The sequence below is a fragment of the Squalius cephalus genome (assembly GCF_949319135.1).
Source record: "Squalius cephalus genome assembly, chromosome: 3".
Taxonomy (NCBI): Eukaryota; Metazoa; Chordata; class Actinopteri; order Cypriniformes; family Leuciscidae; genus Squalius; species Squalius cephalus.
Window position 1 is genome coordinate 32,109,376 of NC_137124.1, and position 72,089 is coordinate 32,181,464.

Here is a 72,089-nt window from a genome sequence, read left to right on the forward strand (position 1 = left end):
TGCGTTTATGGGGCTCGAGTCCAGCCACCATCCATCAGTTAACTAGATCCGGGACCTTGCTTCCTTTGTCTCAGCGTATTTTTCTTCCTACATATGTAGCCAGCAAAAGATAAATTGAAGCAGTATCGGGGGAGTAAAGTAATTTTCCTGCAAATTATAGAAGTGGAATGAATCTTCCTGCGCCCACCGTATTCACCATTTTAGCAGCCATCAACATAGTGCTCATCTCATACTTTTCAAAGCTGGTTAGAAAAGAAATAAAAAATGAAATAAGTGAAATGACAACACGAGATGTAGCTGCACTACTTGACGCTCCCCCCGCAAACACACACACAAACTCCTCTCGCTCCAGTCTCCTGAGCATTACAAACCTATCTGTGGGATGACAACCTCACTGCCACAACAAGCCCCTCTCCTCTCAGCTTTAGTTAAGGGATGTCTGCCATGATAACCAATGCCTTCACTCTGTATATGCTGTAAAACACTCAAGCTCTGGCTCAATTCCCAACACAATAAGACCTGTGTGCTCCTCTCTGCTCCCCTTGGTTGAACTTCACAGGGCTGAATTTTTACGTTTCTTTGCGGGGCATCTGCAGGTTATTCTGCTAGATTGTAACATGGTGGAGGGTGCAGTGTGCCCACCCCTTCCCTTCCATATTGTGCACATATCAAACAGAAAGCTGATTAAAAGAACACATTGCCTCTGTATTCTACTGTAGGCTACAGTGGATGAATTTAAAAGCGCTGTTGTTCAAAGGCATATTGCCAAAGATCAACAAATGAGTGGGGGAGAACTTTGCAGAGCCTTGGTTTTTATTTATCATGATCCAAGAACTATTTGCTTTGTTGCCACTGATGGGCAAGTTTCAAAACGAATTATATCATGCTTTATTCTGAGTTCTCTCTTACTCCCACTGTGTTTTTTTGTCAGTGTTGAGTTTAAACCAACCGTTGCCCCTCTCCTGCTGCCCACTTGAATCGATAGCAAAAGTTTGACTTCAACGCCAGAACCATGGTATTAAAAACTGGGGAAAAATCTTAGTAAACATCTTCACTGATGATGTGAAACAAAATCATTTTATTAAACACACTGTTTAATGTTAGCAGGTAGAAGTTTTCAGTACGTTGTGTGTTTTTTAAGCATTTCAACATACTCCGATTCAAAAGTCTCTTAGCAGCATTCATTAATCCAGTCTTGTCACATGATCCTTCAGAAATCATGCATCTCTTATCATCATTGCTGAAAACAGTTGTGCTACTTAGTATTTTTGCGGAAACAATTTTTTGATGAACTAACATTTCAAAATTAGAGCATATATATAAAACTGAATAAAATGTTTTAAGTTATTACATTTGTTGATTAAAGTCAACCTACGTACTTAGGCTGACTGAACTGCCACTCTGTCATCATTTACATTTACATTTATTCATTTAGCTGACGCTTTTATCCAAAGCGACTTACAATTGCTATACATGTCAGAGGTCGCACGCCTCTGGAGCAACTAGGGGTTAAGTGTCTTGCTCAGGGACACATTGGTGTCTCACAGTGGATTCGAACCCGGGTCTCTCACACCAAAGGCATGTGTCTTATCCATTGCGCCACACCACCCCTCATCAGGTCCTGAAAATTGTGCAATTCTGACACTGTACAGTTTAATTTATTTATTTTCAGTACTTGGCATACTGAGCAAATCTCCTGCCCACAAATAATAGTTTGTGGCTAATTTATAATTCTTTATATGCTTTATCTTATACGTTTGTTCCTCTGTCAACTTATAGCTTATTGTTGGGATACAAGGTTCAAGTTTCAGACCATCCTGTGTCAACAAGTAGTGAGTGCAACAGTATTTCCTACATGTACAACATGGCTAGAATAATTAAAAAATGCAGAACTAAATAAAAAAGGCCAAATGAAAATTGAGAATGCAGTTTACTGATTCCTGGTTAATTAACATGATCCCTTGAATTCCCATGATATTTTCATTGATGCAGGCCTGGAGGAGAGGCGCAGTATTGATTCTTGAAAGATATCTTGCTTACCCTCAGTGAGTTAAGAGTAATACCTAACATATTGTTAACACAATACTATTCTCATTTTTATATGCAATGAGCTAAATGAATAAAGCTCAATTAATAAAAGTTAGAAAATACTGATAAGAGCTACAAATCTAACTAGGATGGCAAAAATAGAGATTTTTGAAATTGTACAAATCAGAAAACTTGTTTTAAGGCATAATGGACATCCAGCCAGTTATCATCTCAGAATAAACCCTGACAGGGTGATCAGGATCAGGGAAATGGCAGCAGCTGCGTTTGTATGAAACACGAGAGAGCAAGTCTTAATATTTTATTAGCTCACCAAACGCAAAACTTCCACGAAGGAAAAACGTGCCTAGCAAGCGTATAGCGTTGCTGCCGGATGAGTCCGTGTTATCTTTTTTCAGCGGTTGTTATCGGGGAATATGGTGCGATTGACCAATCAGAATCAAGTATTCCACAGAGCCGTGTAATAAACCATGTTAAACTCTCAGCACTGTTGACTTTTTGAGATCCAGTGTGTTTGGTAAAGAGCAACTGATAGGCATTAGTAAAACATTTACGTTCCAGGACTTTGGGGTTGACCTTCCAATTCATCACTGAGGCAGCACAAAGGGATCAGTTATCTTCGTCTTCTCATTATAGCTTATAGCTATTAGTCATCTAAAACTTATTAGCAAATCTATAGAGGACATCCTTTAAATAATAACTCTGAATTTCGAGGAATCACAACAATTTTCAAGGTCTTGCAGAAGACATAGAGAAACTCGGTTCCAGAATGACTGGCACACAAAAGAGTGTGTAGATTTAACTCAAGAGGTCTGTCAGTGAATAAGATCCATTCCCTATTACAGGAATACAGCTGCATCACTAAATGCTGCCAAATAGCCTTGCATTTTAGTATATTGTACTCTTCTACCCATTTAGTATATTGTACTCTCTTGCATTGTATTTATGTTTCACAATGTTGAATGGCCCTCATATAGACCCTCGAAAGCAGCATTATGTAGGTTTTAATAACAAGAAAAGCAGTTCAACAAATGCTTAGAATCGACATGAAATGGAACGGAATGTCTGGCAAAATATCCATTTGAGTCATGATATCTCTAATACCTGCCTAAACACCAGCCCTTTAAACAATCGACTGCAAACTCGCATTAAGATCTGCCTCCATTCAATCAACTGATAGAACGTATCGGTTACCTAACGTAACCTCTGTTCTCTCTAGAAGAGGGAACGAGTATTGCGTAAGTAGCTTACGCTGCGGGAAAGTCTTCTTTCTCGAGATACTGAAGCCAAAAAAATATCCTTAATTTTTTATAATCTTGTCAACGCAGTGCAGCAGCATGCAGACCTAGGGCAGGCTAACTAGCGTGCCCATTGGCTGCCCTGCGGCAACTGCAGCAGCCTATCGCTGAGCCCTTGGCGTGACGTCACGTCCAATGAGCGCGCTTGGCGCGCTTCATGCGTCACAGCCCGCGAAAAGGGGTGTGGCTTAGCGTATATAAGCGAGGCTCAGAGGCTGCTTCACTGGTTTCTGTCGCTGAAGCGAGTGAGCTCGTGGCGCGAGCACGGCGGGTTACGCAATACTCGTTCCCTCTTCTAGAGAGAACAGAGGTTACGTTAGGTAACCGATACGTTCTCTTACGAGAGGTTCTCTCGTATTGCGTAAGTAGCTTACGCTGCGGGAACTCCCTTGTCAACGCCGTGCGCGCCCAGCATCCACTGAATGAGTCCCAGGGAGAGCCCGGGGAACGTGATAGCAGGGAGCCGGGCGGCCAATAGAGGGCCAGCGCAGTGCACAAGCACATACTAGGGAGCACGGAGCGGCACAGCCGGTCCGAACTGACAATTCCCTGCACAGTGCAGCTCAACCAGTAGAGCTAAATCAACCAACGTAGCCCGCGCACTGATAGTGGGCCGATCTACGCGAGACTGATAAAACTTTCGCCTGCAAGGCGGGAACTTCCAGGTTGTATAACCTAACAAATGTAGAGGGGGAGGCCCAGCCTGCCGCTGTACAAATGTCGTGAATGGAAATCCCGCTGGACCACGCCCACGACGAGGCCATGCCTCTGGTGGAGTGAGCTCGAATGCCCAGTGGGCACTGCAGGTCTTTAGACGCATAAGCAGCTGCGATAGCGTCCACTATCCATCTGGACAGGCTGTGTTTCGAGGAGGCGAGACCCTTGGTGCGCCCTCCAAATGAAACAAAAAGCTGCTCCGAGCGCCTGAAGCGGCGGAGCGTGTGATGTAGTTTCTCTGCGCCCTGACCGGGCAGAGGAGATTACCATCGGCCTCGCTGCCGGAAGTTGGCAGGGCTGAGAGGGAAATGACGTGCGCTCTGAAGGGAGTGCCCAATATTTTGGGACGTAACCATGCCTCGGTTTGAGAATAACTTTAGAGTCGTTAGGTCCGAACTCGAGGATCGCGGCGTTAATAGATAACGCGTGAAGGTCTCCCACACGTTTGACTGAAGACAGAGCTATCAGAAAAACGGTTTTGAGCGTGAGGTATTTCATATCCACAGTTTCCAAGGGTTCAAAGGGATGCGTTTTCAGGGCCTCCAAGACCAGTGAAAGATCCCACATAGGAACCGAGGGGGGTCGCGGGGGGTTCATCCTCCTGGCTCTTCTAAGGAAGAGGGTGACGAACTCGTTCCTTCCTAATGCGCGGCCCAGCTCTGAGTCAGTGAAAGCTGAGATGGCCGCAACATAAACTTTGAGCGTGGAGGGGGACCTGCCCACGTCCAGCAGCTCTTGAAGGAAACACAATACGTGCGATACCCCACATGCCTGTGGATTGAGCCCCTTGGCAGTGCACCATTTGCTAAACACAGACCATTTAGACGTGTAGAGCCGCCTCGTAGAGCATTGTATGATCGTGTTCATAACCCCTCTTGGCAGATCAACGGGTAACCGTTGAGGCTCCATGCATGCAGAGACCAGTGCTCTGGATGGGGATGCCAGATCGAGCCGCGGGCTTGAGAAAGAAGGTCTCTCCTCGCCGGTATCGGCCAGGGGACTGTGTTTGCCAGCTGTATTAGTTCCGGGAACCAAGCTTGGTTCTCCCAGTACGGGGCTATGAGGAGCACTGTGTGGCGTGCTTCCCTGACTCTCCTGATGACCTGAAGCAACAGAGAGACCAGGGGAAAAGCATATAGCGAGCCGCTGGGCCAGGTCTGAGCCAGCGCGTCCTCGTTCTTCGTAAAGAACTCTGGGCAGTGAGCGTTGTCTTTTGACGCAAAAAGGTCGACTTTCGCTTTGCCGAAACGGCGCCACAGTGACTGGACTGTTTGGGGGTGTAGAGACCACTCCCCAGGGGGAACGTTGTCCCTGGACAGTCTGTCGGAACCCTCGTTCAGGTGGCCAGGCACATGCGCGGCTCTCAGCGAGCGCAGAGAGTGCTGAGCCCACACGAGGAGGCGTTCCGCCAGGGTGCAGAGCGTCTTTGATCTGACACCGCCCTGGCGATTCACATAGGCCACTACCAATGTATTGTCCGTGCGGACTAGAACATGGTGACCTAGGAGGAATGGGAGGAAGTGCTTGAGCGCTTTCTCGACCGCGAGCATCTCTAGACAGTTTATGTGTAGGAGATTCTCCTGGTCTGACCAGCGGCCATAGACCGGTCTGCCTTCGAAGAGCGCTCCCCAACCTTGGCTGGAAGCGTCTGTTGAGACAACTTTCCAGTGTGAGATCACTCCCATAGTCACTCCTGTGTGATACCATTCGGCTGCCAGCCAGGGCTGCAGGGCTGAAATGCAGCCCTGATTCACTCTGACTCGCGAGCCGCCGGCCGCCCAGGCTCGGTGGGGCACGCGCGCTTTCAGCCAGCGTTGAAGCGGGCGCATGCGCAATAAGCCCAGCTGGAGCACCGCTGCAGCTGAAGCCATATGCCCCAGGATACGCTGGAATGTCCTCAGCGGAACCTGGCTGCCTACTTGGAAGGATGCGGCGAGGTGACGGATGCGGCGCGCGCGCTGCTCCGACAATCTGGCCGTCATAGCCACCGAGTCCAGTTCTATTCCAAGAAAGGAAATTGACTGACGGGGCGATAACGAGCTCTTGGTCCAGTTGACCGAGAGACCCAGACCTTCCAGATGGCTGAGAAGCACTGTTTTGTGAGACACAAGCTCTGTCTCTGACTGCGCTAGAATAAGCCAATCGTCCAGATAGTTCTTCGCAGAGTTCGCAGCCGCCCGAAGTAAGGGCGAGGGCTGCGCGGTCACGACCCAGGCAGAGAGCGCAGATCACATGGTGGTCCCTGTCGCTGAGCGGAGCTCTGGACGAGCCTCAGGAATTGTGAGGCATTTTGCAACAAACGCCTCGCGCTCTTTTAGATGCAGTGTGTCGCGGTAGGCGAACACACAAACACCCACAACACAGAGCAGAAAAGGATATAATTCGCCGGATAGCGAAGCAGGCAGGGAAGGCTGAAGGCGGCGAAGACGGCCGGCTTCCTCAGGCTGATATCCTCGGCGTGCTGGTCGCTTGTTTCAACGGCGGCGGCTTCCTCAGAGTCCAGCGATGCGGAGAGCGTCGCTGAAGAGACAGAAATCAGTGAAGCAGCCTCTGAGCCTCGCTTATATACGCTAAGCCACACCCCTTTATGCGGGCTGTGACGCATGAAGCGCGCCAAGGGCTCAGCGATAGGCTGCTGCAGTTGCCGCAGGGCAGCCAATGGGCACGCTAGTTAGCCTGCCCTAGGTCTGCATGCTGCCGCACTGCGTTGACAAGATTATTAAAAATTAAGGATAATTTTTTGGCTTCAGTATCTCGAGAAAGAAGACTTTCCCGCAGCGTAAGCTACTTACGCAATACGAGAGAACCTCTCGTAAGAGAACCAAGTCACATTTAATTATTTTGCGATACTTGAATACACATCACAATACGGAAGAAAAGATCTGTCGCTGCTTCAGTTCCATCTTAACTTTAAATAATTAAACACAATTAATGCACGTTTAGTCATTATTAACTAAGTGACTGGCATGTAATGTATTGCAAAAATTGTTAATTCTCTTTCTGTCTCAGTGGATTACCATAGGTATTACTTATAGAGGGGCTCATCCAAATGAAACTTTTTCCGTTCAGAAACAATAAGCATTTTTAGATTCTCCTTTAATCTCATCCAGTCATTTCAAAACCTTATCAGTTTGCATAAGACTGAGAGGAAAAACGAATATCTCCAGCACAAAGTCAGATGTAGGATGTTATGAAGTCAGGCCCTCGTTGTTGCTGTGCTGATGGAGGAGATGATTAAAGAGGAGCTAGCACTGCAGAGGCGTTCCCAGACTATTAATAAGTCTGACATATGACTACTGCAACTCAAAGGGAACGTCATTATGGCTCGGATTCTCTTTAGTAGGTTTTTTAAAAATAGTATATTGATTTAAAAGGCCAATTTTGTTGAGCATCAGTGGTGAAAACTGGAACCCACTGTATGTACAATCAATTAAAGGCTGAATGGATTATTACAAGACTACTGTAATCCTTCAGGTGACCTTTATGAATGACTTACATAAGGTGCATATTCTTTTACTGATTAGTCTGTCCAGCATACTCAATACACTAGCATCGAGTTTTAGCAATCTTAAAGTGCAGCATGTCACTCTAGAGTACAAATCCATATTCGTCAGCACTAAAAACCTGGCTAAATTGTGGCCGATTATTGAAAAATCAATAGGACTTTCCTGAGGCTCAATGGACCAGCTGCCAATCACGAGTCCACATTTACAAAAAGAACAATCCACAGGGCCCACACAACTGATGGATATTACTTCTAAATAAATATATTTTATATATTGGCTGGCCCTAAAAAGTGCACTCGTTGATCTGCAGCAGTTTTACGGGATTGTGCATAATTTCCACCCACTCTTGTACCTGAAAGAAAAAAAAAATCCCAGCAGGTACGTTTTTTCGAAGCGTCCTCCTCTGCTGAAAAATCAGTTCAACTGCACTGAAGCTCAATGGACCAGCTGCCAATAATGAGTCCACATTTACAGGCAGAACAATCCCACAAGCTCAAACAATTGACGTATGTCACTTCCACTCTGATAGTCATTTATTTAGGTTGTTAGAGCATCAGCTGCACAGTTCTGCATCTGTTTAATGTTTTCCAAGAGTATGGTTTGTAAATAAAATGATTACTTAGTATTTTAAAGGTTGTGTAAAACAAAATGTAGAGACTGAAGAAAAAAAATGCGTAGGAGGATGAAGAAGTCAGAAGGGAAAGTTTCAGAAATTTTGGAAAATCGGGAACAAAAAAAATGGTTAAAGGACTTGGAGAAAAGTTTGATCTCTTCAGATCAGCAAATGAGCTTGGCTGTGAAAAATAATTGTAAGTACCTCTTTAAGAATTTTGAACATGACATCAAATTTTGATTATTTGATTTGGGGCAAAAGAAGTGAGCCAAAAACACTGTTAAACCAAATGAAAAATAAACCATTGAGCCTTTTTTTAGAATGTTTTCTGTGACCCTGTAAGAAAACAGAAATGTGACTGTCATTATGTAATGCAGGCCTATTTTCCAACTGGAAAATGGAAGAAGCTTCAATTGAAGACAGATTTTAGTGCAATTTGATTTTGTCCCATAATCTCAAAAAGTCATATAATCTCAGGTATTGTACCAACTGATCAACCTGTCAAATGACAGCATTTTGCAATAATGCTTTCATGTCTTCAACTGCTTAATCTAAATGTATATCTGCCAGACTTTCACAAACTTACATCTCACTGCATGTTTATTTGTGTATATCTATATCAGGTTCATACATACAAAGCAGGATCATCACCTCAAACCACCTAATATGCTACCACAGAACTACACTAGTGGCCTGAAAAAAAGCTGATAGCTGAGTGGAGAAAATTACTTCTCCTTGAAGTAATGTTTGTAGTAAATTATGTATAATGATATGAATATGCATCATCTCAAAGACATATTTGTTATAGAAAGAAGAACAGATACTCCATACTACAACCAAATAAACAAGAGAGCATCTTGTGACATTCTATAAATCGCAAAAAATAAGTGCATTTCATTAAAATAATATTAGAAATAATAATTTTGAAAACCTATACATTATTTACAGCCATCTTAACTTTAAATAAATGCTGGGTTGGAAACTAAAGCTCTCACGTAATACCCAACTAAATAAAGACAATTGAAAATAAAACACAAAATCTGCTATATTCCCAACCTGCACGTCTGTGTTTGGTCTAACAGAGATATTTTTTTCTGTACCAAACTAATTTCTTAATAGGGATTACATTAGGATTAAGGATCTGGGTAATTTGCATTATTAAAACACAATTTAAAACAAATTACTGGATCCTAAAGTCTCAAATAGTGTCATTGATTCAGCCATCAAAATGTCACTTCAGCCAGGCAACCAAAGTTGTAAGCCCTGATATGAGAAAAGAAAATTTGTTTGATTGTTTCTATAATTAAATTACCAGCTAACCTACTTCAAGTACTAAAACGCCACATTAAAATATTGTTTTCCATAAGCTGACTTTTGGCACAGACGCTCACAAAGAAACATAGGTCTTAAAAGCAACATATATTTTGACTCAGAATATAACTAGGTCAATTACAATATTAAATTAAAGGAACAAGAGAAAAATTACAATAAATGGGGTGAAGGAATGACTGACAGTTCATGTATTTTCTAATTCACCTCAATAAACATTAATACAAAACTCAGTTTTCTGATGGCAGAGTTTTCTTATGAGGTAGGCAATACTATTACTGTGAGCTAAATGGGTCAGCAGTCTCCACTGACCCAGAAAGCTTGGTAATATGACATCAGTTTCCTCTATTACTGTTTTACCATCCACTGTCCAAACAATCATTGGCCATTAATTTGTCTTCCTATCTCTGTGTTTGACACGTCCAGGCATGTAACTCTACCTGAGGACAGATTACAAAAGAGAAAAAATGGGATATGTCATCTGTCATGAGTTACAATTATGAAGCTGGCCATAGATTTAGAGATGCTGCTGGAACATTACTCTGCACTACATGGTGCACGCACACACACACACACACACACACACACACACACACACACACACACAACCACTGCCAATAGCTTCCTGTCATAAGGCAGGGCTACCCAATCTTGTTCCTAGAGTGGTAGATTTTCCCCAACGCACCTAACTTAAGTTTACCTGGGTCGCCTCCTAATCGACGCCCCTAAACGTGTCATGATCAACGTTTAATAATATTTATCCTCTAGCGCGTCTCCTAATCGACAACGGCTGAGTCGGTCAACGTCTTGACCCCTATAAACAAATTTAGAAAAATCAATCACACTAGTGAGCTAGCTTCCTGCAAAGTTCAGCTCCAACCTTGATCAAACGCAACTGAACCAGCTGATTAAGACCTTCAGAGCAGAGATTGTCTTACAATTGGGAGATGAGAAGGTCTGTGGCTCCAACATTGGAAAAAGCGTAACAGCTAACTTGGATCACATCAGCCTATCATATAATGGCAGTGACGTTGGTGGCCAGCATTCATTCATAGTTTTATGACAGTCAGTTACAGTTTACGTTACACACAGTTTCTTGTGGATTACCATGTTCATCAAGTGATCAAATAAGATTTGTGTGTCCAGACAACCAATCAGCACTCGTTCAATCTATTGTGGCGGTAGCAAAGAGGCGCCCCTCGTGCGTAACTACCAGTTATGCCACCTAAAAAAGAGATGGATGAAATTAAAAAGTCGTTGGATTCCTTAACAGAGGAGCTAAATGCAATGAAAGAGCTGCATAAACAACCCAGAGAGATCTCGATGACTGAGGATATCGGAGAAATCAGGAAGTCACTTGACTTTCTATCAGGTGAAACTAGCGCCATTAAAGAGCAACAAAAACAACTCCTACATCTGATGGAGGAAGTCAAGGAGCTGCGAAGGCAAAACGCAAAAAAGGAAGAAAGAATCTCTGACCTGGAAAGGAGGGTGGATGAACTGGAGCAGTATTCCAGAGTGAACGATGTTGTCGTGACTGGCCTGAAAGTTAAGCCTCGGACTTATGCCAAAGCGGTGGCTAACACCGGTTCAGAGCCAGACGAGCAGGACACGATCTCCGTGGAACACCAGGTGGCGACCCTCTTACAGTCCAGAGGAATAACGCTGGACGTGGATGACATCGAGGCCTGCCACCCGCTCCCACGGAGGAGAGACAGCGATCCGCCAGCGGTAATTATGAGGTTCGCAAACAGGAAGAAAAAGATTGATCTACTGAAACAAGGACGAAAACTAAAGGGGACTAATGTCTTCATGAACGATCACTTAACACGGAAGAACAGGGAAATAGCACGCAAAGCCAGGATCCTGAGAAAGCAAGGCAAAGTCCAGAGCACTTGGGTGAGGAACTGTAAAATCTTCATTAAGCTAAATGGGCCACAGGGAGGAAGCAAAGGTGTTGGTTGTCAGAAGCATGGAGGAGCTAGCCAAATATGACTGAAACGGGAGTGACATCTCAGAGGTAACAACAAAACATTCTACATGTATACAATAACACCCAATCAGATCAATCCAGAAGAGGTCACTGAACACAGTGATTATGACCCAGAGAATAACATAGATCCTGACACTATGTTTTTGTCAGATACTAACATTGACTGCCGCTACTATTCTGAAAATGATTTCAATGCTGTTAACACCAAAGGAAAACTATCAATAATTCATTTTAATAGCAGAAGCATGTACACAAACTTCAGTAGTATCAAAGAGTATTTGCAACAATTCATTACTCCATTTAATATAGTAGCAATATCAGAAACATGGTTTAACGAAAGAAAAGGTATTGACAATTTTGAATTGGAAGGTTACGCCTTTAATTATGTTAATTATGTTAATGTTAATTAAACATCTGAGACCCAGAACTCAGTTGTGTGCTGATGCACAACTTATGAATCAGTGTTTGTTTGTTTTTTGTTTGTTTTTTTTCTCCCTGCACAAAGTGTTAAGTAAGTGTTGCAGTCAATAAAAGTACACTTTGTTGACTCCATGCGTGTCTCCTGAAAACTTTATGGAAGAACCCTTACAAGATGGTGGCAGCGGTGGGATTCTGTCCAGGAGGAGACTGTCTGTAGAGAGTCAAGTACTAAAAGAATGGCGCCTAAGAGAGCAGTACACGCTGTTGTTCCTGCTGATGTCCAGAGCGCACCAGATGAGGGTGAGATGCTGATGGAGGATGCGACAGGGGTGGCTGAGCAGGTGTCTGAAGAGGAGTCGAAGGGTGATGTACTGGAGCTTAAGCGGATGTTTCAACGGTTCATGCAGGATCAGCAAGAGAGAGATACCCGTCAGATGCAAGATGCAGCTCGTCAAGAGACGAGATGGAAATCGCTTCAGCATCAGTTCCGTCTACTACAGGATGAGGTCAGCCACCGAACTCCGTTGGAGGATTTGCGAGACAGGGGAGACGCTGAGGTGGAAGAATCGCCTAGAGCTTCTGTTGGCTCCCGCATTATGAGCCATGGTTATGTGCTGAAAGAACCAAAGATTCAACCATTGTGTGAAGCGGATGACATCGAGCATTATTTAACCACGTTTGAACGGATTGCTGAGGTGTGCAGATGGCCAAGGGAAGATTGGGCCATTAGACTCATTCCATTGCTGACTGGCAAGGCGCGCAGCGCATATGTGGCCATGGATGTTGCAGACGCAAGTGACTACCCGCAGGTAAAGGAGGCTATTCTGAAAAAGTATTCCATTAATCATGAAACGTATCGACAGAGATTTCGTGCTATGGAGGTGCTGGAAGAAGAGACCCCTAAAGAGTTGTATGTTCGACTGAAAGACTTGTATCAAAAGTGGGTGAGACCAGCAGAGAGAACGAACCAGGAGATCGGAGAGATAATTGTCCTTGAACAATTTTTGCGGATGCTTAGCCCAGAGCTACAGACGTGGATCAAAGAACACGGCCCGTCTACAGCTGAGGAGGCGGCGCGTCTGGCTGAGGTATTTGTGGCGGCACGACGAAGAGCTGAGCCCTGGAGTCTCACTCGCTGGAAGACTGCACGAGTTGGAGCTTCTCGACGACCGATTTCAACATCTCAAGGAAGTAGGTTCACAACTGAGGCAAGTGGAAAACGAACTGAGAACTCTGGTGTCTCTGGTTTAGAGACTATTAAGTGTTATAAATGTGGTCAGCTAGGTCATAAAAAGCCAATGTGTCCGCAATTGACAAAAACACTTACTAATATGTGTTATGTGCCTCGAGAAACTATACCTGAACCTGCGAACATTCCCATCCCAAAGCAAGTGATAAGAACTGTTGAGTTGAATGGGAAAAAAGTCTCTGCCTTGATAGATACAGGTTGCACGCAGACCTTAGTTGAATCAGAACTTGTTCCTGAATTGGGTGTTAGTGGTGATACCCCAGTAATAGTGAGATGTGTTCATGGGGAGGAGCGTCAGTATTCTGTCACTGATGTATACCTGGGTATAGCGGGGCAAACCTATTTGATGAGGGTAGGACTGGCACAGAACTTGCCATACCCAGTTATTTTAGGTCATGATTTTCCTGCGTTGATGAATCTGTTACCTCTTTGGGATACTTGTAATGTAGTTCTGACACGGGCTCAAAGCAGACAGAATGAATGTGAGGAAGAGGAAAACTCATTGTTGTCATTACCTTTTTTTGATTCTGAACTGTCTGTGAATCCGTGCAAAGAAAAGAAGTCTAGGAGGGAAAGGAAACAGGAAAAATTTAAGAGAACTGTAGTGCAGGCTAGGGAACTAAAAGAGCCTGACAAACTGTTGAATGCTGATCAGATCCCAATACCTGAAAATTTGAGGCAGTTGCAGAAAGAGGATGCTGAAATTTCTAAATTGTATTCCCAGGTGGTAGAGGCAGCTCAAACAGGGTCAAACGTATTCATGTTTCAAGGGAAATCTTTCAGGGTAATGAATGATTTGCTGTATCGTAAAACAGGGGATAAATTACAAGTGGTGTTACCTGTTAGTGTACGTAATACAGTAATGACACTGGGGCATTCCATTCCGTGGGCTGGACATTTGGGGAGGCGAAAGACTCATTCTAGAATTAGTAAACATTTTTACTGGTTGGGAATGTCTAAGGACATTGCTGAATTTTGTAGAGCTTGCCCTGAATGCCAATGCTGTGAAATTCGCAAACCTCGTAAGGCACCATTAATACCTTTACCAGTCATTGATGTTCCCTTTCAGCGGCTGGGAATGGACATTGTAGGTCCACTGGAACGGAGTAAGACCGGCTATAAGTATATGTTAGTCATTTGTGATTATGCGACACGGTTTCCAGAAGTGTTTCCGTTAAAAAACATCAAAGCTAAGGCTATCGCTTCATGTCTGGTTCAGTTTTTTTCTAGAGTAGGTATTCCAAAAGAAATACTGACCGATAGAGGAACGAATTTCACGTCTCAATTTCTGCAACAGGTGTATCAGATGTTAGGAATAAAAGGATTAAAAACAACTCCCTATCATCCGGAGACAGACGGGCTGGTAGAGAGATTTAATCAAACTTTAGTGCAAATGCTTCGGAAATTCGTGAATGAGGTGGGGACCGACTGGGATCAGTGGCTACCATATCTTATGTTTGCTTATAGGGAAGTTCCGCAGGCGTCAACTGGGTTTTCGCCATTCCAGCTCATGTATGGCCATGAAGTGCAGGGACCATTGTCCCTTGTGAGAGAGCTGTGGGAGGGGAATTTGGGGACTTCAACCAAAACAAATGTTATTGATTATGTGTTAGCCATGAGACAAAAATTGCAACAAATGACTGAATTTGCTTCTGCCCATTTGAAAGAAACCCAGAAAAGACAAAAGACGTGGTATGATAGGAAGGCGAAGACACGATCTTTCGAACCAGGTCAGAAAGTTCTCGTCATGCTTCCTACCTCCGAAAATAAACTTTTGGGTAAATGGCAAGGGCCGTTTGAAGTAACTAAAAAAATAGGAACAACCACTTATGAGATAGCAACCCCAGGCAAGGCACGATCACATCGGGTGTTGCATATTAATTTGTTGAAGAGATGGTACTCGCAGAGTGAGAGCACAGTTGTTAATCTGATCCGACTAGTGAAGGATGAGGAGGAGCCAGAAGAGCAATATTTACCTGGTAGTCAACCTTTGCTGCCTATTGACCTTAGTCATCTTCCTGTAGACCGTCAAGCTCAAATTCAGCAACTGTGTGATCCGGAGTTGTTTAAAAGTCAGCCAGGCTATACCACCGTTACAAAGCATAAAATAGTGCTTAAAGAAAATGCGCATCCAAAACGAATGAGCTATCGCATCCCTGAACGATTGCTGACAGCTTTCGAAGATGAAGTAACATTGATGCAGCAAATGGGTGTAGTTGAATCGTCAAAGAGTGAATGGTGTAATCCGGTGGTATTGGTGCCAAAAAAGGATAATACCCTCAGGTTTTGTATTGATTTTCGCTATTTAAATTCCGTCTCCAAATTCGATTCGTATCCTATGCCTCGTATTGAGGAGTTAATTGAAAAACTCGGAAAGGCTAAGTTCATTAGTACTATCGATTTAAGTAAAGGGTACTGGCAGGTGCCTCTGGACTTGGAGTCGCGAGAGCTGACTGCTTTCCGTACACCAAGGGGGCTAATGCATTTTCGGGTGTTACCGTTCGGCTTGCACGGGGCACCCCCGACTTTTCAAAGATTGATGGATACCGTATTGGATGGTTTGGGAGAATTTGCGGCAGCTTACTTAGATGATGTTGTGATATTTAGTACATCTTGGGAGGATCACCTTCAACATCTTCGAGCGGTTTTCCAACGAATTAAAGATGCTGGTTTAACCATTAATCCTGCAAAATGTTCATTAGTAAAAACCGAGACCGAGTACTTGGGGTACGTATTGGGAAATGGAGTTATTAAGCCTCAAGTGCAGAAACTCCGTGCTATTCAATCCTGTCCACTTCCAGCTACAAAAAAACAAATTAGATCATTTCTTGGTTTAGTCGGTTGGTATCGGAAATTCATTCCCCATTTCTCGACCATCGCGGCACCGTTAACTGATTTAATTAAAAAGACGAATCCTAACAAAGTGCAGTGGACTACACCCGCTGAAGAAGCATTCTGTGAGCTAAAGGGGGTGCTGAGCAATGAACCCATTTTGTGTAGTCCTGATTTTGAAAAATCGTTCGTTCTTCAGACAGATGCGTCCGAATTAGGGTTGGGAGCTGTCCTGATGCAGGAAGAGACCGGAGGAATGCATCCCGTGGTGTATTTGAGTCGGAAATTATTTCCCAGAGAAACTAGATATTCTGTGGTGGAAAAAGAATGTTTAGCTTTGAAATGGGCTCTCGACTCATTGAAATATTATTTGCTCGGCCGAGATTTCGTTATCGAAGCGGACCATAAAGCTTTGAAATGGTTGAATAGGATGAAAGATACAAATTCTCGCTTGACACGATGGTTTTTGTCTATACAACCCTTTCGTTTTACAGTGAAGCATCGCCCGGGGGTCGAAAATATAGCAGCCGATTTTCTTTCTCGCTCACCGTGCGAGAATGTATAGGTGGGGGGAAATGTGATGGCTAAGGCCACACTGAATGAGCACTTAGTTTACTTTGAATATGAAGTGATATTTTGTTTGTTTTAGAGGATTAATGTTTTTGTCTGTTTATTTATTAATTATTTTGTTTCTTTAAATGTTATCTACCCAAACACATGTCTCTTTGGTGCTGTAAATCCAAATGAGCAACAAAGTCAATAATCATTTATTTCTAGAGTGCACGCTAGTGAGTAAATGAGACCACAACCAAGTTATGGGTTTAACATTTTATTTAAGTCTGTTTAAATGTGTACATCTTACCCGTGGTTCCGCCGGGCTCCATGACTGCAGCATGGAACAAAGGCATGGAAGTAAAAGGGCGCGGCCTTTCCTGGTGTCCCTTATATATTCAGTTGGGAATTATGGGAAATGTAGTTTTTGGGATAATGTTCTAGGGGGTTGTGTGTTAATTTGAATGTTTAAAAGATGTTTTGTGTGTGTATGTTTAAGTGTATTTTCATTATGACTTTATGATAAATGTGATTTTTATTTTGTTTATTTGAGTTTGTGTATAGAAGTATTTCTTTCTTTCACCCTTTTAAGTTTGATGTAATTGAAAACTTGTGAGACCCCTGTAATCATGAGAATGGTTTGGTCCAGCTTGTTAAAAGGGCTTCATTTTCTGTGGCTGAGTTAGTTCGGGTGAGGGATCCCTGAGTAAACATCTGAGACCCAGAACTCAGTTGTGTGCTGATGCACAACTTATGAATCAGTGTTTGTTTGTTTTTTGTTTGTTTTTTTCTCCCTGCACAAAGTGTTAAGTAAGTGTTGCAGTCAATAAAAGTACACTTTGTTGACTCCATGCGTGTCTCCTGAAAACTTTATGGAAGAACCCTTACAGTCAGATACTAACATTGACTGCCGCTACTATTCTGAAAATGATTTCAATGCTGTTAACACCAAAGGAAAACTATCAATAATTCATTTTAATAGCAGAAGCATGTACACAAACTTCAGTAGTATCAAAGAGTATTTGCAACAATTCATTACTCCATTTAATATAGTAGCAATATCAGAAACATGGTTTAACGAAAGAAAAGGTATTGACAATTTTGAATTGGAAGGTTACGCCTTTAATTATGTGAACAGGAAAAACAAAGCAGGTGGTGGGGTAGCTATATATGTAAGCAATAAAATAAAATTTAAAATGATTGAAAAAATGGCAGTATCAGTTGATAATTTACTTGAATGTGTAACAATTTAAATAATTTGTGAAAGGAAAAAAAATATTATAATTAGTTGTATTTATCGATCACCTGGGTCAAGCATTGAAATATTTACGGAATGGATGGAGAGAACATTCTCTACTGTAAATAAAACATTATTTATTTGTGGTGATTACAATATTGATCTGATGAATCACGACAACCATCATGCCACTGATGAATTTGTGAATGCTTTGTATAGCCTCTTCCCATCTCCAGACCCAGAATTACCTCTCATAGTGCAACACTCATTGACAATATCTTTACAAATGCTATGGATCAAACCAAAGTAAGTGGACTCATGATATCTGACATAACTGATCATCTTCCTATATTTGCATTGTACAATGAGAATTACGAAAAAAACTATGAATCTCAAAAAATATATATATAAAAGGGTACTAACCGAGAAGTCTATTGATGCTCTAAATTGTGAGCTAGCTAACCAGGATTGGACCAATGTGCTTGTGGAGAATGATGTGAACAGGGCCTACAATACTTGCCTGGAAATATTTTGTACACTATATAACAAACACTGCCCTGTGCGTCAATATAGGAGGGAGAAACAAATACTAAAGTGTCCATGGTTAACACAAGGACTACTTAATGCATGTAAAAAGAAAAATAATTTATACAAACAATTTATGATTCAAAAAACAAAAGAATCTGAAGAACGTTATAAAGTATACAAGAACAAACTGACAACCATTGTACGAGATAGCAAGAAATTATACTATGAAAATAAATTAAATGAGAACAAAAGTAATATTAAAGGAATTTGGAGTATACTGAAAAAATTGCTAAGAGACAATCATACAATCAACTCATATCCTGTCAATAAGTTCAATGATTTCTTTATAAATGTTGGTCCTGAATTAGCGGCCAAAATCCCAGCAAGCAGTAATAACATAATGGTGGATTCAGCTATAGAAAGGAACCCTCAAACCATCTTCCTCTCTGACGTGAGTGAGACTGAAATCAAAACTATTGTGAATAAATGTAAAAATAAATCATCTATGGATTATTTGGACCAACACAGTCTCACCCCCAAACGTCACATACTGACGCGTCTTGACCAAACGGCAATATACGACGAAAAGGGTACCCCTAAAACGTCCGTATGTGACTATTCGGGTTATGGGTAAGTTTAGGTATGCGTTAGGGTACCGCTAAGAGGCGCTGCTGGTGCGCTTATGTCTTCGTCTCATATGGACGTTTTAGGGGTACCCTTTTCGTCGTATATTGCCGTTTGGTCAAGACGCGTCAGTATGTGACGTTTTGGGGTGAGACCGGGCTGTTTGGACATAAATATGAGATTAATAAAAAGAATAATTGACAATATTGTGAAACCCTTAACACACATATGTAATGCTTCATTCCAAACTGGAACTTTTCCAGACAAAATGAAAATAGCCAAAGTGTTACCACTATTTAAAAACGGAAGTAAACATATATTTACTAATTATTGGCCTGTCTCTCTGCTGCCACAGTTCTCAAAAAATATTGGAGAAAACGTTCTACAGCAGACTGGATACATTTATTGTGAAGCATGAGTTCATTAACGAAGGGCAATACGGATTTAGACCCAAAAGATCGACCACTATGGCTATTATTGATGCTGTGGAAGAAATCACCAGTGCTGTAGACAGCAAAAAACATGCTGTTGGAATCTTTATAGACCTAAGGAAAGCATTTGATACCATCAATCACTCTATCCTTGTACAAAAATTACAAAAATATGGTATACGGGGAGTTGCTGGGAACTGGATTAAAAGCTATTTAGAGGAGAGACAACAATTTGTTAAAATGGGGGACACTGAAAAATTGTGTTATTTGCTGACGATACCAACATATTTTATTCTAATGATAACTATAATAGACTTATAAAGGATGTAAATCAGGAAGTAGCTAAATTTAAAACATGGCTGTTTTTCCTCCAAAAATTAACATTATTCCCTCTTGTACTAGTGCCAAAACATGCCAAACTTACCAACTGGTAAATAGTTGTAAACAGGGACTATGGAGAAGGCAATGGCACGAAATGACAATAACCTTCACTAAGTCTGTGAGTGCAGCTAAACAATAATTGCTCGATCATTTCACAAAACTCATATGAAGGAATTAATCTCTACAGTTATGGAGACATAACATCGGGATGGTCTGAACAATGTCCTGCGCAGCGACAAGACAATGTGTTTCATTAAAATTCAAACATGGGCATGTCTATTTATACTAATTATTTCCTAAACGGAGTTGGAAAATCCCTAATGTGATCATTAGAGGGGGTAATTTACATTAAACTAAATGTAGCAGCTTATTTGCAAACTTCAGCTTGACATAGGCCCTATAATGAAGTCATGTCAAAACCTGCAGTCCAGGACGCATAAAGAAGTGAGCATGCCACATTATCTGATAAATTACATCTTGCAGCATTCATCAGCCGCTCTGGGCCATCAGACCACCACGCATATCTCATGGGTTGCTGATTAAAGTGACCTGTATTGTGCATGAGGTAATTACACAGTTCACTAATTCATTACTTTCTTTGGGTGAATGACCGCCTAATGTGAGGCTGTGAGGTTTAGACACCAGCAGCAGGGGAAAAAGAGAATTTGGAATAATGTGTCTAGACCACAGGCTCAGAGCATCACTCTAATAGAGGCACAGAAAAAGAGGTGGGTGAGAGAAGAAGAACATTTGTCTAACCAAGTCAATGGTTTAAATTGTTCCATTTTAACATTGTTATCCTCTGATAACCTCATAGCAGATTCCCCTCACAGCTCAAAAAGGGATCAATCAAAAATAAAAATGCTGTCATCATTTACTCACCCTCATGTCGTTCCAAACCTGGGGTGCGTTTCCCGAAAGCATCGTTGGCCAACTATGGTCGCAAGTTCATCGCAATGTCCATTGAACTCTATTGGTAACGACGGAACTTGCGACCATAGTTGGCCAACGATGCTTTCGGGAAACGCACCCCTGCTTGACTTTAATTCTTCTGTGGTACACCGAAGAAGATATTCTGATAAATGCCTTTTGTGTGTGTGTTTTAGTCTAAAGATTTGTCTAAAGTCTAAAGATTTGTTTTTATATTAATTTAGTGTTGCTATATGTTCATATTGTAGATGTGTGTGTATGTACAGCATGCGGTCATTACCTTTGCAATCTATGTGTTTCTTTTTTATCTGTGAATTTGCATTAAACATGATATGTTACCAAACCAATGTCCTTTTTATCATTTTTAAAAGAAACATTAAATGGAAAACTCCAGCTGTGATGTATGTAGAGAACATGAATAAAATATTGTTTAACATGCACCAGAGACAAACTTTTAATCCCATGCACTTTTGATGGAAACATGTTATACATACCCCCCTCCAATTGCAAAGATAAAAAAGTACATCTCTCTCAGCAGGACAGATTGCATTTCGCTATCTCACCCTCATTGCAGCCTTACAGATACAGCTCAAGAGTATAACAGCATGTCTATCTGTTCTTTTAAACCTCTTTTACCTTGGTTACCCTCTGTATTTACCATTTCAAGCTCCACACTCCAATGGACATGAGACTAATCAGATAGTCTAGAGAATACCTGTGAACATATGGTAGTAGGAAAATGTTGCACTAGTTATAAAAATGTTTCGTTCACTAGAGCTGGGTAAATATATTTGAAAGATGAGGCTGCACATGAATTATACAGTCTCAGTGGATGTTTTCATTGATGAGAGAACCACCTGTCTCCAAATTCCTGTGACTTATCACAACAGGGAAACAATGACAAATGGTTTATGGCACAGCTTTTAAAGCTGAGGAATCTATTATCATTTTGGGCCCAGGCAGGTATATGAGAGAGATTTAGATTGGTAATATAAAATGCAAAATACAACATACTGCTGTCCTCCAATTATTCAGTAATAATATTTATCTCTAAAATATATCACATGGATGCACCTGTCACATGAAACAAGAAGGCTGAGCTAGAATTAAACACCAGGCTGTCTGGTTTATATCCGTATATGCTTCAGAAATCCTTAAATCCACAGAAAAGAGTAGAAATGGTAAGTCCAAGTAACCCCCATCCCAATCTAGCAAGCCTGATGAGAATACTCTTGTGCCTTTGAGCTCACCAAGGCTGGACATGGGGTTTATGAGAAGCAGGTCTCTTAATCATGAGAGGTAATTCTTTAAGTCGAGGCTGCTTTTTCAAGGCATTCAAATTAATTACACCTCACACTGCTTCCCTCAGCAAATGGGTCACCTATGCACATTCAACTACACACTTTGAGATTCATACTTCCAAATTTGAGGAGCCTCTGCATTTCATTACATTTTGTACTACATACAAAACAAAATCATTAAGCAATAGTGAGGACCTAAGTGCAAAAATATGTAAATAAATACTGTAAAAGTACAGTGAAGGGGCACACACACATATATATATATATATATATATATATATATATATATATATATTTACAATATTGGCCATTCTAATGCTGCTGATGATCTTCACAAAAGTCTTAAAAAAATACCTGTGATAAGGTTCAAAGGTTGGAAGGAAGAAGACAGGGTCGGCGTGACTGGGACTCTTGTTGTTATCCTTCATGCGGTGGAGCCATTGCAGGGGTGCATGGTCCAAACAGAGAGTGAATTCCTGTCCCTGGAGATAATAACGGCCCATCTAATTGCCAAACACTCTTTTTCTATGGTGCTGTACATCGTCTCCCTCTTCGAGAGCTTACGACTGATGTACAGCACTGGCCGCTCCTCACCCTCTATCTCCTGGGACAGGACCGCTCCAAGCCCCCTGTCCGACGCGTCGGTCTGCAACAAAAAGGGGTGAGAAAAGTCAGGAGAATGTAAGAACAGTCCGCCACACAGAGCAGCCAGGTGAAAAGCCTGCTGGCACTGTTCCGTCCACTGGACCGGATCTGGTGCTTCCTTTTTAGTGAGGTCAGTCAGCGGGTTGGTGAGGTCCGAATAATTAGGTACAAACCTTATAATATCCAGACAGCCCCAGGAACTGCCTTACCTCCTTTTTGGTCTTGGGTCTCGGACAGGTTGCAACTGCTGCCGTCTTATCAATTTGGGGATGCACCTGTCCGTGACCCAAGTGGAAGCCCAGATACCTGACTTCCACTCACCCAACCGCACACTTTTTTGGGTTGGCCGTTAGTCCGGCCCCTCTCCGTGACCTCAGGACAGCCCGCAAGTGCTGCATATGACGCTGCCAGTCGTTGCTATAGATGATAATGTCATCCAGATAGACAGCGGCATATGCAGTATGCGGCCGGAGAATTTTGTCCATGAGACGCTGAAAGGTGGCCGGAGCCCAGAACAACCCGAAAGGAAGTGTAACAAATTGGTAAAAACCAAACGGCATTGTGAAAGCTGTTTTGTCTTTGGATATAGGATATAAGGGGATTTGCCAATATCCTTTCATTAAATCCAGTGTCGAATAAAATCGAGCAGTACCCACCCCATCCAGCAATCCGTCAACCTGCGGCATTTGATATGCGTCGAATTTCTACACAGCGTTCACCCTACGATAATCCACACAGAACCGTACCAAGCCGTCCGTTTTAGGCACTAAAACTATCGGGCTCGCCCAATCACTGCTGGATTCCTCTGTTACTCCCATCTCCAGCATTGTCTCTAATTCGCTCTGAACTACCTTTTTTTTGTTTTCAGGCAAGCGATATGGTCGGCTGCGCACTACCACACCTGGCTCAGTCTCAGTGTGGTGCTGGATAAGGTCCGGTCGACCAGGCAGGGACGAGAACACATCGGCAAATTCTGCTTGTAAATTGACCACATCTGTGAGCTGTGAGGGTGAGAGGTGATCTCCTCCTGGAGCCAGCGCGAGAGATTGACTTTTTGTGTTCGCCTCTGGCCCGAGATCTTCCTCTCCGTTCACCACCGTCGCCAGCATCATTGACTCCGTCACTCGATACAACTTCCCTTTTAAAATAGCAAAATAAGGATATGAGAGTAGTCGATCTGGTTGGAGAAGCTGCCCGTCGATAGTACTGACCTGTTCAAAAGCATTTTTGAGCGTTTCGTCTTCGGACTGTTCCAGGGGAAATTTATGGCGTTCTGTGAGGATTCTCCTTTCAAAAGCGCTCCATTCCCCTGGCTCATCTCCCATTGGTCCCGGCTCAGCTTCTCCTACCGCCCCCGTTCTCTGCTCCCCTTTCTTGCAAGAAACATCCGCACATAAATACCCCAATAAAAAAACTAAAATCTGGCCAATTTGTCACCAAAAGTAACGGATGTCGGATGTACGGGCTAACCACAAACTCTATTATGCTTTTGTCCCTGAAACTGAATAGCCACCGACATTAAGGGGTAGTTCACCACCTCCCCGTGCACACACCGTACTTTAACCATGCGGCTCTTATCCAATGCCTCTGGTTGAATCATGCTTTGATGAATGGAGGTTTAGTTACATTCTGAATCCACCAAAGCCTGATTCGTACCCCCCTTCATACTCACAGGTATCTGGTACAGTCCAGATTGATCGGGGGCGGCCTGCGGAACTTCTTAAAACTTTTAAAACCAGTTACTGTAAGGAAAAGGTCTTTATCACAACAACTCTTCCAGCCTGTCTCATGCTGGTCTGCCAGAGCCGCTGGCAGAACTCCAAGCATTAACCAATCAGATTAAACAGAGAAAGAGCGAATAATTTATTTAATTGAACATACATTTGATTCCAAAACATAGTGTTTTAAGCAATGTTAACTTATGATAACTTGATTTCCTACAGTGAAAATTTGTGGAATATATACTTTTTTTATTATTAGTTTTTGCGGGTTGACAGATTTTTTTCATAGATATTATTTGCAATTACAAGACTAACAATTTTCCATCTAATATCTCCATGGCTGTGCCAAATTAAGATCTATATTTATGGATTTGGATTAACTCCCTCTTCTTTTTCATCATCTAAATGGACAGATTAAAATTTATCACAAAGCAGACAATATTTTTATGGTGAATGTTTCAAAGTCAATAAACAGTTAATTGAAGTCATACACCGTAAAAAGCTTTGCAGACAGCCATCTTAATAAGAGAATGAAATTGAATTACTCTTTGGACATTATTTTTTCCTTCCCCTTGGCTTTTCCCTTTTAGCTATACAGAAAAATGAATTTCATAATTCTTGAGAGGGGGAACCTTTCTCTCTCAGAGTTTACAAGCATATCTGCCACTACCTCAACGTTTCTGAAAAATCGATCCAGCATCAGAGTACTTAGATAAAGCATACAGTGCATTATAAATTATGAGGAAGATTAAAATAACGCCTTCTTGATTAATTCTACCGTCAAGGTGAACAGCACAATTAAAATTCATCTTTAATTAGCCACAATCAATCGCTGTTATAAAAATCATCATAGTGACATTTAAAACACACAAAAAGAAGCGACCCTGGAAGCTGTTGTCCTTGACAACAATGTGAAATGAATCACCCTCACTGTGTCCTCACACCCGGCATCATTGCTCAGCTTAAAGACACCTGTCCTCTCTACCCAGAGTGCTCTTCAGTCACTCTCTGTACAGCCCTGCTGAAAGAATGACAGGAGGTGAGAGACTGTAAGGGTGGGACGCCAGAGAAACTTAATCTCGTTTCTTGCCCCAGGGTCATGCACGTTATCACTGGGTGACAACTTAATGGGCCCTCATTATAAAAACAGCAGTGTAGCAATTAAAGGAAATCTGATGGATTAACTCAACCCATCGTGCTCGTTTTCACTGCAAGTTAGGAATTTGTGACTCATTGATTGTTCACACATCACAGACCTCAAAACTTTTACTTCTCTCCTCACACTAATCATGCCTTACTCTGCTGTTACTTCAAAACTGATATTTAAAGGTTTTTTTTTTTTTTTGGTTGTTTTTTTTAAGACAATGGTGAAAGATCATGAGATTAATTATTGTGATTTATTTTATTCTATTGATAGCAGTAGTTTTTTTTTTTAAACGGGAAGAACACATAACGGGGGGTGACACATATCCTTAGTGTCAAAAACTTTGAAATCCCCTGATTTAGGCAACTAAAAAAATGTAAGAAAAAAACACATTGTAATCTCAATAGTAGTTAATGCCAGTGCATATTTTACATTGCCAATAACTGCCACCAATTTTTATGATCACTTGTCAAATTTTTTAAATCTTTTATATGTGTGCTTGTAATTGGGGATGGCTAAAATGATTTGTGGATTGAAATTGGTGCATTAGACAGAGCAGCTGTTCAGCAAATAAACTATTTTACAGCCAACACACAAACAAAAGAGAATAATTGAAGCGTATCTGTGGCATTTGCAGATGTAATCCAACAGATGATGAATGATTTTATTATTTGCATTACAATCAAGTGTTTGTCATTTCCTCTGCTTAGATTAGGTATGAGCCATAACACTGTGATGCAAGCTGACCCGGTGACCTTAATTGGCTGAAAAGAATAAATTGGGCAAATTTGCCCCACCTGTATTGATTAGATGGTGGTGTTGTAAACAGCACAGGACTCCACTCGCTGGTGCATGTACGGAGGTGACCTTGTAACTCTGTAATTTAAAAAATGAATGCAAAATAATAAGTGCTCTCTAAGATGGCCGGTCAGTGATTCAATTCTTTAGAGAGCGACTCAAATTCATTTGTTCCTCTGACAGTGAAAGGAAGAGTAGGCCCATTATTCATTTAGCCAATTAGGTCATGTTGAAAGCAATATCCCCCACATTAAAAGAACCTGTCCCCTGCTGTGCCCATAGAAAAAAATTAAAATCCTTTCAAATTCCTGAATGCACCAGAGAAATATGGAAGGTTATATTCGAAGTTTGACCTTCTAGAAGCTGCTGCACAAGGCCTCTAATTGCAAATAGCGTGGTCCATTAATGACTAATAGAATGAAACTCTGGGTGTGATTATGTGAAAAAGGATACTCTGTTCTTTTTTTAGCCAAACTGTTGTTCTCTCATAATAGACATATTTTAAAGAGCTTCACATATTGCAGAATATTTGCAATCTGGTCTGTCTGCCTGATGCATCTAGTATTGTCACTCATGAATTCAGGAACTCTCAAGACTCTCAAGTTGGAGAGTGGCATCACTTTGAGGGCAGTGCTCTTGGCAAAGGTGAACTTGGGGTTGTTCTCAACAAAGTTATGTTTCCTCTCCTGCCGTCTATCTGGCATAAAAATATAATACAGAGGACCTTCTACACCAGCCAAAATTCAGTTAGAGTATACTGCATGGGATACAGTATCACATGATGCACATGTGGCACCACACAAGGCAGGCAGGAGTGTTTGTGTATGTTTCCAGTTTTGGCAGTTTAAAAATTGCAAAAAGACTAAGGACCAATCTGACACTGACATACTGTTCATGCAAGCCACTGTTTCTACAAGGCTGTTTTTGCTTGAGAGTTCACCTGACTGGTGTATGTGTCAGAAATAGACAAAACTTTTGCAAATATTATTTATAATATGAATAAATAATGTAATAATGAAAATGAAGGACCATTAAAAAGCTTGGCTTAAGGAATGTGTATGGGAGATGCACAGGAGGTAGCAAACCTCTCCAGTACAGACTATGTGTCATCTCTGTACTGTTTTGGAAATACATAAATATATTGCATTTACTTTGATGAATGTGGCCTGTCCATTTTTGCTGCACAGCCCTGGATTTTAAGTTAAATCTCAATGCATGCTTCTGACATTACTCACTAACGCATGTTTAGACATTGCCTTTCATTTGGACACCAATCTTCATTTGCCTTCCTGTTGCATCTGCATAGGTGGCAGAAACACTCATAGATGTTACTTAAACGTGTCACTGTTGTAGACTTTTGATGCTGAAAAACACTATTATCTGTCAGGATCTAATAAATTAACCTTAAAGTGTTTCCATGTGTTGTTCTGTTTTTAAACACATGTACAACAACAACAACAACAACAACATGTAAACAAAAGAACCCATTCTCAAACTGTCTCATTTACGTTCCCTCATGACATTAAAGGAAGCTGTGACAAATCATCTTCTGCGCTGAAAGTGAAGGAATAGTTGTCCCTAATTAGAAGCCGATTTGTCATGTACAGTAATTGCAGTTGTTTTGTTAAAAAGCATGATATTAGAAAGTATTTCAAGTTTGATATTTTTCTATAGTTAAATGTAAGTCAAGCATTCACCTCCATTTGTGGTATTTTTCTAGAACTAACAGTAGATTTAGAGCTACACGATTCTGTATAAAATGAGAAACATAATTTTTTTTTTTTTTTTTATAGAGATCACGATGATAACTAAACAAAACAATCTATTTAAAAAATAATTAATTAATTTGAATTAGTTCTTTTATTTAAAAAAATCACTTTGAATGAATGATTCAATGACTTGTTCATAAAGGCTTAATTACTGGATGAATTCGCGTTTTTGAACGAATCTCTTGAATGAATGATTCAATGACAAATAACAATTTAGAACAGTCATTTGTCGCCACCTGCTGGCGTAATTGATACAATCTTTATTTGAAGCATCAAGTTTCAAAAGGTGATTTACTCTATTTTGATCACTACCGTAGACGTTTGTGTTTATACATTTGCATTCAAGTACTGTGATAATATTAATTATTGTAACACAAAAATAATGATACTGTGTGGTTAAAAAGATAGTTTGTGAAGCTGTTTCGTACTAATAAAAAACAACTGCTCTCTCTGGGTCAGCATCAGCACCAATGCAGATTTGAATGTTCTCTGTGAAGATTTAATAGACACAGCTGAATCATTGTCATTTGTGACCCTGGACCACAAAACCAATCTTATGTGTAATTTTTTTTAAATTGAGATTTATACATCATCTGAAAGCTGAATACATAATCTTTCCATTGACGTATGGTTTGTTAGGATAGGACAATATTTGGTCGAGATACAACTATTTGAAAATCTGGAATCTGAGGGTGCCAAAAAATCGAAACATTGAGAAAATCGCCTTTAAAGTTGTCCATTTCTATTGGCGATAGTGCTGCATCCATTCACAAAAATAAATGTTTTATATATTTAAGGTGGGAAATTTACAAAATATCTTCATGGAACATGATCTTTACTTAATATCCTAATGATTTTTGGCATAAAAGAAAAATCTATAATTTTGACCCATACAATGTTTTGTTGGCTATTGCCACAAATATACCCGTGCAACATAAGACTGGTTTTGTGATCCAGGGTCACATTTAGGGGAAAAAAAATTGTGTGGGTGTTTCAATCGAGATCACAATCTTTTAACGCTTAATTGTGCAGCTCTAATTAGATTTGCCATTTTTTATTTTTTTCACTGATGAAACCTTTTTAATAATACATAGTATCTGTCCTGAGCAATAACTTGATATTAGAATATGCAGAGGAAGCTTTGTATATTTGATAAACACAATTAAAAATTAAACAGTAAAAACTTCAGTTCTATGAAAGCTTTAGTGTAAGTTCTGTTAAAAAAAAATCTCCTGCCACATTATTACAGAACAATATTATCTTTGGCAAGTCCACTTTCTCTCCAAAAATACATGGGCAGCTGTATTTAGAAAATCGGCTTTGCACAGCAAGACTTTTGCATTCATCCCTCAACCTGATGTTACTCTGAACCCCCAGCATGATTGGCAGAGCAATTTCAAAAAGGTCAAATGATTTCACAAACTACTATACATGTCTCCAAATGAAGAAACTGTTAAATACAGGCCAATAATTAGACAGATTTAAAATTAATTAGTAAACAGGAGGCAAAGCATGACAGGGAGTGCAGTGGGACGGGCAAATGTGTGTCAGCACGGAGGAAGCGGGGCAAGACGGTAGAACCACATCACAAGGTGCAGACTGAGATATTGACAGGAGACGAGGGCGGAAAGGAGGAGAGAACATAGACATGACGGAGGGCTTAATTACAAGCCTGTTTAAGTAGGGCACTACGCCTAAACAAACAGAGCTGCAGTCCAGAGAGAGAGAGAGAGAGAGAGAGAGAGAGGGAGAGGAAGAGGGAGAGAGAGAGAGAGAGAGAGAGAGAGAGGGAGGGAGAGAGAGAGAGAGAGAGAGAGAGAGAGAGAGAGAGAGAGAGAGAGAGAGAGAGAGAGTTAGGATTAGAGAGAGAGAGAGAGAGTGAAGAAGAAGCTTCTTCTGAGAAACCATGATCTGCATGAGCTCTTAGATTTTCTTCTTCGTTTGCTATTTTGAGAAAAGAAATAGACCAAAAATCTACAAAATCTAGAAGAATACCACATACAGACGTGAAATTTGATGAAAAGAACTCAGAAAATATAGTATCTTTATTTTTAAACACAAATAATCAACGCAGAGGTTCAGAAGATCAGACTTCTAGCAACAGGCCTGCTGGAAAATTGGAGGGAAAGTTTAAAACAGGAAAATAACCACCTATCAACAGAGGGAGAAGCAGTGAGTACAACTAAAACTGCACTGGAAACCTTTTTTTGGGCTTGTTTGCTTATTTTTTCCAAATATAAGGGCATAAAATTGATCTTTTTATATTTGTATAAGCTAAAAATGCTAAAAAGCTAAAGCTATGGCTAGCCCACACTCTGACATTCCTCAATGTATCAATTTAACTGAGGCAGAGAGAATCAGCCAATCAGAGCAGCAGCTGCAATCAGCCCACTGCCATATGCAAATGAGCTCCCCCCTCACCACCATACAGTATCCCTCTGAGGTGAAATCCGACACCGCAAGGAAAACCTATAAGCAGAAACTTCTGACAAACAATCCAGAGACTCTGTTTGCAGATCTGTTCAAAACTGGAGAAGTCTGCAACCTCATTTTCTTCTCTAGTCACCCCAGCGCCTGGCATAAAGCCATCATCAACCATTACCCCTCTGCAGGGCCTGAAGTTAACTTTTTTGACCACCAGCCACTGTGGCAGGTGGATTTAAAAATCCACCCGCCACAGTGACTTTTTACCAGCCAGTTTTTTTTTTTTTTTTTTTGTCTCATAAAAGGTGAAAAAAAAAAGGAACTGCACAAACATTGTTCTTTAACTTGTAAGAATGCACATTTAAGTGCTGTCAAGTTATTAGCGAGATCCATACAAGTAATAATAACTCTTAGAATACAGATATAGACCGAGTGCAGCTCGTAGGCTATGTAAACAAATCACACGCGGCTGTGTTGATCGCTGGGCAGCTGTTAGTTACAGCGTTCAGGAACCGTTATGGTGCGTTCACACCGGACGCGAATAGCGCGTCAGGCGCGAATTTAGACGCATATTCGCGTTTGGTGCGTATGGCTGACTTCGTTTAAATGTCAAATAACAACAGTTGCAAAAAAAAAAAAAAAAAAAAAAACGCAAAGACCCAGCCGCTTTAGTTACTGTTGCTATGTCCGACAAGCTACACCGCGCTCACGCCAAACCATGATCTCACGCAATGAAAAACACATCGCGCAGCAGAGAGGAGGACACTGACAACACGCTGACAGACAAGACAGTCCTGGTTACTTTTGATTTTAAACAGTATCAACGTTAAAATTTGGTCATTTTTAAAGAAATTTAGACAATACCATTTTGTGGCTCTGTAATGTGTCTTGACAGATCGCTGTGGTGCCTCAGTTAAAGCTGCTTGTGAACCGATCATCTCTTCCTTCTAGTTAATTTATAGCATAAAATAAACATGAATGAACATAAGAAGGAATGAAGTTTTAACTGCGGAAAGATGTCAGTAGGTCTACTCAGTACACTCCGTTTTTTCAAGTTCAAATCATCCAACGTTGAACTCTCCTGACTGCTTTGTCGGACAAAAAAAAAAAGGCGGATTCGGCGGATTATGATTGGCCAGATCGCCGTCAATCAAACTCCCCGCGAAGGGTCGATTCTCATTGGCTACCTGCCAATGTGGCAGGTAGATTGACAGTGTTACCCGCCAATTGCAGAATTCACCCGCATTTGGCGTGTGGTCGGGTGTTAATTTCAGGCCCTGCTCCTCTGTAAAGAAAGAAGGCATCTGTAATGGCTGGAAAGTCAAAATCAGAGAACCATATGACCCTGACAGCACAGTGATGACTGTGAACATCTACAAAAATGGCACAGTCATGGTACAGGGGGACCTGAAAATATTCCAGGCGGACTACAGGACAATAGGTGAAATTGTGAAACATGAGAAAGCTGTACTATCTAAAAGCTTGTCATCTGAGCAGAATCCACCGATCAGCACCTCAGACCACAGACCCACTCCTGCATAAAGTGTTGAGCACATCTCCCCCTCCCTGCTCAGAGCTGTCCCTCTCCTACAGGAGCACTTCACCAAGCTGGAGATGGAGATGGTGCAGCTCAGAGAAACTGTGCTGAAACAGCAGCAGTCGGACACATGTGCAGCTCACACTGAACTCCAGCAGAACACAGAGCTCTTAACACAGAGACTGTCAGCCCTCACACAGCACATGAGAAAGCTTCAGACAGAGAAGGACAGCTATCAGTGTGAGCTGACCGCACTGAGACTCCAGCTAGAGGACAGAGAGCAGTCCACAGCAGAGATGAGGCAGCAGCTGAGAGAGATTCAGGAGGAGAGAGAGCAGCAGCGCAGCGAGATCCAGGCCCTGAGAGAGCAGCTGAGAGAGATCCAGGAGGAGAGAGAGCAGCAGCGCAGCGAGATCCAGGCCCTGAGAGAGCAGCTGAGAGAGATCCAGGAGGAGAGAGAGCAGCAGCGCAGTGAGACCCAGGCCCTGAGAGAGCAGCTGAGAGAGCTCCTCCTGGCCAGAGAAGAGCCAGAGCAGACCCACAGAGCTCAAACACTGCCCTCCAGCCCAGAGTCGCCGAACACAGGGAGTCAACACCCAGCCCTCAGCGCAGAGAGACCCGACCCAGCCCGCTCACAGCCGTCACAGCGCCCCCTGTCAGATTCCTCAGCACAGCAGCCCTCGCCTCACAGCAGCCCAGCTCCAGCCAGCACAGAGGAACCCGAAATAGCTCTACTCATCGATTCAAACGGCAAATTCATCGATGTAAAGAAACTCTTCCCCCAGCACAACTCTGCTGTTAAACTCTGGTGTCCCACCACTGACAAAGCCCTGGAGCTCCTGACAGAGTCCCAGCTAGGCCGGCCCAGCCACATCATTATCCACATGGGCACCAACGACCTGCGGAGCCAGCAGGACCGAGTGTCTGACTCCCTCAGAGCCGTCGTGGAGAAAGCTAGAGAAACCTTCCCCAACTCCAAAATCATCCTGTCCACTTTACTTCAGAGGACAGATTTCCACCCCAAAACAATTAATAAAATAAACTCCAGCATCTCTAGACATTGTGCCCTCCTGCCCAACGTCCACTTGGCCCACCATCCAGACCTGGACACTGAATGTCTATACGACCACGTCCACCTTTATAAGAATCTGGTACATATCCTCGCCAAGAGACTCAAATATGTCACTCTAAACAGGACCAACCAGACCAGCCTCAGGTGGAGCAGAACCAGCCCTAACCCAGCCAATCCACCGAGACACACTCCAGCATACTACATCCCAGCCCACAGCTCATCTAGAGCCCCGACCGGAGCACCGCCCACAGCACCAGCACCCAGAGCACCACACCGAGCACCCGGAGCACCACCCAGAGCACCAGCACCCAGAGCACCAGCACCCAGAGCACCGCCCGGAGCTCCAGCACCCAGACAGGACCCCTACAGCGAGAGACTGTCCTACAACAGCCCCACAGCGCCAGCAGCTGAAGCCCGTCCACAGCAGAGCCCGGCCCAGCCAGGTAGACCGAGCTACGCCCAAGCTGTCAGCGGAGGAGCAGCCCACCCTAACGCTGAACTCCACAACATCCAACACATGCTGAGTATCATCTGCTCTCACCTACTAACTAACACACAGTGGACAGTGGTAAAAAAAAAAAACTAAAAAAAAAACACTACCTTATTCTGTGGTATTCATGTACATTTAATATGGAATTGTTGATGTTTTGAGTTCCTACCATAACTTTAATTCCATAATTCATTGTTTTAATTTATTCTATAGTAATTTTGCATCATTTCTCTTTTCTCAGAATAGCAAACAAACCATACACATCATTTTAAAAGTTTACGATGAAATCACTTAGTTTTTCTACGTGGAATATTCAAGGTCTAAACTCCTCAGTCTTTGGCCTAAAAAGTAGAAATTCTGATTTTATGAAAGAACTTCAAGACATAGATGTCATCGTCTTACAGGAAACCTGGTGTAGAGGAGATGCGTTCACTGGCTGTCCCTCAGGATACAGAGAGATTATATTACCATCAGTCAAACTCACATCAGTCACACAAGGGAGAGACTCGGGAGGGATGATAATATGGATTAAATCTGAACTGTCCATAGAACTAATTAAAAGAGAGCAATACCACTTGTGGCTAAAAATACAAAAAGGAATGATATCAGCATCTAAGCCTGTTTTCCTCTGTGCAATTTACATTCCACCCCTCGAGTCTCCGTATTTCCAAGAGGAAACTTTCCAAAACATGGAAAGAGAAATCAGCCATTTCCAGGCCCAGGGAAATGTGCTGCTTATGGGTGACTTAAACGCCAGAACAGGAGCAGAATTAGATTTCATCGATTCACACGGTACCAGATTCATCACAGGCAATAACGCCTTGTACCCTTCTTACCCCAGCAGACTAAACTGTGATGAAACCGTGAACGCTCACGGACGGCAGCTGCTGCAGCTCTGCCGAGGACTGGCTCTGTACATCGTCAACGGAAGACTGCGAGGAGACTCGCTCGGCCGATACACCTGCAGCTCAGCTCTGGGGAACAGCACTGTAGACTATACCATCACAGATCTCGACCTTTCCTCTTTGAGAGCATTCACAGTCAAACCCCTGAAACCTTTCTCAGACCACAGCCAAATCATCCTCTATATAAAGCAATCTGAAACATCACCCAAACCAATTAGGACCCCATATCAAATAAGCAAAATAATGTCTTTCAAATGGACTGAAACCAGTGCCAGTAATTACAGCACTGCTGTCGAATCTTCAGAAATACAATCCCTCATACACTCATTCCAAATACAAGAATACCCTAAAAACCAATTCGGCATCAATCAGGAAGTACAAGATCTAAACAACATATTCTACAAAACAGCACAAAAAAGTAATTTGGCAATTGTTAAACCAAAGAAAAAATATTTAGAGACTGACAAATGGTTTGATTTGGACTGTAAGGCTCTGAGAAAAAACCTCAGAAATGTATCAAATCAAAAACACAGACAACCAGATAATCCGGACCTCCGCCTTCTTTACTGTGAGGCACTAAAACAATATAAAGTCACACTCCGGCGGAAAAAAGCACAGTTTTTGCAAAACCAGTTTGAAGAAATTGAAAAATCTATAAACTCACACAAATTTTGGGATAAATGGAAATTGTTATACAAACCAAATCAAGAAGTTCTGGCAATCCAAGACGGGGAGAAGTGGAAGAACCACTTCCAAGAATTATACAGCCCAACTGAAATTCAAAATTATAATCAAAATGAAATAATTAATAAACTAGACAATTTGGAAAGATCAATTAAAGCAAATCAAAACCCTTTAGATTTCCCCATAACAATGACCGAATTGGAAGAAAAATTAGGAGTCCTTGAGTCCAAGAAAGCCTGTGGTGTTGACAGCATCCTGAACGAGATGCTGAAACACACAGACCAAAGCTTCAGACTGGCCATGCTAAAACTGTTCAATGATGTTCTGTGTGTCGGGTTCTTCCCTGAGATCTGGAACAAGGGCCTCATCAGCCCCATCCACAAGAGCGGAGACAAACTAGACCCCAACAACTATCGAGGCATCTGTGTGAACAGTAACCTGGGGAAGGTTCTCTGCAGCATCTTAAACGCCAGACTTTTACACTTCCTTATGAAGCACAATGCCTTGAGTAAATCCCAAATTGGCTTTCTTCCAAAATGTCGCACATCCGATCATATTTTTACATTACAAACACTAATTGACAAATATGTACATCAAAACAAAGGACAAATTTTTGCTTGTTTCATTGATTTCAAAAAAGCATTTGATTCAATCTGGCACGAAGGATTATACCTAAAACTTATCGACAGTGGAGTAGGGGGGAAATTCTATGATTTGATCAAATCGATGTACACAGCCAGCCAATGCGCTGTTAAAATTGGAAACCAAAGAACTGAATTTTTCCCCCAGGGGCGCGGAGTGAGACAGGGATGCAGTCTAAGCCCCACCCTCTTCAACATCTACATCAACCAATTGGCCAATACGTTAGAACATGCTCCCTTTCAAGGTCTCACTCTCCACGACACAGAGATCAAGTGTCTTCTCTACGCAGACGACCTGGTCCTCCTGTCGCCCACTAAAGAGGGGCTTCAGGACAGCCTGGATCTGCTGGAGGATTACTGTCAGTCCTGGGCCCTGACCGTCAACCTCCAGAAGACTAGAGTCATGATGTTCCAGAAACGCTCCAGATCTCAGGGACCAACACACACATTCACACTCTCACACAGAACCATTGAGAGCACAAAAGCATACACTTACCTCGGCCTGAAAATAACTCCAACTGGTAACTTTACTTTGGCTGTGAATGAACTCAAAGAGAAAGCTCAAAGGGCTCTCTATGCCATAAAACGATCAATCAAAATTGACATCCCAATCCAAATTTGGCTCAAACTTTTCAAATCAATAATTGAACCAATTGTTCTATATGGCAGTGAAGTGTGGGGTCCTTCTATAAAATTTGACTTTTTAAATTGGGAAAAACATCCGATTGAAACTCTACAATTAGATTTCTGTAAAAGAATACTCAAAGTCCAAAGAAAAACACCAAACAACGGATGCAGGGCAGAATTAGGCCAATACCCTCTCCTTCTAAACATCCAAAAAAGAGCCATCAAATTCTGGAAACACCTGAAAACAAGCGACCCCAACACATACCATTACAGAGCCCTCAAACACCAAGAGCTGAGCGTAGCGAGGAGTCCCCTGTGTCAGCTGGTGCTGAGACTGACTGAGCTCTCTCCTGCAGAGATCAGCTTGCCTCAGCACACACACACACTCACACACATTCGGCCTGCACAGATTATCAACACAGAACAAGACAAGTACATCACCCATTGGACGAACACCATTCAAAACCAACACAAACTGGAATGTTATTCGGCACTAAATCGAGAGTACACTGTTGCGAGCTACCTGAGCACAGTGAGTGATGTGAAGCTCAGGAAAACCCTGACGATGTACAGACTCAGCGAGCACAGCCTGGCCATCGAGACGGGCCGGCGCAGACAGACCTGGCTCTCCCGGGAGGACAGACTCTGCACGCACTGCATTCTGGGAGTGTCGGAGACCGAGCTGCACTTCCTCACAGAATGCCCAAAATATGAACACATCAGAGACCAATATTACCCCAAAATTAATAAGATATTTCCCTAATTTAACACCTGTAATCCAACCCAAAAACTCAGATTCATCCTTGGCGAAGAAGCCAAATGCTCCAATTTAGCAGCAAGACTAGTAGCATCTCTCCACATCCTGAGGGACGAGCAGAGCAGCAAACACCCAATAAACACACACTCACTCACAGCCTAACACACCCCATCACACACACACACACACACACACACACACAGCCTAACCCATCCCATCAGACCTACACACATATATAATGTTCAAGTTCAGTGTTTGTTTATTTTTGTTTTTTATATACATGATTTCTGCAATATAATCCTTTTTATTTTATTTATTAATCTTTGTTTACACTATTATTATTGCTTTATGTTATCTGTATTATTATATTTGCAATAACTAGCCAAGATAATATATATAATACTATCTTTTTTATTTAATTGAACTATTATTATAATTTTGTGTACTAAATGTTCTAAATCATTTTCTATGTTGTTGTGATGCTTTGGCAATACAAAATGTACTTTTTTGTCATGCCAATAAAGCTTTCTGAATTGAATTGAATTGAGAGAGAGAGAGAGAGAGAGAGAGAGAGAGAGAGAGAATGTGAGAATGTGACAAAATACAGAAAACTGAGACCAACTTTGCCAAGCATGAACCTACAACAGCTTCCACAAGCTGTATATTTTATGGTTACTTATTAGTGAATCGAAGGGCCGTGAGATGAACTTGACTCTTTCAACTACTGTAATGACTGGGCAATGTTTGGCAAAGTCCCCTGTAGTGAAAATATATATTTTTAAATGTTTTTTATATGTATATGTGGTGTTTTTAATGTACTTTAAGACAAACGATGTGCAAATTCACAAGTCAACTCTATTGCTGAGTATTTTCTCCTTAAAACGCGGTTTGAAATAGCTGGTGATTCTGACATCACAAACTACCTTGTAACCAATCACATCAACGTACCTGTGGGAGCTAGCAGGGGAGTCTCGAGATATGCCAGGTTATCCCGGGTATATTTTTTTGATGATATGAAAAATCGGGTAGATTTAGCAATATACCGGGTGTATGATTCCGATGTTATGATTACTTACATGCCTTTCTCCGTTCTGAGTTGTTTAAAGCGTTTCTGATGATTGTTAGAAGGCAGACTGGGATGGCGAACGGAAACAGTTTGTGTAACATTAGCAACACATCATTAGCTGTTTGATAACAGTCAAACAAAAAGCTAATAATATTAATTATCGTTATGTTTCCGACGTTGTAAAGAGCGAGACAATTGTGCAGCGTTTACCTCAATAAGTTGGCCGAGTGAATCTGTGAGCTGGCGTGAGTGGAGGCAGGGCTAATTAGCATATTGATGGCTTCACGTATACTAAATGAAGCAAGAGTGTAGAGTTGCGTTCAAGCTATTTTAAGGCATGAAGAATTTTTGGAAAAAAACATTTAAAAATGTCATTTTGGTGATCAAAGATGAGTATTAAGGGACACAATTATTGGCACACAATAACCCCGGATTTCCACCAACTGCGGAACGGCTGCAGAGTCAATAGGTTTCCATTATAGTCAATGTGTGTATTTTCACTGACTGCGGAACGGCTGCGTTCCAACTCCGGAGATCCGAAACCCTCCGGAGCAGATACGCAGAGCTTCTATTTTTGCCAGATGCCGGAGAGCTCCGCAGCAATTCAGCACTTATATCGCGCGATCATGCATGAATTTGCGAGATCTCGTGGGTCCTCGTGACTTCAGCTGTCAGTCATGGACGCAGCCGTTCCGCAACAAATCCGGACCTGGTGGGTATTGAACTCTACTCTGTTTAACAAAATGATGAATAAAGCAAGCGAATGAGGTCCATCCATTCGTCTGCCATGTTTTCTCAATGACACACCCCAATCTCAGAAATTTGGGTCTCAAAGAAAACAGTTTTTCACTCGTATTTGCGCTTTTTTTTGACGTTCATGTTAATTTGTAAAATCTGATCTTTCCATCATGACTTGAATGTATCACCATTGCAGCTACAGCTCCCAACCATAGAAACAGTCAGTGTCTTGAGACTCGAGCTTAGGGCTGCATATCATTAAAACATCTTAATTTGTGTTTTAAAGATTAAACAAAGTCTTCTGGGCTTGAAATGACAAAAGTAAATTACCACATACTTTTTATTTTTAGGTAAACTATCCCTTTAGAAAACAGCTTTATGGGACAGTTTTTGCTGCTGATTAATATGTTATTTGAATTGAGGTTTAACAAGCAGTTTTTGAAATTTTGACTTTTCCCAGTTCAAGTAAATAGGAGTTGGTCTAGCATGCCCGAAACAGCAAGTATGGCCACTGAGTAAACATTTTGACTTGACTTTAGCAATGCATTTATGCATGCTATGTTTAATTCATGGTACATTGCATCACAGTTTCAAAGGGAAGCAAACTTACCTGTGAGACTCAGTCTTCAGGATACTACTCTGAGTTATTCTTGATGCAATTGTCAACCTGAGCAGCCAATGTCATTTGTTTTAATGGAGATCATGTATTAGAAGTCTTTAAATGTCAAACTCAGGAAAAAACATGATGCATTATGCTTTATTCTATGAATCTTTTCCACCCACCGATGCTTGGATTCCTGCATAATTCTTTAGTGCCGTAAATGCAAACCTTTATTGTAGTGGCAAATGTCATAATTGTGTATTAGGTCTAAAATACACTTTTGAAACAAGCCAAGGTAAACTGAATAAAAATGTTTCAAATAAATCCCACCAAATATGCTGAAAACACTCCTGAGCGCTTAAAAAGATAATGGTGCCTATTCTTTACGATATCCACTGAACAATGACCGTATTAACAACTGCACATCCTGTGCTCAGATTTGAACAGAGACCCAGGTGCACAATAATACTGAGAGCAGCACCAGATCTGGTGAAAGAATATGTCCCTGAGCAAACTAATTACAACAACGTCACACCTTTCTATATTACACGGGACCTTTGGCACTGTCCCCTCGGTATAGACCAATAAGCAAGAGACATTTCCAGACAGGCTTTGGCAGGACAATGAATTGCTTACACTTTCCTGCCCCTCTGAGCTGCCCGTCTGCCATCACATTAGAGGAGACACATCATTTCATCACCCCGCCGGCGGCCCCTTTACCTCATGCTTTCAACTCCTAAACATTTAACCGGAGCCAGTCTCATCTACATCTGGCCTCTGATCCCCAGCACCAACCTGCTCACTGAATAAGAATCACAGCATCTACTGGTGAGCTCATTGAGCATGCAGAGATTCTAGAATCGTTCCTTTGGTTCATCTTTGGCCTTTGACCCTTCTTCAGCAGGTGTGTGCTAAGAAAGCTGAAATGGAGGCCTGTTATGTACACTTGCTTACATTTTCATTTAACCCATCATCAGCACTGATGGTCAGAGGGGAGAAGGACGAGAAAGGAAAGAGATGTCAGCCGCTAATGGCCAAAAGCAGCAGAAAGCGTCCGTTAAATGAGCGAAATCCAGAGAGAGACAAAGCTTGGAGATGCATTGATCTCTCCTTCAGGGCACATTACTGTCAGCCAGAGACTTGATGAGTTTAGACTCAATGGCCACAAAAGCACCAAAAAAGCCCTGTCAGCTGCCTCTGCCTATCTTTTCCTCTGAGCTGCCGTGGCATCACCACACTCAAGATCTCACAGCAATCACTGCATTACTTTTGATATTGAGATTCATCTTTAGATCTCTCCTCCAAAGACAAAGACACAGACACATCCTCAAACATAGTGTTTAAAGGAGCCCTGTGGAATATAGAACTCCTTAAGAACACAACTTATCGATTGATGTCTGTTGGCAAGAGTTGAGGGAATGTATATGAGAAAACATTACTCTAATGCACTGAAAGGACTGTCCGCTGATTTAGTCTTAAGATCTGAAATTCATGTCAGAGAAGTTTCCCAAGTCATTTTTTCCTGTCTACTTAAAATAATTATTTGCATACAAATGTCGCATTTTGTCCCCTATGGCAGTTACACAGAACTGACAAATTACAAAGTTACAAAAACCGTCAAAGCAGTCAATGTTTAAATTGGAATACATCACATATAGCCTGGCAGAAGCATACGGTCTGGATGCAGAAACTCAAATTGGATCCAAACATTACACATATGGTCAGAACTCGTGCAGCTCATCTATTATGGTGTTTTAATAAGAAGAAATTCAAAATAAAATACTATGGCATGGTTTTATGTTTGAAACCTTATAAACAAATTGTATAAATATCAGTCATTTTAAAGCTCTTCAGATAATTGAAAAACTTTTGTCCGGCAGTTTGTAGATTCATAAATGTCAGGGTGTCACAACTGCAAACATGGGTCTTTTAATATGAATTGACAAGGTAGTAGTCTAAGCATGATAACGCAGCATCCAGAGGACCCCAACTGATTCTAGTGGCAGAGTGAAAAGGTTTGTAGATCTCTCTCAAATACTGATAAAAATAGTTACTTTCAAGTATGGGTAGGTTGGCACACTTTCCATGTCAGGTGGTACAACCAATGTAAAAATAAAATGAGGAAAATGCTATTTTATCATACACTTCTTTATTGTATTTAAAAATTATATCTACCTGTATGAACTTGCTAGCATAGGCAAAAGCTAATACATTCAAGAAGCCGGTTCAATGTTAAATGACTGGCACAACCAGGATGTTAGTACATAGTACATTGTAGTTAAAGAAGCTTAATATAAAGTGGGACTGAGAACTCAGGACGACACTGGGAGCGCATCTAATCTATTGCACTGTAGCCTATCGAATACACCTGGCCACTAGAATGCAATAATCATAAATATGAAGGAAATGCACAACCTCAAAATAATAATGTGCTAGGCACTGTGCTAGACACTCTAAAGGTTACTATGTACAAAACACACATACGTGTGTCATGGATGCATGTATGGGATCTCAGTTCAAAAACAAATTGCTTTGGCATCAATTATCATTCTACATATAATTTCAAATGATAAATCTTAACACTTACAGCAGCTGACATTTATGCCAACTTGATTTCATGTTAAAAAAAACAACAACAGAGCTTTAAAAGGCAAAGCATTCATGCACACTTAACACTTTGCTTTAGTCTAGTTTTTCATGTTCAAGTATATACAGCATGAGTGTTTGTACATACAGGCTCCGTAATGTTTCAACATCAACCCACACTCCTTCATGCGTATTCAAACACAAGTAATGCTGATACTAAATGGACGTAACACATTTCTCAACCACTTACTCCTAAGCGGCAATCTGTGAAATTTCCCGATTTAGCTGCCCTAAACAAAAGATCACTGCCCCTGCAATCTGTGCTAGTGATGAAACCCAAGGGTATTTCAATATCACCATGGACAACTTATAAATGATAAATTCATGTTTTCTTTTCTACTCTACTCGTAAAGTAGAGTACCAAAAAAATGAAAGGAAAACCTTGGTATTGGTTGCAAAAATCTTTCTGTCATATGGCATAAAATAAAACCAATAATAAAGAGAGTTCTTTTTATGAAAAAAAGAAGTATGTAATATCCTTACGAATACTGTCTTGTTATTTGTAAAAATACCCTCAACCGAGAGACCACCATCACAATTAATCTTGAGGTATGATCCAGACCCCTTTAAGATCATTTTTAAAGGAATGGAAACATTTACATAAACACTGAATAATATAACAAAGCCTTATCGATGCAATTTGGCGGCACAGTGTCGCTGTATGATAAACGAATGAGCATATCATAAAATTTCATTAATTTTACATTTGCGTTGTGGAATGCTTCAGCAAATGCACTGCAGAAATAAACTGTTGTTTTTCCAGATTTGATGGAAATGGCACTGTATTTAATGTGACAGGGTTCTGAGCATGAACCCTGGGAGAGCATGATGAGCAAATAATGCTTGATTAGCTGGTGCTCTGACAGACTCAAAACAAAGACTTTGTACAAAACAAATATTCACTACCGCCTCATGCATTACTCAGACAGATTGCCTGGTATGTTTTCTCTAGCATAATTGGCAGGATATAAGCATTGATATCGCAAAGGCATGATTGTCTTGCAATTTGTACTACAAAACTACAAAATGCATGAAACTTCCATTGATGGAATAATTCAATCTATATCTGTGGATCACATAGAATTGGAGGGTATTCTCTTTTACAAGTAAACAGTAAGCAACCTCTCAAAACACCGTGGAAACCACCTAATAATGTCCTACGCTGTAAATATATGTAATTTTCTATGAAAATAACTGTAAAAATGCTACTGTAAGTTATCTTAGAATGTACAGTGAAATATTGTAAAACATTTAACATCACATTATATGTAATCTTACTGTAATCTTACCAGAAATCACATGACACATCACATACAATTATATTTTATTTCTTAAATAGTTTTAAATATAGTTTTGTTTGTTTTCAAATTTTTGTTATCACTTATCAGTAATGTTCATTAGTGTGTTTTGGGTTACATTTGCTGTTATTGGGTTAATGATGATTGTATTGTTTTATTGTTATGTGGTGTGTTGCTGTTTTGTCTGATTGTGTATGACCCCGTTTACATTTATACACAAATATTGGCCAGGCCACTCGCAAATCGCATAAAGTATATTGGTTGGCTATACTGACATTATATCATTTAATGTACGGTTGTTGTAAAATATGCAGGCACTAATATTCCATCCAGTAATACTGGAAATATTTGTCACAGTATTTCTTGGTGAATATCTGACAACCACAATTGCCAGTTGTTTACAGTTTATTTTAAAATGATTTTTGTTTTACAGTTTAGTTACAACCCAGAACAACCTAGAAATGGCATTTCAAAGCACTCTAGCATTATGACTGCAAGACTCACAAAATGTAAAAGTTAAATTAATTTGTATGCAATTTCCCTGGATAATGTGGTAGTTAATGTAACACTAATGTAATGTCTCTGAACTCTGTTGTATAAATTGTATAAATGATCAATAAGTGTTGTTAAACGATGTACTCCTGAACACCATTTAAGAATATCTTAACCCTATACACACAGAAACAATCGTTTATGGGGTTGTAGACGCATTTACACATACAACTGAGCCAAATAATGATCAAATAGAAAAAAAGCATTCCAGCGAGATCACGTGAGCATAAGAGTTGAGCCCTTGCAGTGTCAGTATCTTCCTGTAGGCAGAAACCAATTTCAGTTCAGAGCTCAGCAAACCCAGATGCAATTTTATGATGGGAAGATTTCTTCAAGCGGGCACGACCGAATACTTTCCATCTCTCAAATTACAAGTTTGACATTTGAGAGATTTACTAACATGGTGCGTTCACTCACTTTTCTCCTCCTGTTTTTATCAGACACTTTTTGACATACTTAATGGATGCTGCCAGCAATTCCCAACAAGGGGAAAAACACCTCTCCTCCAAATACCATCCATAACCTCTTGTCGTCCTACCTCAGTCTGTTCGCCCCCTGAATATGTGCATTCAAAAAATGTATGTGTGAAAACATCTCTAAAGGAGAAGCTGAGAATGCATAAGCCAACAATATGAAAAAAAAAAAAAAGAAGTCAGAGGCCTTAGATTCTCATATTTGCTGAAAATGGGTCTGGATAGTGGTCTAACCCTTCACGCTACACTGGCATTTTGAAAAATTCATTGAAACCTGCAGGCCAAAGGCTTTTTTTTCTATTTTTGATGTATGATAAATGGATTCCACTAAGAAATGTTTGCATCTATTTTCACATTACATCCCAACCTTTCCGCAACACTCTCATCTCATCATCTTTACAGCCACTGGTGTAAAAGACAATCGGAAAGTGCAGTGGAAAGAAAGCTTCCCTCGTTCTGATATGCAGAGGGTGAAATGCTTTTTGCCCTGCCCTCTCTATGTTCTGTGTCTGTGTGACCCCTTGTGACTACAAATGTAGGGGAACTTCATGGCAGCCCAGCAATTTTTTTTGTGCTTGCCATTCTCACTGTAATTTTTCTTTGGCCAGTGCAGAGGAGGCCATCATTACCCAGAGTTCTCAGACGACCACCAGCATTGACCAGAACCTTTTTCTTTATCACTGCAGCCCAGCCTTATTCTAAAGGGAGAAACACACAGTGAACTTTTAAAGGGCAGATCTGGCTATTCAGAACAAATGTACTGATGACAGCGAAAAGGTCATTAAAGATTTTAAAGATTTTGTTCCTTATATACAACCTTGTGTACTTTATTTTGATATTTTCAAACTGGAAATAACTGACATAAACAGAAAGAACAGAGCAACCTGAAATGACTATTTCTCTGGCAGTATATAACATCAGGCCATTTTAATGGGTTTTGCAGTCTAACTGATTATTGCTTTCTCTATTTTGTGGGTTCTAACAATTTACAAGCCCAGATGGGTGAGGAATTACCTGAATCGCATAAAATGCAAAGTCTGCTTATCCCCGTCTAATGTTTAATTGAACGTGATTTCATTTTTCACCCCACCAAATGGAAAGTACAATAACACTAGCTTGGCTCTATCAAATTGCTTAATGACATCTGCTTTTGTATCCTGTATAACCATGGAAATGACTTATGACCGGATAGAATGTTCAGTGGGAGTTCACCAAACATAAACAAAGGGAAATCTTTACATTTCTTTACTTCACATAAGCTATTTGACATAGAAGTTTAAATCAGCTTGATTTTGGCTTACTGATATATGATAAAATGAGTTTAACACCACAATGAATAATAATAAATAAAATGGTTTATTTCAGGGGAGTAACAATACATTGTGTCACAATATATTGCAATACATAAATGCAACAATATCGTGGATAGTGACAATATGTATTGTGTATTGTTCACCCAAAATAAAAAAATACTGTGAGAAGAAAAATTCAAGTTTTTTAGAGTATTATTGACAGTACTACACTAAACTACTATATAATGTTGAATATAATGTAAAATAATGCAATGGGGGAATATTTGTAGGTCCTGATAATGCCAAATGTCTTATGTTACCAGTAAAAAGTGGTCGACATTATTTAAATATATCTAGTCAGTGTCAGTGCAAGCATATTTGTCTAAAATAATTCTGTATTTTCAGCTTCAGAATCATGAATATTTTTATTCTGGTGCCACTATTGTCCTGTGCATTGGGTTTCCAGAACCAAGTCCAAGCTTATTCATTTCCACCCACAATGTAATATAAAATGTAGCATTTTAATCAACAGTACATTTTTGTTAACCTTTTATCATGTTTTGGAGTATCACAATAATATTGTAATCATGAGGTCAGTATTGTGATATGTATCGAATTGTGACATGAGGGTATCATTACACCCCTAGTTTATATTGTTAAATATAACAATATTTATATTTAATATTGGGGGGGGGGGGAGAAACCTAAAATTCTCGGGACAGCATGTGTCCAAAGATTTTAATCTTAACCGTTCTATTTCATCAGAAACGATCTGTAAACAGGGCTTTAAGTGTAAAATACCGAACTTGTCCTTTAAGCTTGTCCTCTCCGCAGTGCCAAAAAGATGTGCCAGTATAGCATTTGTTTGTAAACATTATATAAAGTTTCCTCTTTTTTTTTTTTTTTTGTGAATTTAGTGTCTCTTATGCAACTGTTACATTAAATGTTATAATGTAAACAGGACACACTTTTCAGGTTTTCAGTAAATAACCCTAACCCTAACTTAACTCAACCATTAAAAAAAAAAATCAGACATTTGATTTTGTTGGCATTTGTACAACATTTATGCCAGGACTAATGCCTGCATCATTAAAAACAAGACATGTTTGTTCAAATGCATATTGCACACAAAACTGGCAAGCACTTTCTGAAAATGGAATAAACTGAACTGAACCAACATTACTTCCACATTTCTGAAACATTAATGAACATTCTTGTATCTGAAATAAATAAATAAACAAACTAACAATATAAATAACTACAAATGTTCTCCACACTGTCCTTATTTAGCACACCCAGCAATATTTAGCCTAAGAATAAACATTAATAAACACAACAAAACAGACTGAATGACAAGTAGAACATTTCCGTACCTTGACTCCCATGATGAACGCAACCCTATCTTTGTTTTTTGTTTTTCTTTGTTTTTCTGTTGTTTTTCTGAACGTAAGCAAAGACACGTGAATTTAGACTACGTAATTACGTAACAGAATGCACAACTTGCACAGCAGATGCGATGAGAAAAAAGCTAAAAGTCCTATAGCTGCCATTCCGCAGAACAGAAGAACAGAACAGACACGTCGCGAAGCAAGTTCACATCATTTCAGCAATAAAAACAGGAAAAAAAGAAACACGGGTGTGATATTTAAGTAAAACCATTTCGCTTAATTTAGAGATAAATTTGATAAATTTGGTCAGCAGAAAAAAAAACATTGGTGAATAAAATAAAATAAAATTAGATTAAATCCATAAATATTTGTATAATTTATGTAGTATTAAATTATTGTAGATTTGTATAAAATAGCATATGTGTTTCATTTTGATGAATATTAGTTTGTTTGTTATTTTATTTTATTTTTTTTTTATTTTTTTTTTTTACATTTTGTGCAAGTGAGATGAGTAAAGTTCGTTTCTTCTTCTGGACTACTAGGTTTTCAAAATGGTGGCATGAGATGAATTCATTTGAGAACTTTGTGGATTCAAGTGAGACTATTTTAGAAACTGAGTTCAACAGTTCATAAAACAGCTGGTTTTAAACGTCATAAGTTGAAGTTTTGCTCTTGTTTGACAGACAGCAAATAAATGCTAACCCCAGCGACTGGCTCTAAAATCTCAAGGTTGTGTTATTCAATCTTTGTGCTTGACCGTGGAAACTGTGAAACTCTTTTCAGGTTGATTCAATCAACCAGGGAGTAACAGAAACTCAATTTGCTGTGGTGCTATTAAACTGCTGACGTGAGACAGGGGAATTGTCCTGTCTGCTTTTACAGAATGGGATGTTTAACAGTGGATAGAAGTTCTCCAACTTTCTCCAGTAAACATGACTGAGCAAAACAAATGATAGAGAATAAAAACCATGTAGGTGTTGTTGACAATATGATACAATAAATTAACCGTTTTTGTCCTTTGAGAAGGAAATATATGCATTCTCTCTCAAAAAAAAAATTCCAATAAGTCTAATATAAAACAAATAATTAAATGTTATAACTGTTACGATGGCATGATTACTGTTTTTGTGACTATTTAAGCAGCATTGTAAGTTCACAGTAAAACTTTAAACAAAGTGAGAAATATGTCACATCTTAAGCCCTGTGCTGAGTGACAAGAGTCCCATAGAGCTTCATTGTCCTGACTGTAAATGGAGCTGGAAAAATGAAAGTGTGGACACTGTATCAGTATCCAGGGAGCTACAGCCTGGACTTGAACCTCTTTGAGTTCACGCGGGGCATGAGAGAGCACAGATTACAGCTGTTATTAGAGCCTCCTCTTTCATCTCATCGGGAGCGTGGCAGGTGAGCCTTCATAGTTCCTAGGCAGTGGCTCCTGTGCAGGGTGCACAATAATGTTAAATGTGTTAAACTCTTCCAAAACCCAGTGAGCTGTTTGCTGTCTTCTGCTGTTTGCATCTTCCTTCTTTTAAAACTGATTTAAAATACTTTACATAGCATAAAATCATAAACAAAGCATATAAAATATTAAATATTAAAATATTAAAAATATATAGTAAAAACAATTGGGTATACATTTTTTTTTTTCTCTTCTCCAAAATATCCAATGCCCCCTTTGAACAAAACAAGGCAAAGAAACAGATGCCTACCTTTAAGTTAGGAACCCATATGTGCATGCAATATAATGCCTTATAGGTTTTGGGACAGTGGACGCCATTTTTTATATATCATGCCTCCTTTGAACCCCCACCCCTCTATCATAATCCAACTATGTCTCCGTGAAAGCTCATCTGTGTTGTTGTCAAATGTTGCCACATAATAAAGTTATGTTAGACGCTGCACCCTGGGCTGCGTTTCCCAATAACGTTGTCTCTTAGTGCGCTATGAAGACTCTTAAGTTATAACTTAACTAAAGATATACCATTGCTAGGCGTGTTCCCCAAACCATACCATAGGAAGCTGATTAAGATATACCTTCTTACATGCGACGTTACCCGGTGCTGTCCGTGACGATGGTGCTGAATTGGTTGATATCGAGGGCTCGAGAATCAATTATTCTCTCGTGCAGGGGCTGCTTCACTGCATTATGTGAGAAAGTGGTGTTCTTTATAAAAGAAGCACTTTAGAAATAGTTGAAATTGCATTTATTAGGACTATTGGATATTATTAAAAAATAATCCAAACTTTAATAGCCTATAATAGCCTATAATAATGGCTTAATCAAATTTGGGGATGCAAATGTACTCTTACTATTTTTACCATATCTTAGTAATAGTAAGAGTGTGCTAGTATGCCGCTCTGAGTTCCTTCTGAGAACTGATCCTTTTGTCCAAGTGTGTCCTGTTAAATCATTAGTTCTCGTGTATGTATAACCCTCATGGTTTGTCTTTTATCTGGAGTGTTATGTATTTACTTTTACTCAGATGAAACCACATAGGGTCATATAGAAAAATGTGACAGACCAGAAGCTGCCAATACTACGAATGAGACCAGCAATAAAGCTTTTTTTTTTTTTCTTCTCTCAGCTCAAGTTTATGTACTGAATAATTACCATATTCTGCAGGAAACTCAATATCAAGCATGGTTTAATCTCACAGGATTCTTGTAACTATGGCTTTGCAGAATTGCCAATTCCCCTGCTCATCTTTCTTCTGATGAAATCCTACAGGTGCATCCGGGATTTCAGCTGCAGTATTCCATCAAATTCAAAGGATTTTTTTAGGAGACTTCTTCTGAACAGTATCAATATCATGCAAGCTTTATGCTGGACCTTTTTTCTCTAGTTTTATTATTATTATTATTAATGGACTGCATTGTGTGTATGTGATATAAATTGAAAACATATAAGCCTGAAATACAACATTCAACTATCAACTAAACATAATTTTGTTGCCTTGGCCTTATCTTGGTATGCTTTTTATATTTCTCCAAAGTGTCCGATTCTAAGTTGTACTTTAAGGAGACAGCTAGTAATGGTAAAGGAATTTGACATGAAAACAAACAGTTTCAACTGTTTATTGGCTTTAAAAGAAAATGGTGTAGCTGTCAACATAAATTAAACTTCAGCTTCTGCATCAGGAGTGTTTTATTGTTTAGTCAAAATTACAGAAACTTTGTTATAAATTATTGTTATTGTTCTTTTCTTTTTTCTTTTTTTTTACTTCTGTATGTCTTAAAACAATTGTTACACGTTTATTAAGAGAGTCCCTATTGATTAGATGTGTTTATGGACAGAAGACCATAGTCAATTCAGGGTCACTTTCCTCCTCCTTTTACATCTTCAAACAGTCTGAATGGAAAATTAATGACAGAAGAAAACACTCTTGGCTAATAAAAGGATGTGCTTTGCCTGGTGAAACTCTTATCTAAATATGATTAACTTCGCTCTACTGCTGTAGCTGGCAATGAATGTCAGTTCACTGATTAAAGGGGGGACACATAAAACAGACCTGCTACCTGGTAGGAAGTAGGCAGAAGCTGTTTTTCTCTTTTCCTTTTCATCTGTATGGTAGATGAGCTCTTCATTACTTCCCAGACCATGAAGACAGAGTGTTCACCTTTTAACAAGCCCCTGTAAATGTCAAGCTTCAATTTTGAGAGGAATACTCTTCAGACAGGGGTGATTCTGCGAAGCACTCACAAAATCAGACTGCAAATCATTCTTTTAATGCTCTCCGTTTCAAATGTGAGGAGGAAAAAGCGTGAGAGCATTTCAGATTATAAAGAAGTCCTTGGTACAAACCCCATTGGTTGACCCTTCGCGCTGTTCTTAAAAGAGAACATTGATCCAGAGAGAGCATGTCATGCACTGCTACAGTGATACGCTGGAAATGTTGGATGATTGAAACCGCAGCCCCAGGTATGTCACGCTTCTTAATGTTACAGCCCGGACAACTTTCCAGAGGGGATTAAAATGCCTTTCGAACTCAAAACTCAAAAAGTCCTATTGGAATTTAGGCTGGGACTTGGCAATGTAGATCAAATACAGGTACAATTTTGGGCCCAATTACATTTGCAAAAGAGAGGTTTATATAGTTAGAGTAAACTCTCCATTTGCTATAAACTTACTGTCTGTTGTGCATTTACGAAATGCAAATTGGCCTTTCTGTGTTTCCTTATACCCTCCTATGTTACGTGATTGTTCTACGTAAACATCGTAGAGTTCGCGTGTATCATTCGTTGAAATAAAACGGCAAGCACTGGTTTACACTTACTCCTGCCTCTCGTGTATTTATCTAGAAAATATAAAAATTACACTGTCCAGTCAAAATGATTTGTTATCCTGTCTCTCCATAAGTGTATGATAACAAAATTAAAAAAGAAAAAAATTTGAGAGCTCCTTAGACCCCTATACATCTGCTCAACTTTCCCATGCACGATACATAAAATCTGTGACTATCTTTGTAACCTTAATAATTTTTCACAAAAGATTCATGTTAACTGCTTATAAATTGCACATGACATTCAAATTTATGTTACTAAGAAAACATACATGTACTAAATCCAGACTAAAAATCAATAATCATTATAAAGTGTGTGTATTTCATGTAAAGTATTCATCTTGTAGATTCACAATAAAAGAGAGAGATAATCATTACTTTAGTCCACTTCATTTCATTTGTAAATGTTTGGTGAAGCCAAATTTATTCCCACACACTTCTAGGTGAATTATCCGGAGCCATTAAAGGCATATCCACCTTTTTTAAACATAAGATTGGGCGTGGCTAATTTATTTATTTACTTGTAGTGGCTAAGGATTCAGAAGTATTGCACATTCACAGAAAATAGCTTACAAAAAGGTGGATGAGTTTTAATTATTTTTATGTATGTTTATATTTGATTGTTATTATTGTGTGTGTAAGACATCCATAGATTTAGTAATTCTATTGTAAAAAATGAGAGATGGTTCCTGGAGAAATCAACACCATAATTTCAACCTCACATTCTGAATCCCACCAGGAAGCACAATAGCTTTGAAATGGAATACTAGCATGCTGTGTGCTACATAGCCTACTTTACAGTGCTTGCTATTTTAAAACAATAATATGTGAAACAGTAGGCATTCTGCAAAGATGAACTGTTCAAAATGTATTACGCTACATCGTTGACATGTCTGCATTGCATATTTAATGATTCAGTCATAAATACATTGATTTTTTGGTATTCAAAGAATCAGCATTTTGAGCAAATTAGTTGAGTCAATGGTTCATACCTAAAGACAGTCACTTGTTGCCACTTACTGGTGTAACGATGTAACCTGCAGAAAGAGATTAACAAAGATTGAAAGTTTGTCTGGATATATGACAGGAATGATTAGCCAACAAACTATTTTAATCCGTTTCTGAGTATGAAGTTACATACATTTTCAAGGTTCTGAAACTGCTGCATTTTTCATGCCAAAACTGTGAACAGTGAAAAAGTATCCACAATGCCATTGCAACTTTAAATTTGTATGCAGTATTTTAGCTGTAGGAAAGAGAAAGGGAACTCATTGATGGCTTCATATCAGTTGGATTAGAAGGGATATATGGAGCTGTGCATCATTGTGAAGCCAGTCAATATGCTGGGCAAGTGCTACTCTGCTCAATTTCTGCAACACTTTTGCCACATCATGTTATAAATAAAACATAGCTGTGTATTTAGGCTGAAAAGAAAATCCAGAAAAGTAAATCTGCAGGGAGAGGCACTATCAGTTTTTCAGTTGCAACACTTTATCATTGCACTGCTGACTGAGCATATACTGGGGGGAAAAGGCTATTATGCACATGTAAACAAATGAGGTGGCAAATATTAAATCATCACAATAAAATATCCTTTTATCATAATCAAAATTACTACATGAAGAATTTGTAACAGTCATGTGTAACAGAGGCCAGCTAGTAAGAGCTGTGTGAGTAAACCTCATTCCCCTGGCCCACTAGTGCACACTAGCGACTGATGCAAGAGGTACAGGCTTTAGCGTCCTTGTCAGCGTGCCTGCCGGTTCGAATACAACTCGGAGAAGGTAGAACCGGAGGGGTTACATTGATGCCATGACCCAGAAGGGAGTGAGGTTTAAGGGGTGAGTGTAAAGCTAGGTTTATACTCGACGCGTCCGCATGAACGCGAAGGTGCGTGTGGCAAAAATGACGTCATTGCGGTGTGGGCGGTCGTGCGCGTTGGGTTCGCAAGACCCAATTTCGCCTGGCGGTGTGCGCGACATGTTTTGTAACAACGCACGCGGCGCCGCATCCGAAGATGAACGACTTCGAGCCGAATCTGGCCGAGCTCGAACTTCTCACCACACCGGCACCCAGTTTGCACATCTAAATGAGTTGCTTACATTTAAAAAAATGAGCATACAATAGCATAAAAGTATTTTTAATGAACACAAAGGTCCATGTTTAATAAAAATGTTCACGCCACTTAATGAAATGTTTAGTGAAATTAGAAAATATGTAAGAGATTGTTAATTTAGTTATATTGTATACACATTCTCATATCCCAGCCGTTCTCAGCACAAAGGCGTCATATACTGACGCTTTTGACATTTCGTCTACATCCAACGCATATACCCTTTAGCGTCAATATGAGATGCAGATAGATATGGGCCAGAAGGCGCCTTCTAGCGGTCTAACCCTAACCCTACCCCAGACCTAAACCTACCCATAACCGAACAAAGCTCTGTGCGTGTCATATTGACGCTAAAGGGTGCCATGTGCGTTTGATGTAGATGAAATGTCAAAAGCGTCAGTATATGACGCCCTAGGATGAGAATGCGTTGCATATCCATATATTTTGTTTTATTGTCACGAGTAATAATCTCAGGGTTTACTGGGTTTTACACGATTCTTTTTGTAGTGTGGTATTGGTGGTGGTGTACTAAAATAAACATTGTCACGTGTGTATAGCTTTCCTCTTCTCACTGCTGATTCCTGATGGTTTAGACTTAGAGGACAATTACTCGAGTCGCCCCCTATCGTTTCAAAGAATAGTACAACGGCGAGCGCATCAAGTATAAACGCCTCGTCCGTTTGGAGAGGTGCGCGCAGTCTGCGGAGACTCGCGCTGAGGAGCCAGGGGAAAGTAAACAAGGCTTAAGTAAGGCGAGTAAACTTCACTCCCCTGGCCTCAAGAGGAAACCTTTTATTTTTATTTATCATTTGAGATGCGGAGTTAAAAATGAAATAATAATTTGCATTTCACAAAAATATATCATTCTTAGGGCCAGACAGATGATGTGACTAGTGTAACGTCCTGTTATGGTCTGTTTTGGTTTTGGTTTCATTCAGTTCCCTGGTTTATCTGAGTTCTGTTAGCTTGTTTGTTTCCATGGTTTCTGATTAGTTACGCACCAGTTTTTTGGGGGGTTTTTTCAATTAATTATCTTACTCTGTGTATTTAAGCACTTGACTAAATGACTAAAAAGGCTGTATTATCCATTCCAGACCAGTACTTGGCGATGTCACTTTGTCAAGAAACACCCCGCAAACACATAATATGCATGCGCATGACCTCACCGTTTTCACAAATTCACGTTTTTGTTGTTTACATAGAGATGGTAAAGGCATCTTTTTCAAAACCTTCCACTTTGAAACCAGTTTTCAAAAGTTTGCGTTTTCAGGCCCCCAAAACTCAATTGTCGTGTAAATGAACAGACAACACGAATAAAAGGTCAACACTCCCTTAGTTTCATTTGTTCATTTTTCTTGTCTTGTTTATGTTTGCGTGGTTGTGTATACTATATCCCTTATTCTCTTGCGTGTTTGCTTTTGAATCAATTATTAAAGACTGCTGTGTTTACACTCCTCGTTTGCTCATTAAAGCCACCAGAAACATTACAGCTAGTGAGTTTAGTAGGCTATGTGTTTATAAAAATAAATAAAAAACATTAATCAAACAACTGAGATGCAGATTTCCTGGAAAGTGCTGGTGTTCTGATTGCATACTGTACTTTAGCATGTTAAGAGTCAGCCTGTTAAAACTATGTCCAATAAGTTTCATCTCTTGTTAAGCACCAGCACTACATGCATCAAAGCAGAGTTTCTGTACAGATCCACTGCCTTCAATAATACATTTCAAGACAATACGACTTTGGAAATCAAATCACCTACTTTAAGCAATGTTCTTGTTAGTATGCATAATCCATATGTTTATTTGTGAGGTGCTGTGGAGAGATTAAAAGACAGTATTCTTCCGGGACTGTTGTTGAATCTTTATTGTGTGTTACTCTCGGCCATCTGTCAGAATGAAAACTGAAAAGCTAAACACACTAAAGATGTTTACATACACCACACAATATTTCTAATCTAACAGTTGAACATATGTCAGTTACCATGAGGGGCTGCATTTAGCACACATAGATTACTAAGAAACATAGGCTTATTGGAAAAATGTGTGCCTTTATACCTACATTTTTGCAAAATTCCACACCAAAAAAAAAACCTACCTATATGTATACTGCAGTTTTCAGCTTAACCCTTGTATGGTGTTCGGGTCTGTAGGACCCGTTTTCATTTTTTAATCAAAAGAAAAATGATACAATTAATTATTTTTTCAACCTCAGACTCATTGGCCTTGGCTCATTTTCTGTGAAGAACATATATCAGAACACATTTTCAATGACCACACACTGTACACCCCCCCTACACATTTATATTACACAAAGGATGTTCGGGTCCACTGGACCCAGGGCTATTAAAAGTGTGGAAATTTTAGGTCCTGTGTAGCCTTACTCTGTCCTCCTCCTGTCAGGGCTTGCTGTTAGTGTATGTGTGTGTGTGTGTTCTTGTATATGGTTTATGAGGACACAAATGTGTATAATGACATGGGTATTACAACGTAAACATGGTTTATGAGGACATCTGTGTCCTCATAAACCAAACGGCTTAAAAAAACATACTAAATGGTGTTTTTTGAAATTCAAAAAAGGCCAAAAGTTTTCTGTGACTGGTTTAGGGGTAGGGTTAGTGTAGGGGGATAGATTATACAGTTTGTACATTTGTAAAACCATTACACCTATGGAGAGTCCCCATAAACCACATATCCAAGTGAGAGAGAGAGAGAGTGTGTGTGTGTGTGTGTGTGTGTGTGTGTGTGTGTGTGTGTGTGTGTGTGTGTGTGTGTGTGTGTGTGTGTGTGTGTGTGTGTGTGTGTGTGTGTGTGTAATGTGTGCCCTTGTTTATATTACATTGTGGGGACCAAATGAATTGTAAAACCTGAGATCACCTACATTGTGGGGACCAGCCAGCGGTCCCCACTTTTCAAAAGGCTTATAAATCACACAGGATGAGTTGTTTTGAGAAAGTAAAAATGCAGAATGTTTCCTGTGATGGGTAGGTTTAGGGGCAGGGGCAGTGTAAGGGGATAGAATGTACAGTTTGTACGGTATAAAAACCATTACGTCTATGGAGAGTCCCCACAAAGATAGTGAACCAGACATGTGTGTGTGTGTGTGTGTGTGTGTGTGTGTGTGTGTGTGTGTGTGTGTGTGTGTGTGTGTGTGTGTGTGTGTGTGCGCGCGCACGCGTGTGTGTGTGTGTGTGTGTGTGTGTGTGTGTGTGTGTGTGTGTGTGTGTGTGTGTGTGTGTGTGTGTGTGTGTGTGTGCGCGTGTGTGTGTGCGCGTGTGTGTGTGTGTGTGTGTGTGCATGTGAGAGAGAGATTGTGTGTAAGTGTGAGAGAGTGTGAGCTCAAAAGTGAGTTTTGTTTCTACCCCTGCCGTCCCCGCACAAGGTTGCAATTCTTAAATGTGTTCTAACAAAGGTAAAGGGAAAATATTAACCATATATGCTGTTTATATTGCTTGTAATTGGGATGAAGTAAACATCTGTTGAGTATTTTAACATAAATTGTTTGATTATGTTGAATTAAAAAACCCAAAATGCAGCGGGTCCACCAGACCCACGAACACTGGCTGAATAACAAAAATATGAACACCACACAAGGGTTAAATGAACTGTGATAAAATGAATAGTGGCAGTAACACACAAAACAACCTTTCTTCTTGTTCATACAAATTATAATTACAGGGGCAGGTTATCATTTATAAAGACTTATTTTCGAATGGTTCCTTGCACAATACCATGTTATGACATCAAAACACTTTTACCATAGTGCATGATTTAAATTATTATATTGAGACACATATATCACATCATCAGCACATGGCTTTTCTGATGTAGTAAACTTGCTCGGTACCTCACCTGGTACAACACTGCACTTGCTTATGTACGATTCCCGTGAAGTCACGACACTCCACAAAAGAGCTTTTGCTTTTGTTCACACTATCGGTTAGGTTTATTGTATGTGGTAATGCAATAGAGCATTAACCTTTTAGTGCCACTCATGCCTTTTCCTTTCCGAATTGCCATGATACATACAACAGCCAATGTAATAAAACATTCACACATCTATTTTGCACTTTTTGCCATTTCACTTTGAAAGTGACACTGAACATGCCACCACAGGCACATTTGTTTTTTCAGTGAGCCTGGGTTGTTTAGAAGTTTGGAGGGGCTAGTGAATTATGAAAGTGTATACTTTTGAACAACATGAAGGTGAGTAAACGACAATTTTTGGTAACACTTTTAGAATACTGTTCAACTACACAGGACCAAATAAGTAACACAATATTAAAACTAGTAACTAACTACTATTCACTAACAAGAAACTCGGATTAATGAATTATAAAGTAAAAGTGCTTAGTTGAATGTTTTAGTTAATTATTAGCTCAATAATTAAATAAAAAATTCATAAAACTTCATAATGTATAATCATTTCTAAAGAGAAGATTATGGTAACCTACTAGTAATGACTCACATGTTTCCAAATCCTCCAGAAGGAATTAATTATTATTTGGATCAGTATTCTGAAGTGGAAAAACATGATAAGTTTCTAGTAATGACTGAAGTCATTGTAAACTTTTGAGTTTTATGTAAGGAATTGGATAGTAATGACTCAAGTGTTTCTACATCCTTCTAAAGGAATTACTAATTATTTGGATTAGTATTCTATAGTTGAAAGCATGATAACTAACTAGTAATGACTGAAGTCATTGTTATCTTTTGAGGTTTTTGTAAGGTTTTGGATAGCAATTCCTTCCGATGGATTTGGTAACACTGGAGTTATTACTACTAGGTTACCATGATCTTCACTTTAGAAATTATTATACATTATGCATTATTCACATTCATTTTGAAACCTTTTGCATGTTTGATGCAAAATGGTCTAAACCATCCTTCCTTCCACCTACTGCACTTACTACAGTATGTCACCAAGGTCTGATGCCTCTAGAAACCACAAAACATTCCTTTTAGTGAGATAAAAGGTTGTCTGGAAAAAACTGTGATAGCATGTAACAATTAGCATCCTAACCACAGTCAATCGTGATTGTGAAATGATAACAAAACGTCAAAGAGAGACTTTTGGGCCCAACAAACCATATGGTCTGTGAATTAGAACTCCAGTTCAGTCATTCTTTCCATCCCATTAATCCTAACGTGGAAAAATGAAAGCCATTCTGTGAATAATGCATGCCAGTTATAGTATCGGCATGCAAAAGACACCTACATTTTATTGCCATATGTTTTATACCTTCGACTGCAGTGCAGCTGTGTGGCATGTGAGCCAGTATTTTGCTTTGTCTCAGCACAGAAATTATCCTCACGGGTGTTAGTTTTGCATGTGTTTGGGGAGCGTGAGTTTGGAGCAATGCCAGTGCTTCTAGAGCGCACATAATGCTCACATCTCATGTCACAACATAAAAATGGCTGTTTATTTCTCTCTGTTGCTCCTTAAGGTAATTCATAGTCACGTCCGTGCCTAAAAAGGTAAACAGGGAGACGGCAAGATAAACAGAGAAACAAGACAAAATGAAATCTCTTCTGTAAACAACGGCTCAATGGATACTGAGGCAGCCAGAAAAAAAAACGAAAAAAAAACAAGGGACTGCTTACGAGTGCGACTCGAGTATGTGGATGAGACAGGAATTAACCTTTTGAATAATGAGATCAAGGGCTTTGAAACATTAAGAAGCTGCCTATTCCTGCTGCTATTTGTTCATTTGAAAAATATAGGTGTTTTGTTCTTTTAAAAAGGTAAAAAAGCATGGGTCTTTCAAGAAATAAAGGCTTTTTAACAAGCTTCTTATACAAACAAGTCCAAAATGTACTGTACATGGCCCCTTGTCCACATTACTTTAAGTGATATTTGGGTAAGACTTTAGAACACAGGGTAACACTTTATTTTACAGTGTCCTTGCTACATATATGTTACATGTACCTACCATAGTAAAAACAGTAAATTAAGCATAATTACATGCAACTAACCCTCAACCAAATCCTAATCCTAATCCTAACCTAACCTATAGTAAGTACATGTAATTGCTTAATATTACTTAGTACTTAAATATATAATTGCACTGTAACAATGACACCTTGAAATAAAGTGTAACCGAACACTGTTCCATTATTAATAAATATCTACATGGGAACAAATGAGTAACACACTATTCACATTCTTCTATTAACTAACAAGAAACTCTGATTAACGGATTAGTAAGTAATGGTGTTCGGTTGAATGTGGTAGTTCACTATTTGCTAATCAGTAACTAAAAAAAATGTCCATACCGCACATAGAACTACTAAGAGAATACTAACGACCCTTTACGATAGATAATGCTTTACTATGAACTCTGTTAGAGAGCTGCATATGGCAATATATTTGGCAAATTAATTAAAACTCCATCTCAGTGTCACTTTTACAAAATGTCAAATCACTTAGTTCTCGCCATCTCCAAAGAGCAAAGCCAATGTTGATTCTTGTTTTATTACGAGCTCTGATGCAGTCCCTTATTGCCAGCAGACTATCCTCTGTTAGCCGTTTTTTTTTTTTAATGGGTAATTCCCTGGAGGTTCGAGATTTAGCGTGCTCCATGTCCTTCTTTCTCGCTCCTTGTGACAGCTAACCAATGCCACTCCCACACTATACACGCATCCGGAGCAACTTTTCTCTATGTGCTTATATGATGAGACAGGCACGGGTGAGTGACGTACGCAATTTTCAGTGAAAACCACCCCGCTAGGTTCTTAAATATAAACACTTATAATAGGCTTACCATAGTGAATCAAGGTAAGACAAAAACACATTTTGGAAGAAGGATTGATGATGTATTTAGCTACTTATTATTTAAATTTTGTTAATGTTTAACAAAAAAAGTAAGTGTACCTTTAACGTACAAAATGTTTCTAACAAGAAAACTAAATATGAAATATTATTATGTACAAAAATATGGCTATAAATGCACAAATATTTTAATTTCATGATTAATTTAGCTTTTTAGCACGTTGGAAGTGAGAGGACCTTTACACTTTTTGGGCTGCTTTAACATAGTGCAGCATTGTTTAGCTGCAGTGGCTCTTATAGAGCAGGGTGCTAATATCTCATGTCATAGGAGCCCGCTTCCTCCTATACTTTTCCCACCTCCACGCCCCAACACAGATGTGATTACAGCCCTTTGCGATCCTCGTGTCTATAACATTCAGTCATTCTCCTCCCCCTGGAGACAGTAGTTAGGGGATTCAGAAGAGCACCTTCTGAACTCCAGCCTACATCATCAAATGACATGTTAATGACTATCTGCGTCTTTGCATCCATTCGTAAATGTAGAGAACAGCGTATAGCGTCACATGTCACCCCACTCAGATCCACAATGTTGAATTTTCACTTCGAGCATGTGTGCTATTAAACAATACACACTACCAATTTCATACTCGGCTGTGTTCTTGTGGAAGAGGTCTGCTGAAAATAAATGTTCTTCAAAACTGGGATGTTATTAGAAGTGTGATAATCTAAAAGTCCACAAGAGAAGCAATTTGTGGAGGTGGAATTTTCTAATGTCAGCGAAGCAGACATCTCTGGAGTATGCTGTTTCTGTCACCTCTCGGGTCAATGGCCTGGGGCACATTAACACGGGCAGAAACACTCAGAGAAAGCTCATCGATTTTCAGGTGATGTTTCAGGACATTGATCCAGGCAGAGTGGGCTGCATTCTGTGTCCCTGCAGATGGTGAGGGATGTGAAGACAAACATACTAGCTGTTGAAGCTTATATAACCATTAGTTCTAGTCCTCAGGTTGATTGGAGGAGCACCGTTCCTGATATTATGTGTTTTTATATTTCACTGTTTGTATCATTCCGCTTGTCTGTTTATTAATTCCAGTGGTAGAAATTTTTTATCGAGTGTCTCTGTAGGTTATAGGCTATTGTTACTCCAGTAGCTGGTGACAAGAAGTGTTTTATTTTAGTATCATTGATAACTGAAATAAAATGCAATATATACAGGTGCTGGTCATAAAATTAGAATATCATCAAAAAGTTGATTTATTTCAGTAATTCCGTTAAAAAAGTGAAACTTGTATATTATATAGACTCATTACATGCAAAGTGAGATATCTCAAGCCTTTATTTGTTATAATTTTGATGATTATGGCTTACAGCTTGTGAAAACCACAAAATCAAAATCTCAGAAAATTTGAATATTACATGAAATCACAGTAATTACACAGTGATACCATGGTCATTGAACCAGGTTTTGGTTATTTTGGCAGTGTGGGCCGGTGCAAATCCTGCTGGAGAATGAAGTCAGCATCTCCATAAAGCTTGTCTGCTGAAGGAAGCATGAAGTGCTCTGGAAATGTCCTGGTGGACGGCTGCGTTGAGTGGACAGCACAGTGGACCAATACCAGCCGATGACATGGCTCCCCAAACCAACACAGACTGTGGAAACTTCACACTGGACTTCAAGCATCTTGGATTGTGTGCCTCTCCATTCTTCCTCCAGACTCTGGGACCTTGGTTTTCAAATGAGATGCAAAATTTGCTCTCATCAGAAAAGAGGACTTTGGTCCACTGTGCTTTATTAAATCCATAGTCAACGCAGGTGTCGACCAGGACATTTTTAGAGCACTTCATGCTTCCTTCATTTTCCAGCAGGATTTGCACCTGCCCACACTGCCAAAATAACCAAAACCTGGTTCAATGACCATGGTATCACTGTGTAATTACTGTGTGATTTCATGTAATATTCTAATTTTCTGAGATTTTGATTTTGTGGTTTTCACAAGCTGTAAGCCATAATCATCAAAATTATAACAAATAAAGGCTTGAGATATCTCACTTTGCATGTAATGAGTCTATATAATATACAAGTTTCACTTTTTTAACGGAATTACTGAAATAAATCAACTTTTTGATGATATTCTAATTTTATGACCAGCACCTGTATATTTTTTAAATTTAACATTTATTTTCTTTCAAATAACAAAAATGTAATTTTTTTGTATTTTTTTAATGGTGTTCGTTTTAGTTAATGATAATAACCATGGCCATCTTTTTGAGTGTGTTACTGACAACTACCGTTCCCCAGAAAGGAATTCTGATGTGGTTTTATTTGTTTGTTTGGCAAAATAGACACAATAACTGGCAATATTGTGTCTAAAATATAATTATCTCAACATTAATTTCTTTCTTATTGAAATGTTTTATAAAAGCAATATCATACAATTGTGCTGTTCTAAATGTCAACATAACAGCACATTTCCATGTCCTTGGAGTCTTAAGAAATTTCTCATGGATGAGTTGAATGTATGACTGTACCCATTAACTACGACCTGGACACTAGGTAATGTAGATTCACCAAGAATGTTAAGTGTAGGAGGTGGAGAACTGTTGAATGCTCTGAACTTCATTACCCACTGTGCACTAAATCAAAAACATTTTGTTCACATGTAAATCACGACAAACAGAGCGAGCTCCAGTGGAAGCACTTGAACTCCATCCTCTTTGACATCAATGTAAAGGTAGTCCATTAGGAACATGCAGTGAGTGACCAAACCCTGCTTCATTACCTGTGGACCTTTAATCATAAACCCCTGGCTTTGTTATTTTTAAATAAACATATGTTGTGAACAAATGAAAATACTATTTATTTATTTAAAAAACAGAGTTCAGTCCTAACCAGGAGAGTATGCCTTCTTTTTTTCCCCTTTCACTTCAAGCACTGAATGCTTCTATAGACTAATTGGCTGAGTCACTTTTAGCTGATTAATTTGAATGATTCATCATATATTGTGCATGATGCTTAAATATTTACTTAATTGCCATAGCTGCAAGGGACAGAGTAGGCACAAACTTTAGGCCACATTTTCTTATTAAATTAATTTCATTCCCTTCCTCTACCAGTAAGCCACGTCATTTTACAGTGTGGCCTTTGTGACGCTATTTGCCGGAATGATGGTCTGTCCTCCTGCACAAGATGGAATTCTCAGCGGGACACTGACAAAAAGAAAAATGTGAAAAATCACCTCATTTTCCCCATAATAGACACGCCCCATATCATAAAAGTATCTCTCATGGAGAACAAAACGCATTACATTTGATTCTCTGAGTGCTGAGTTGGGAATGTGCATTATGGAGAAGAGTGCTTGCCTCATTTGAACTCAGATCAGATTTTAAGGGTGGACACTGAAACTGAACCCTAGAACATGAGGACAAAGGTGTAAGAGTGTTATCTTCAGATTGAATGCTCATCTATTTCCCTAATGGATTTACAAGCAAATCTGAAAAGCACATTTGTTATTGGTTCAGAGTATGTATGACTAGCTTTCTGTACATGTGACACTCTGTGGATTATAAGCAAATCCTTCTCTAGATAGTTCATTCTGATAGGACATCATGACCTGGCTCATGATGTCCTAGCATTGAGCCCACTGATTATTAAAAGACAACGACACATTGCCAGTGCGCTCATGATGCAATTACTATGTAAGGCAGAAACAAAACATAATAGATATGTTTTTGTAAAATACAAAATAAATTGCTTTTGAGAATTAGCAGACATTAATGTATTTTATAGATCAATCTTTGCACTTAAAATCATAGTCTTTCAACTTCACCTGAGGACAATATCAAATATGTATTGAGGGAGTAGAGAGTTGGTCTGTTTAGATATTTGTGGTGTGTACCTAAACAATAAAAATGTAATGCAAACAAAGCAAAACTGAAGAAAAAAATAATAAACTTAAATTATAAATTATAATTAACTAAAATTAGAATTTGAATTAAGGTAGGATGTTTAATTGGAATGTTTGTATCTTTTAAATCAGTTGAAGGGCTTTATGTGATGACCATAATCGATTTAATTCATAATTTAGATCCTTTGTAAAGTGTATTATTCATTTACCATCGCTAAATAAAACAGTATTTCTTTTCTTTAACTAAAATATAAAAAAGCTAATGAGTAATGGAAGCCTCTGCTCTTGTTTCCTGTAGCTGCCAGAATCAAATTTGAAATATGCTTTGTGAGCTTAAGTGGACCTGTTACTTGCCAGACATGGTCGAACCAAAGGCTACACCGCATCCAGTCCACTGCAGACTGCAGGATCCAGTCATCCAGGTTACCCATGCTCTTCACATGAAAGGTGTCCACATCTCAAGGTCCATGTCTCCTCATCCCTTAGTGGCTAAATGAGCACTCAATCACAATCAGATATATAGTTAAAGTACATTTCTATACAAACTCTAACAACAAACAACAACAAAAAAAGCTTTGTCTTTTCAAACCTGTATGACTTTCTTCTGTGGAACATAAAATAAGACATTTTGAAGAAAGTTTTAGTAATGGTCCCTTTAACACATTCTGTTGACTATAAGTCATAAGTTGACTATATTAGTAGACTGGTAGTGTTAGGGTTAGAACAAGTTGACATGTAGTTGCAAAGTTGCAGTAGAATGTATGTTGGAGGAGCATCACAATAAAGTGTTAACAGATATTAAGCAGACAGTCTACTATACTCTAATGAGAGTTAGTTGACATGTAGTTGCAAAGTTACTTATAGTCAGTAGAATGTTCAAAAGGGACCATCCAAAGAAAGAGTTACCAAAGTTTCAACTGTTTTCTAAGAATAAAAGTCAGTGTGTATATATTGAATACAGATTTATATTGATCAAACTGTCAAAACCACAAATAATAACATTTAGAAACCCCTCACCTCCTGTTGTAAAATCACTGCAATGCTGTTACATTGGTTCTTACTGGAGGTTCAGTTTCAGTACTCCATTATAATCTGAACACCTGCTGTAAAAAATCATCTGCAGAAAATATAAATGTGTATGTAAATGCAACATGCTCTTATTTTGGTCCCGACAAAATGGTACGTGCAGAACAGTCTTTTAGGTTTGGAAAAATATGTCTCGCAGAGCTGTATTTATTCCACAAGCACAACAGGCAGAGGCAATTTAGTAAGCTTAGCCCTGAGGAGCATATGAAATCTCCCAGTGCAGCCGCACACTGTGTCAGATCTCTCATCCTAATGATGAGCAGTCCATTGAGGAGTGCTCTGAGCAGAAGCTAGAAATATCCCTGCCTCACCCTGCCACGGCTCAATATGTCACCGCCTAAAGGAGAACAGAGCCTGAGCAGGGGGTGTAAAACTGACCGCTTCCCTGCATGAGAAGTGGGCCGCTGCTCCGCATCCCCTAAACACACGCTGATTAACGCTCGGACAATCAAGGCCGTGGAGGCCATGAAAGGCTTAGCAAGACGTGTCGGCCGATGATTCTGTGACTTATGGCGTTATATTTTTAAATTGCCCTCTCCAGAGCATCTGATAAATCAACACAGGTCATTAAATGGTTCATTATTCTCCTAATGTGATTCATCGGCAGCAGCGGCATGAACCGCATCGACGGTCCGGCGAGCAGCGCAGGCAGCGGCTCTGAGCCGAGCGAGAAGACAGGAGACGGCACTCTCATGCTGATTTATGATGTTCAGAAGCAGAACACCGGTGGATAGGTCGGTCAGATGGCGCACAGGTCAGAGGATGAGTAAGTGGAAACACTTCTTACTTTCTCAGCACACACACAAGCCTGTTTTCTGTTAAATACGGGCTTACGAACAGTGTATGTGTGTTGAAATGACACTTTGATACAGACAAGCAGACACATACAAACCTGGCTTCTCCTAAAGATCTGGCTCAAGCCTGTTCAACTGAACACAGTGGAATAGGATTTGACTTTAGTAGCTATTCCTGTTATAAATAAGACAAAAATAGTGACAGCTTTCCTCCATTTCTAAATGACCCATGTGGTCATGGTCTCTGCTGTGTTCTGTTTGTGCTGCAATTTAAACAGCCTGCCACTGCTCAGAGGATGGACTCTAAATATCTTGCTCTAATTGAAGAAAACAGCTCAGTCAGATCCTCAAACATTCTGATGCCATTAAATCATTTGGCACATAAAAAGCTCAAATTAATGTTTTAGTGTTTAACACAGAGATCATTCTATTCCCAATATCATAGAGATCACATAACAAACATATCTCTGTTTGTTTGTCTGATAATATATGTAATAAGAGATATGAAACATGTACAGTATATTAAGTTAAATACAGACAGAGTAGTGCCACTGGCACACTGATTTGAGGGCAAGGAACATGTCACATAAACTAGCCTGATCTCATTAGTATTCATAGCTATTGGTACATAAGTTTTAAAAAAATGGTGTGTTTTTATATGATGAAACATACAACATGAACAGATTGACAGCACCCACAATATAAAGTATTTGTTATGATTTGATTGCAAATGTAAACATTTTTTATTATAAATACAGAAAAAAACTACCTCTGTTCCCGTTTTATTTTTGAAGACACAACATTAGGGTTTTCAATCAGATTGATATTCAAATTGGAAATGTCCCTGTTTTTTCCCCCTTTTTGGGAATTATGTTCCCAGTTTTAATCTCGGACATCTGGTCACTTTATATCATATATCAGAATATTCTATTACTGTTAAGCCCACTATGAATATTAAAATACGCCGAACCATGTGTCCTGTATAGCTACATGTATGGCCTTTGCAGCAAAAAAAAACAAAACAACAACAAACAAAAAAAACCACGTGAAAATCAGTTCGGTATTCAGTGAGGTATGATTAATTAAATGCACTGGCAGCTATAGGTACATTTTACTATTAAATTTATATTTTTGAGCAGAATGATGACATAATTGTATTTATTTTAACATATAGATTAGACAGAGGAAAAAATTAAAAAAAACTTTTATTTAGCAAATGCATTAATTGATTAAAAGTGACAGTATGTATATATTTTTATATATTTTACAGGAGATTTTACAATGCTGTTCTTTATAACCTTCTATTCAACAATTCTATTCATCAATTTCGACAAAAATATGAAGCAACATTTTCAACATTGATAATAATAATAAAAAGTTTAAGCACATATTATAATTATTTCTGAAGGATCATGTGACTCTCCTAAAGTAAACAAACTATGCCCATGATAATTGGTCTACAGGGGAAAAAAAATTATCCAAATTTTTCCTGTGATAGCAAAAGCTGAATTTTCAGCAGCCATCAGGTCTTCAGTTTCACGTTATCCTTCACAAATTGCTCATGAATAAATTATTATTATTATCAATGCTTGATATTATAGTGGAAGCATTTATTGGAAATAGAAATCTTTTGCAACATTGTAAATGTCTTTTGATGTCACTTTTGATCAATTTTAATGCAGCCTTAGTGAAATTGTGTGTATGCTAGAACCACACTCAAATGAGACACTGATGCCTGACCACAATTTGCCTGCTAAAGAAAACAGAATATGCCCCTAATAATTGGTTTATGTCATTGGACATTGTTAAACAGCAAATAATGTGTTGTTTCTCCAGCCCAAAATAAATTAGAATGATATAAACACTCACACTAAGCTCCAACTGCATTCCAATGAAATGCAACAGAGACATTATCTCTTTCAGAAAACAAACAAGTGTGTGAAATAAAAATAAAAAAAGACCTGAATAGGGATGCACATGCAAATCACTATTAACTTGCTGTGTGTTAACCTCAAAACCAGTACTTCATATTGACTCTGAAGTGCAAAGACACAATGGCAGATATTCTGGATTTAATCACCCTCTAAACCCCCAAAGCAGAGAGTGTTACTCAATTCAGGGGGCGTCCTGCATGAGAAAGTGGCTCTCTTAAGAGCAGTCAAGCTTCAAAATCATATGAGCCTTTCCTGTCTGGAGAGGCTGTGATAGAGGGTGGTCATTATTCAGTGCTACTCTGGATTTTTAAGTGAGCGGTTGGGCAGTGTAATTTGAAGAGGACAGACTAGTTTTAGAGGAAGTAAAAAGGTGAATTAAGAAGTTACCTGGCAGCCATTTGCACCACATTGCCAATTTCACCCCCAGAAATATTACCCATTACTATTAGGAAGCATTAGAATTAGCTTCTGAGAACAAATGTTGGTGTGCTCGTTGTGTCAGGCACGCTTAAAATCGATTTGGCTCTTAAAACTTCCAGCTGAAGTAATTGTCGCAGTAACATACTATGTGTGTTTGACAGCAATTCAATTTGTTAAGAAAACATCTGCCAAGGCTAATTCAACACTGCAAATAATGTAACACTGGGTATTGCATTTTCACTCAAACAGGTCACAAATGCTTGTTTACTCAAGAAAATAAAGACTATCTACCCTGGGCATTTTAAAACGCAAAGACACATTCTGTGTGAACATGATGGCTACTATAATGATGAACGACCACTCCAAGTTATCCTAGTCAGGAACACAACTAACAAATGCTTAAAAACAGCAACAACAACAAAAATAAATAAATAAAGGACATTGTGTCTTTGACAGAATAATTCAGTGTTGGATTACTAAATACTGAATTATTTTGAGTTGAACAACTCCGATTTGGGCAACTGACTTCCACACCTCGATTATGTGCCTGCGCCCCATAATTCTTACTTACATGCTATTCCCACAAAGCAGTTTGAGGCCAATTCTCAGAGGTACACTAGTAAATGGCCCGTGCAAGTAATAAGGAAGAACTCGCATCCATGCATATTTAAGAAAGTTATATATTGCGTCTGTCACCTTGACTAGATGAGGCACATTATTCCAAAATGTCATGCAAATTCCTTTTATCCAGTTTCCCTTTATAGAGTCAAATGAGAAGAGAGCTTTCCTACCGCTGTCACAATTTCTTTTCGTCCATGAGTGGGACATTTATTCAAAGCATGCCACAAATTTCTTGCTCACTCTCAATTTTCATTATTTGCTCTATTTCAGATTGTGACTCAGAACATCTTCCTGCATATTAAGAGGCTGCAAGTACTGCCTGCATTGTATGTAACAGTAAATTCCAATCAGCCAAGAGCCCTTATCTATAAGCCAACAACCTGAGGGATAATACTCTCTTCCACATCCCACCCTCCTCTACTCACTCATTTTCTCTTTATTTACTTCGCTCTGTCTCCAAGTATTCTTTTTGTAACTATTTGCATCTAAACAAAGTGTAAATCCATTGTGAGTTTCAGCACAGCCGCTTAGTGGTAGCACCGTATTTAACACGTCAAAAGCACCATTGGAACATTGTGCATGTTTAAGATAATCTAATAAATAACTAACTGAAGGGTTCAACAATAATGATTGGCTGCTGGCCCGAGGCCAGTGTGAGAGGGATTTTGGGCAGCGGATGAAGCTGTCACTGAAAATGTTACATTTATTGATCTTGTACATCCATTTTTATGCCTTGCAAATGTTAACATGTTTTTCTGTGATGTATACTACCGTTCAAGGAATAAAATAAGAAATTAATACTTGTATTCAGCAAGGATGCACCAAATTGATCAAAAGTGACAGCAAAGACATTTATAATTTTGCAAAAGAAAATTTTCAAATGAATGCTTCCACTAGGTTTACACTATAATATTAATCAGCACAACTGTTTAACATTGATAATAATACATTTTCTTTTCTTGAGCACCATCAGGATGTTAGAATGATTTCTGAATGATCGTGTGACAGCGAAGAGTGGAGTAATTACATTTAAAAAATATTTAAATAGAAAACAGTTATTTTAATGTTTAATGTTAGTGTTTTTACTGCATTAATTTATCAAATAAACAGAGCCTTGGTGAGCAAAAAAAAGCCTGAATAGGGATGAATGGCTTAGTGATGGTGCTCAAAACATCAGTAAGAATATGTTAAAAACTAAGAACCAATCAGTATGTTTTTAAAGTTAATTTTTAATTATAAAATATAACCATACAAAATCATTATTAAAAATAGAAATTGATCTTTCTTTTTTTGCTGGGGCCAGTGAAAATTATGTCAAGGGCAAGTAGAGCTCAGAACTAAAAACAAATTGTTAGTTTAGAATGTGCCCTAAAGTCAATAAAAATGGCACATGACATAAGCATTTTCAGCAGGAGTCATCAAGCTCCACAACAAAAGAGTTATTTAGCAAAGGCACAGGCATTACATGTCTTGCTTTAAAACTGTTAGCCTCTGTCACCTTCAGAGAGTGGGGGCAGACAAATAATAGCATGAGGTAGTGGTAGTTGAGGATTGTAAGTCACACTTCCTTAGGTAATAGAGTGGACTGATGCAGCAGAGCCTTTCTGTGAGCCACTGGAAATGACTCCTCAGCAACAGAAAAGCCAATCTCTTTTAGAGCATTTAGCTACATTGCGTCGGCGGAAGTGATGCCATTTATTCATGCTGGAGCAGAGACGGAAGAATGTATTGTGGCAGGAGTGTCACTTGCTCCGGCTAGTTCGCCTCTCAGTCTCACATCTCAATTTATCAAAGGAACTATGAGTAACCAGAGCACAGAGCAAAGGCAATGAAAAAACTATGTACCTAATGGCCTAACAAAATAGCTGAGTCATATAAATGAGAGGAGAGGAGAGGGTGAGAGAGAATAATGCAGGAATAATGCTGCTCAGAGAGGTATATTAAAAGGATAGTTCACTCCAAAAATAAAAATGATGTCATTATTTACTCACCCTCTGTCACAATCTCCAGTCACTTCACCATCACAGTCACCTTCGCACTACATTTCCCATAATCCCTCCTGGCTCACACCTGCACACACTTCATAATCATCCACACCTGCCATCATTCACCCTCATCAGCTCCACTCCATTTAAGCAGTAAATCTCCTCACAGTTTTATAGTCTCGTTGTATACATGCTTCAACTTACCTGTTGGACTATCCACAGCCTGATGCTAGATTTCCTTCACCAGTCATCCGTCTTCAGTTTCCCATATCCAGTGACTCTTATGATCCCCACCACCTACATCACAAGAAAGAACTGTTACGATTCAGCTAAGAATATGGAAACTATCTGACTGCTTCACCTCTTACCTGTTATCCTCGCCAGCTGCTATTCTCCACTCTGCAAATAAACTTACCTTTGTATTTCACTGATACTTGTGTCGTCCTCATCTGTTGCTTCTGTGGATTTTTTTTTTTTTTTTTTGTCCATACAATAATGACTGCATAGTGTGAACAAACCGTTTTCTTTAAAATATCTTATGTGTTCCACAGAAGAAAGTCACAGGTTTGGAACAACGTGAGTAAATAAGGCCAGAATTTAAATGTTGGGGTAAACACTGCCTAGAGCTTATACAAAAGCTCAAAATAATTACTACAAAATTATAAACGCAACACTTTTGTTTTTGCCCCCATTTTTCATGAGCTGAACTCAAAGATCTAAGACTTTTTATATGTACACAAAAGGCCTATTTCTCTCAAATTGTGTTCACATATCTGTCTAAATCTGTGTTAGTGAGCACTTCTCCTTTGCCGAGATAATCCATCCACCTCACAGGTGTGGCATATCAAGATGCTGATTAGACAGCATGATTATTGGACAGGTGTGCCTTAGGCTGGCCACAATAAAAGGCCACTCTAAAATGCG